The sequence below is a fragment of the Electrona antarctica genome (assembly GCF_951216825.1).
Source record: "Electrona antarctica genome assembly, chromosome: 16".
Classification (NCBI taxonomy): Eukaryota; Metazoa; Chordata; class Actinopteri; order Myctophiformes; family Myctophidae; genus Electrona; species Electrona antarctica.
The window spans coordinates 37463303-37524250 of record NC_136797.1 but is presented as its reverse complement, the minus strand read 5'-3'; the positions used below and the strand labels follow the sequence as shown (position 1 = coordinate 37524250).

Sequence of the window (60948 nt, the reverse complement as noted above, 5' to 3'; positions counted from 1 at the left end):
TTAGTCTACGGACCTCCATTTAATGGCATTTCTATCTCTGGGACCCCCAATTTATATTGTAAAATCAATGTTAATTTAACTCTGAGAGCGTACAAATGGAACCAAATGGACCCTAACGGGTCCATTTGGTTCCATCTGTACGCTCTCTGAGTTACAGACCCATATGGGTCCATTTGGTTCCAAATTATCATTTAGCTGGGTCCTCCCTGTAACTCCCTCAGGTACCCCTGGGGGTCCCCGGACCCCACTTTGTGAACCACTGTACTAGCCAGCCCATAGCCCCAGTATGTTCCCTCAGCACTACACTCATGGGCGTAGGGAGATGTTAGACATTTTGAGTAGGCTATGGGTCCCCAGCATTTAGAAACTGCCAGGTGCTAATTCACTCAACGCATATGTTGAGCAAGTTTCATAATTGGCATAATATGTGACCATACCAACCTATAGAGGGCAAAACTAGGGGGTCAAACTAGGGGGTTTTCATGATGCTGGAGGGCTGGCCGCACAAGAATATAATCATATCTCTGGTGTTGGGAAGAAACCACCTAACTCCAAATTCAAAATGTTTTTCAGGAAATAAAAAATGTAAAAAATACAGGAAATTACGAAAATATTTTGAAATCAAAGCAATACCTCCTCCTCAAAGTTCCTCAAGGTTTGGGACTCGAACCCCCGACACACTGTCATGCTGCATTACCAGCCATGGTGCCTGGACCCTAAGCCGCACAAGCCCCTAGTGTCTTTTTTTGTGGATGAGCAAACATCTGCTGCTGTTGTAAAAGTGGAAATTCTGCCATCTAGTGGCTTTTTAAACTTCAATTTCACAGTATATTTGTCACATTACAAATGTACAGGTTGTGAAAGTGTGGGTGAAATGTTTGTACACACTACCCACTGCAGTCTGCACTGTAAGTCAGGTCATGATTCTATTTGATTGATCAATGTTTTTCTAATTATTATTATTATGACATCCCATACTTCTATAGAGCGTCGCAGTCGCAGTCCCAATGCATTTTTCCCATAGACATTTCAAAAAGTATTTATTTAAAGACCTTTTATAAGCGTCGTACAAAGCCAACTCGAGTTGTGACAAATCATGACAACAAACACAATATTTTGGACCAAACAAATAATTACAAAGAATAAAAACAACAAAAAAGTGTTGTAACCTGCTGTTTTTTTTCTTCTTTCCAATTCTTTGTTTGGCCCAAAACATTGTGTTTATAGTCGCTCTATAGTATTAGTCTAACTTTGGTAATAACTGCCAGGTTAAGGTTGTTGCCTTGGTTACACAAGGAGAGTCTCCATATGAAGTCATCTAGTTCTGAACTTCTGATGCTTTTTTCTTTTCTTTTTTCTCCACATAGGCCTGGTGATGCTGGAAGGCTACGTGTATGCAGTGGGTGGCATGGACTCCACATAGGCCTGGTGATGCTGGAAGGCTACGTGTATGCAGTGGGTGGCATGGACTCCACATAGACCTGGTGATGCTGGAAGGCTACGTGTATGCAGTGGGTGGCATGGACTCCACATAGGCCTGGTGATGCTGGAAGGCTATGTGTACGCAGTGGGTTCTCCACATAGGCCTGGTGATGCTGGAAGGCTACGTGTATGTTCTCCACATAGGCCTGGTGATGCTGAAGGCTACGTGTATGCAGTGGGTGGCGTGGACTCCACATAGACCTGGTGATGCTGGAAGGCTACGTGTACGCAGTGGGTTCTCCACATAGGCCTGGTGATGCTGGAAGGCTACGTGTATGCAGTGGGTTCTCCACATAGGCCTGGTGATGCTGGAAGGCTACGTGTATGCAGTGGGTTCTCCACATAGGCCTGGTGATGCTGGAAGGCTACGTGTATGCAGTGGGTTCTCCACATAGGCCTGGTGATGCTGGAAGGCTACGTGTATGCAGTGGGTTCTCCACATAGGCCTGGTGATGCTGGAAGGCTACGTGTATGGACTCCACATAGGCCTGGTGATGCTGGAAGGCTACGTGTATGCAGTGGGTGGCATGGACTCCACATAGGCCTGGTGATGCTGGAAGGCTACGTGTATGCAGTGGGTGGCATGGACTCCACATAGGCCTGGTGATGCTGGAAGGCTACGTGTATGCAGTGGGTGGCGTGGACTCCACATAGGCCTGGTGATGCTGGAAGGCTACGTGTATGCAGTGGGTTCTCCACATAGGCCTGGTGATGCTGGAAGGCTACGTGTATGTTCTCCACATAGGCCTGGTGATGCTGAAGGCTACGTGTATGCAGTGGGTGGCATGGACTCCACATAGGCCTGGTGATGCTGGAAGGCTACGTGTATGCAGTGGGTGGCGTGGACTCCACATAGGCCTGGTGATGCTGGAAGGCTACGTGTATGTTCTCCACATAGGCCTGGTGATGCTGAAGGCTACGTGTATGCAGTGGGTGGCGTGGACTCCACATAGACCTGGTGATGCTGGAAGGCTACGTGTATGCAGTGGGTTCTCCACATAGGCCTGGTGATGCTGGAAGGCTACGTGTATGCAGTGGGTGGCGTGGACTCCACATAGACCTGGTGATGCTGGAAGGCTACGTGTATGCAGTGGGTGGCGTGGACTCCACATAGACCTGGTGATGCTGGAAGGCTACGTGTATGCAGTGGGTGGCGTGGACTCCACATAGACCTGGTGATGCTGGAAGGCTACGTGTATGCAGTGGGTTCTCCACATAGGCCTGGTGATGCTGGAAGGCTACGTGTATGCAGTGGGTGGCATGGACTCAGTGCAGCGTTACAACCCCTGCACTAACAACTGGCAGCTCATGGAGGGCACAGAGAGCTTGCGATATCATCACTTCTGTGGTCACTCTAGAATGGACTGATCTATGTTAGTTTGGGCACATAAATAGAGCACACTTACAGTCACTATCTTGTTAATTCCCTCTTATCCATAGGTGGTGTGTGTCCACCGGTATTTACATGCACGCACGCACTGGGTTGAGTGTTACAACGCAGACACAGACGCGTGTATCCTGTGTGCCCAAAACAACAGGGTAAGAGGCTGTTGCTCCCCGAAGGCCAGGGAAGTGGTGTTTTCTTTTTTGTCCACACCAGGCGTTTCTCTCACGGCTATGTTTTGGTCTCTATTTAGCTTCATTCAGACCATTGAGCGTTACTGTGAAGAAGTGGGAAATTATGGGAGAGATGCCCACCAGTCACTGCTCAATCAGATGTGCGTCTCTCAGGATGAGGGTGGATGAACCCGCAGCCAACAAATCTGCTACAGCTGCTAGAACTGAGGCGAAGAAAGCTGGCAGAAAGCTCTTCTAGCGTGCCAAACCTCTGAACCTGACTTTGGGTGACATCAGAAATGACAAGTGTCAATCACAGACTGATGGCCCTCACCTGATGTGATGTGAGAGACATGCGCCACGCTGATCATTCACGGCTGGACATGATTAGTTTGAGGAAAGAGAGACTATAAAACTGTTTTGCTCAGTACGAGACAGGATCTCTGGAGAGCGGAGCTCAGTGAACGTTATAGGCGAAGCCAGCTGAGCTACCTGTCATGCACTCACTGCTGGGTGCCGTTCGCATGCTGTTTAGGGCTGCTGGCGGTGAAGATAGATAGCTGGGCTAGGCTCCTGTTTTAGGCAGGGAAAGAAATTGGTATAGCGGGGACATTTAGGAAGGCTCTGTCTGCTCCGGCGGACGGTGACCCACACACCAATTACAAACTGAAACCTCCGCCCCAGCGCCAAAGCTCCGACTGGTCACAAGACTCGCAACTGTGAGGAAAGTTAAGTAGCGCTTTAAAGACATTCAGTCATTCAGATGTGTGTGCACTGCTTTGCATTTATTTTTTGTATTATTGTAGACTTTTAGGTTATCATGAATTACTGCTTTAAATCTGTTGTGTGAACTTGTATTCGATATGCGTAGGTTGATGCTTTTAAAGCCCATCGGCGAATGTCTTTCATTCAATGAATTCACTGATTGGTAGTATTGCGTTCTGACGGGATTGTAGTGGGTGGGAGGGAAGCATTCGGTATGTTTTATAGTTGTCTTTGCATATGGATGAATTAAATAAATAAAGAAGTTAATTAATCAATGTGACTTGGGAACTTCTGCCTCCATTATTAATGCCCACAGTTGAAGTTTTCTGTAGGGCGGGCTCTTTACATTTCTCATACTTTACCTACTGAGACAAGGTTTATTAGAGTATTTTACCCTCCCCAGTGTGGAGGGAGAGGGACACGGTCAAACACTCCCTGCTTTAGTGACAAGGACCAGTATGATGCTTCTAAGCTGGGAGACCAGTTTGTGCCATGGTTTGGTAGGTCACTGTTTTTTTGTTTTTAGAAGGTCTTGAGTGGCAGTCATTTCCCGGTTGCAAAGGAAGCAGGTTGAACTCGAGTGCCTCGTGTCTTTCAGTTTTCTAGAATCTAGACATTAACGTCTAATGAAGATGTATTCAGTAATGCATTAATAATAATAATAGCTCAAGTTTATATAGCGCTTTTCTGAATACCCAAAGCGCAATTAATGGTCTCCTTTTCAAAGGTTTAAAGAGTTAAGGGGAGACCTTGCAATTTAAATGTTTGATAACCTTAAAGCATAAAGATCGCTGTTGAACCACTAGAAATATTCCCAGTTGGAATATGCAGGCACGTTTTTACTAGCTCTAATGCTGTAGTTTTTGCTGCAAGCCGAGCACCTTTGGTTCATGAGAAACATATCGCTGCTGTCAAGTGGAAACATTGTGTGTCCTAAAGCCTTTCTTTTCAGGAATGGGAAAGAACCTGAGTTCCAATGCATCCATGTAGTTATTATTTACAAGCTCTTGGTTAAATATTTATGAAACCAACACAGACTTAACCACTTTCCCTTTAAAATAAATAAATGAAACACAGCAGGTCTCCAGTATTTACTGAGGGTATTGCTAGTGGCATCCAAAAAAAGCCTTAACAAAAAAGTGGCTTACAAATAGATCTTTATTGTCATTGCAATGTATGTACGAAATTAAAAGTGCCAACCAATCAGTGCATCATATCACAAAACAACATAAAGCTAAAACACACATGACTTCCTGTTATTGCACAACCCCTGTAGTATATTCTATTATAATCTATCATTACATCATGGATTCATATATAATAATTTATACCAAGTTGGGACGTCATAGATGATTAACATCACAAATATAATTTGTTTGGGACAACTGAGCTGTTGGGAAAGGTCCCTGTTTGATAGGCTATAAAGCCATTTAATTTTTAATTTCATACATGTCAATGTATAATTTCATTTGTAGTTAGGTAAAATGGTTTAATTTATTGTAGGTATTATTTATTTTATTAACCTTTTGTTAGTTTGTGAGACCACAATGGAAACAAGCAATTATAGTAACCATGTCCCCCACCAGTGACGTCGTCCCAACAGTACAGGACAGTGATTGGTTGGCGAGTGTACTTTTAATTTGGGGGGAACTATAGAAGCATTTTGGTATGGGCCAATTAAAGAACAGATTCTTTTACTTGCTCTGCTTGTAATATTGTATGCAATATACCCCCAAATTCAATATATTACACAAGATATGTCTCTCCCCAGGCTGTGACTCCATGTTCTCCATACATCAAGAGTCACGTGTGTTGTGACTTGTGAGAAACACACACACACACACACACACACACACACACACACACACACACACAATACACATGCATTTTGGAGTTGTTCCTTCATCAAGCCTTAAAGCGTCACAATCTTAAACTAAAACACTGACTGGGGGTGAACAGACCTGGGGGGCGATGGGGATCGAGCCGAGGAATCAATATCATTAATTTAAGCCCATGTGATATACGTGTCCTAACCTATCATCAAGCAATGTGTAACTATAGCAATTGATGAAAGACAATTTTCCTCAGTGAAACCACTCACTTATAATTACAGAGAGAAATACACTTTGCTGTTCAAGATTCAAGAAGTTTTATTTGTCACTGAATATACAAACATACAATTATGACTTATAACAATAACTTATTTACAGTATATACAGGAGCACAATGTTGGGATTGTCCCACAGAATGTGTTACATAACGAAGAAAATGACATAGAATGACACAAATAAAATCACACTTGTGTGAAGTGAGCGGCGCTCTTATAATCATACATCATCGTACATCACATTCCGTGCTCAAACAGACAGACAGACACACAAAGCTGTTCATAGTAGTCGCTCACAAAAGATTGTCGCATATGAACGCCTTTTCTCTGTCCCTTGCACACTGACGCTGCATGTCGAACTGCCTATAGGCTATCAGCAGCGCATATGCTCAGTGCAAATTCCATCATTTCCTCATGTGACCACTGAAAGTCAGAGATGTTGTACATCACTGTGTCTGAGGCACTGGGGTACATCACATGACCCTCCATGGGCAGCAGGGAGGACGCTGGGGCATGGCTGTGCTGTTGTACCTCCAGCCCGCTGCTCTCCTGCACAGTGGAGGTGGTTGTGGGCACCATGGACTGGTCACTGCTGCTGCTGGTGGTCGCTGGTAGAATGTTGAAACAAGATGGTGTCGATTCATCATTAGTGCTGACCAGGCTCTCCGACTCTGAAGCTTGGAAGGTGAGGTCCATCTTCTCTTTGAAGCCCGGGGCAGCCGTGGCACTCACATCCGTGGGAGCATCATCATTGTGGGGAGGTGGGGAGGACGTGGGGGCATGGCTGTGCTGTTGTACCTGTAGCCCGCTGCTCTCCTGCACAGTGGAGGTGGTTGTGGGCAACATGGACTGAGCACGGGTGGTGGCGGTTCCTGGTAGACTGGCCATGATGTTGTTGAAAGATGGTTTCGATTCATCATTAGTGCTGCCCAGGCTCTCGTCCTCAGAAGCTTGGAAGGTGAGGTCCATCTTCTCTTTGTTGCCCGGGGCAGCCGTGGCTCTGTCTAACTTTACACGGCTACGTGTCTTCTTGGGTCTTTGCAGTGGGACTACGGCTGCCTCCTCCCTCTGAGCTGCCTCACGCTTAACCCCTCCTCTCCTCCTCCTCTTTCTGCTGCCTCCAGTATCCGTGGGAGCATCATCATCGTGGGGTGGTGAGCCCTGTGGTGAATTGAGGCAGGATTGAATCAGGGCATTGCCCGCCTCACTAGTGAACATGGGCTGGAGCTTGTCGGAGGCAAATTTGTAGATGTGTCCCGTTTCACTGGCCACCAGAAACAGAACCTGGGTTCCTGTCAGCTTGGTGAGCTCTTCAATCTTTTTTATTACACCATTTTTACGAACGCTGAAGATTTTGCGTCGCCTTAATGTGTTCTCAATGAACTCATTGTCTAACTTTACACGGCCACGTGTCTTCTTGGGTCTTTGCAGTTGGACTACGGCTGCCTCCTCCTCCTGACCTGCCTCACGCTTCACCCCTCCTCTCCTCTTCTTTCTGCTGTCTCCAGTTGAAACCATGGAGTCATATTCATCTGCTGTACAGGTGGAATCATCTCCTGAGTCGCTGCATGAAGGCTTTCTGTCTCTACGTTTGTAAGACATCATGGATATGGTGAGGTCTAGTGGCCACACAGTGATGTTGTTGCTGCTCCTTTCTCTGTATCTCTCCCTTTGAACTGTGCTGAACAAAGACAAAGTGTGAATGAGGTGTTGAGCTTCACGTTCACCTTTTATTTGGGGAACTGGCCAATCACAGCACAAGTTTCCTCCCATCAACAAGCGTAAGCCTGACACCGAGGCTATCAACAAACAGGGTTGTCTCGGCGACGCGGAAGCGCTGTGCAGTTCCGCGACATTTTTTTAAACTAGATGATCGTTGGCAACTCGGCATGTGATTGGCTGAGATAACTCGACTTCTGATTGGCTGAGACGCCGGTGCGGAGCGCTCATGGACAAATCAACGTCCCTCTTTTAAGAGATGCTGCTTCAATGCTTTGCTAACAACAAGCTACAACACTACCATCTGCTGGCTGGTGGCTTTATCTTCCGTTTTATTTTTCATGTAAACAAACCATTTGTTTGGCTGGCTCTGCTCCAGCGTCTCAGCCATTGAGCCAATCATAAGTCGAGTTATCTCAGCCAATCACATGCCGAGTTCCCAACGACAGTTCTAGTTTAAAAAAAAATCGCGGAACAGCGACGCCGCTTCCGCGTCGCCGTGGCAACCATGTTTGTTGATGGGAGGAAACCTATGCTGTGATTGACCAGTTCCCCCAAATAAAAGGTGAACGTTAAACTCAACACCTCATTCACACTTTGTCTTTGTCCAGCACACAGTTCAAAGGGAGAGATACAGAGAAAGGAGCAGCAACAACATCAATCACTGTGTGGCCACTAGACCTCACCATATCAACCAGAGAGTAACATTCTGTTACACTTTAAAGCTTTATTCAAAGCTCATCTGAAATATCGGTGGAGAGATGCTCAACATTGGTCCTCTTCCTCCCACCGCAGTGGTGAAGGAGGAGACAGCATGTGGTGTCCTTGATGCTGCTTATTCCACCTCTATGGAGGAGATGCAGGTGCAGGACGGTGCTGCTGCCTTGCTGCAGTATTATGACCTGCAACCCTGTAGGGACATCCCAACTCTGCAGGCTGGCCCTTATTATGAGCTGCTGTTTTCCCCCGATGACTCCAGCCTCCCTCATCAGGGGAAAGTGATGCCCAGCGTAGCCGCATACGGCCCCGATGCCTCCAGCCTCCACCATCGGGGGACAGTGATGCCCAGCGCAGCCGCATACGGCCCTGATGACTCCAGCCTCCCCCATCGGGGGACAGTGATGTCCACCAGTAGCCGTAGTGACAATGTGGATGAAGAAATGGCTGCATTGTTTGACCTTTTTAGCCCCGGCTCAAGCCTCTCTCAGGGGACAACGGTGATGGACACCACCACCACCACCACCACTACTGAGCACCGTCCTCAGACGACCACCGCACAAAGCCATGGCTCCTCCTCAAGCGTTTCTCATGGGACCACGATGGGCCTGGCATGGGCCAACACCACACGATGGGCCGACACCACCACAACCAGCGACGGTGTTCCACCACAGGGGACGTGGACGGCGGTCCCCACGCTCAGCCCCCGCAGCAGCAGCAGCCCCGGTCTTCCTCAGAAGGCTGCCGTGCTGAAGAAGAGGGGCCGGTTCCAGCGTTCCGTCATCATGGACGCCGAGCAGACGAAGGTGCTCTATCTGCAGCGGAACAAGGAAGCGGCCAGAATGTCCCGAGAGAAGAAGAAAACCTACGTGCAGTCTCTGGAGAGCAGCGTCAAGGCGCTGGAGGGGGACAATAAGCAGCTGCTTCAGAGGCTGCAGTACTTGGAGCTTGTCTGCCGTGCACATGGCGTTTCTCCTCCATGATGATGCTTTATAGACTCTATACTTCAGAGATTCATACTGTAAATATATATTGTAAATAGTGTACATTTATATATTGTTTTATAATTGTTGTTTATATTGTTTATTTATATTGTTGTTTATTATTACATATTGTTTTTTTATCTGGACAATACAAAAATGTAATCTCCATTTTTATCTTGTTCCTACAACTTTTTCAACCACAGCAGCATCTCAACCCTAACATCACTATTCTAGGTCATAATATAGGCAAACATTCAGAGAAAATAACACACATTGTGAGCTTGTAGATTGACTATTTCCAGCTAAGAGATTTGGTGTAGAGGGAATAGAGGAGGGGACCAAGTATATACTGTACCCCTTGGGGACCCTCGGTCAACAAAATAGGCTATAAAAGGGATCAAATCATCAAAGAATGTCTCATCATATGCATGGGGTTAAAAGGTTAAATTGTGAATTTCTTACATGGTTCAGTTTTGAATTGCACTAAACTAAACACAAAACTACTCTATGTATACAGATGGTATACATACCGTTTGCTGTTAGTAATTAATAACATGTTACCAGCATGTGACGTCAGTACATCTTAAGATACAATAGGCTAGTTTGCACTGAGTAAATGTTCTATGGCCCATTAAAAAAAAGTGTGTTTGTACTGCACAAAATGACTTTACCTATAATAAGTAGGTTAAATATTGCAATTCATAAAACACCAAAAACTTTGCAATATACAATATGTTCTTTCAATATGATTCATCACCCTATAGCTTATGGTTCAGAACCATGGCTGCTTGATACCAATACCTTAAAACGGTATACTGTTAGTTACTAAGGGTTGACAGTATAAAAGGTATGAATTTAACTGACAGTATCGATTTTGACCATGATACTGTCATACCGTGCTGATCGGTAGTCTTTACAACAAGTTACAAGACAAGAAGTCAGCAGTGGACATGTATACAAATATTGATTTGATTGACTAAAGTTAAATTATTGTTGACTACCTTATTCACTGACAAAAAACAAAATAAAAACTAAGCTACGATGACTAAAACCAAGACTACATATATTGGACAATTTCGTCAACAGATACAAACTAAATGTTAGGGAGGTACTAGTGGAGAAGAGATCCAGCAGAACTAAAAGACAAGTCATTTTGTGGTTGGTTGCTCTCAGTTGTTGCACTCAGGTGGTGGAGCCTCTTGTGAAGTCATGGACATTTTGTGAAGGGTGCACCAGTTTCCCCTTACTTTCGATCCTGGTATTAAAGTACTGCCTCTGACTGCAGTGATAGCTGTGCTCATCATCAAGGGCACACTTTAAAGCAGTTACCAGTACTTATAAGAGTGCACCCTAGCTGTGCTTAGCAAGGTCACAGAGAGACAGGAAGATTTCTATATAGTGTCTGAAAAAGTAAAGACACGTCTGAGCTCTCCAGGACAGACGACACCTCTGGCCTGTGCTCCAAGGGGCCGCCCCGACCAACGGACTGATATGGATCGGATAATTTGTGATATAACAGGTCGTATCTGCTTTTATCTATATTAATTTGCTGTTCATATCATATCACGTGGACCCATTCATTTTGGGATATGTATCCCAGTAGCCTAATCATTAAAATATATGCCAGTTATGCCAGTCCCTTGACTTATGTTTACAGCCTGTTTATTGGACTTTAGATAACCTTTGAACTCAATAGTAACGCATCAGTTGGCAACTCAACAATGTTGACTGGCTCCTCTGTTTAGGCCAAGGTGTCAATGAGATCTAGGTCTATCATTGTGCCATCATTGTTGCTTTCAAATTGAGAGAGGGCAATGGGTGGATGACATTGTTGGATCTCAACTGCGAGTGCACATTTTCAATTGCATCTGTTGGGATCCGCCCAATGTGTTAGAGATGTGCTCTCTCCTGTCATCTGGGCCATCCACATATTATTTCCTTTGTGTGTGTGTGTGTGTGTGCGCGTGTGTCACTGTGTGCGTGTGTAGCTGACATCAGTCAAAAAAAACATCCAACGCAGTAGGTGTCGCTGCAGGCTGTGTACTGGCGTCTGTTCTGTTCTGTTCTCTTCTCGACCGCCGTGACGTCACTACAAGCAGCAGAATAATAAATGTAGTTGCGGGAAAAAGTCTGAACTGTTCCGTCAACAAGAAGGTAATGTTATGTTGTTGTAAACAATGCAACTTATACATATATGTTGTTGTTAATTGCGAAGAGCTTTCCGTTTCTCCGGTTATTCAGTTGACTTGACAGTCATCAAACTGGTCAGGCTCCTACTTGATCTAGCCCCCCGAACCCACCTCACCCCTGCCCACTTCGACAGGCTGGAATGGCTTAGGGTCGACGACAGAGTACAGCATCTTGCAATGGGTCTGGTCCACAAGATTCGATACACCACCAAGATACCCATGTACCTGTCTAGATACTTCCTTAATGTTAACGAAGTCCACACCCACAACACCAGAGGGAGTGCAACGAACCATGTACAACCCAGATTCGGCACAAACAAGGGACTAAATTATTTTCGCTCCTATGCCACCAAAATGTGGAACGCCCTACCAACTGTCATTAAGACATGCGAATCCCTTGACTCCTTCAAAACCGCTCTCAAAGGGCACCTACGGATGGCTGCAATTCGAAACTGGCCCCCGTAAAATCTGAATCCCCCCCCCCCCCCCCCCCGCCCCCCCCTTTTTTCCCCTCACTGTATATATTTCTTTTCCCTTTTTACCTCCTTTATGATGAATTCCTGTTCTGTCTATAGAAGTGTCTATTTGTACGTCTCTAAATGTTTTGATGATTTGAACATGGTGGACCCTATTGGAAACAAGTGTAATGCTTAATTGGGTCGTCCACTCACAGTTAACAGCCTTTGTATTGAGTTTGTGCTTGAAATGTCAAAAACCATCCCATTTCCAGACTAAAGTGAACTAAAGTGGACACTGGACAAAAATCCCTGCTATGTATCGACTAGTGTGACATATGCACATGTCCGGGGAGACCTCCTCTACAACACCACACTGTCCGCTAAGCAGCAGAGGTGTAAAACAAAAATTGGCACGCCATACAGCGAGGTGAAAGATAAAAAAATATCCCATTTCCAGACTAAAGTGAACTAAAGTGGACACTGGACAAAAATCCCTGCTATGTATCGACTAGTGTGACATATGCACATGTCCGGGGAGACCTCCTCTACAACACCACACTGTCCGCTAAGCAGCAGAGGTGTAAAACAAAAATTGGCACGCCATACAGCGAGGTGAAAGGTCAAAAACCATCTCATTTCCAGACTAAAGTGAACTAAAGTGGACACTGGACAAAAATCCCTGCTATGTATCGACTAGTGTGACATATGCACATGTCCGGGGAGACCTTCTCTACAACACCACACTGTCCGCTAAGCAGCAGAGGTGTAAAACAAAAATTGGCACGCCATACAGCGAGGTGAAAGGTCAAAAACTATCCCATTTCCAGACTAAAGTGGACACTGGACAAAAATCCCTGCTATGTATCGACTAGTGTGACATATGCACATGTCCGGGGAGACCTCCTCTACAACACCACAGTGTCCGCTAAGCAGCAGAGGTGTAAAAATAAAATTGGCACACCATACAGCAAGGTGAAAGAAAAAATATCCCATTTCCAGACTAAAGTGAACTAAAGTGGACACTGGACACTAGTCTTTGTGCTTACTGTGATCATCTAAAAACAAACGTTTGAAATGTTTGGACTGAGCTGGGTTTGCTTTATATACGTACATCTAACTTTTGATCAATTTATGTGTGTGTGTACAATGTTTGCACTTTATGTTTGCAGTGATGTTTTGCACTATAGGTACTTACTGCATGTTGTACCTATACTTTTGAGTAACGTTTGCACTTGGTACATTGAACGTCTTACCTTTTTATACATTTGAGTGACGTTTGCATTGAGGTACATTGCATGTTGTACCTATACTTTTGAGTAACGTTTGCACTTGGTACATTGAACGTCTTACCTTTTTATACATTTGAGTAATGTATGCACTTTAGGTACGTTTGCACTTATAGTATCATTTTGAATTTTTGAGTGACGTTTGCACTGATTGACGTTTGTAGTTTTTGCATGTTTTGCATGTGTTTGAATAATGTTTGCTGTATTAACACAGATGCACACACATACAGTAAATTGATCAAAAGTTACTACTAAACTATTAAAGTAGATTCTCAGTCCACCTTAAGACAAATTACGTTTAAAAACAAATATTGTAGGGATTTGGAAACTTTTTTTGCAGAGTGAATTTTTCTTCTTCTGTGTAACAGTGAATGAGAAACACCGTAAGCAAACTGTATGCCTTTTTCTTTCCATTGAAAGTGTACACTGTTATATTAGCAATGATTAATTAAAAGGTATTTTTTTGTAACTTTCAAAGCCTTGTCTGTATTCTTTTATATTCTATTGTATTTTAGTCCACTTTTTGACCTTTCACCTCACTGTATGGCGTGCCAATTTTTGTTTTACACCTCTGCCGCTTAGCGGACAGTGTGGTGTTGTAGAGGAGGTCTCCCCGGACATGTGCATATGTCACACTAGTCGATACATAGAAGGGATTTTTGTCCAGCATCCACTTTATAAAGTCCATGCACTCCAGTGAATGGACTTGGGCACTCCAGTGCATAGACTTGGGCATTTATCCATTTAGATAACTTTTTTACGTTATTTCAATACTTATTTTTACACAAACATAATGTGTCTTCACAATAACTGTAATGTAATAATAATACTAATAATGTAATGTAATCATTATTTAATTAACGACGCTTTTATTCTGAAAGCAACCGGATGTCTTAAATTTGCTAGCTCTCAAACAGGAAGTTCTAGATTTGCCAAAAAGACGGAGCCCTATGCAAATAGCCAAATAGCTACCGGTGGACGATCTCTTCAAAATAAGAGTACCCCCTAAAGTATTGATTTGCACATTAAAACTATAAATTAAGATCAAGAATTAAACGATGCTATAAGACACACATTATGTTTCTGTATAAAAATAAGTAATGAAATAACATAAGATTATAAAAAAGTTATCTAAATGGATGAATGCTATTCACTGGAGTGCATGGCCTTTACAAATTGGACGCTGGACAAAAATCGGTGCTATGTTTCAACTAGTGTGACATATCACGCGTTCGGGAAGACCTCCTCTACAACACCACACCCTCCGCTAAGTAGCAGATGTGTAAAAAAAAAATTGGCATGCCATTTAGTGAGTTCAGAGGCAGTGTGGTTTTTGGCAGAACATTTTGATTTGAATGTCATAAGATTTTAGTCGACTAATTCTACAGTTGATTTAGACTAAAATGTGTTTTGGCGGGCCTTGATGTTGTCGAAATGACTGATTTTACACTTGCTGAAAATAGCCGATCTACAAGCTCACAACGCGTCGCGCTCTATAACACCACACCCTCCGCTAAGCAGCAAAAAGGTGTAAACAAAAAAAGAAAGGCATGCCATCTAGTGAGATCAGAGGTAAAAATGTACCATTTCCAGAATAAAGTGGACGCTGGACAAAAATCGGTGCCATGTTTCAACTAGTGTGACATAGGCACGCGTTCAGGGAGACCTCCTCTACAACACCACAGGCACACACCACTGTACCTTGTTATGAGGGTTAGGGTTATTCCATGAATTATTTCACTCCGTTGTGCAGTTTAACCCATTTTTACCTAAAAATGTCTTCTACATCCTGACAGTTTTCTGAAAAAGCTATGTTTCTATGTCAGTCGTTCTTCGATTTTTCAAAAATAGCAGACCTACAAGCTCGTAGCGCGCCACTTGGTGGCGCGCTATGAGCTTGTAGATCTGCTATTTTTCAATAGCTAAAGCATAACATAATGCTAACACCAAAAGGGGTTCCCGCCCTAGTAAATATTAGAAATAAAAATAGGCTCTCATTGACTTCCATTGTAACGGGTCAACAGCTGTCAAAGTCACTCTTTTAGCACATAAACGAACAAAACAAAAGTTGATTCTGACAGGTTATCATTATCACATCAGGAAAACTCAGGAAAATGTTTTATTTTTATTTATTTTTTAAAAAGCAACTTTGCAATCACGCAGCCCGTTCGGCAAAAAAGTACTTATGTTACATATTTCGCGTAATACATGTTTTGGAAACGTTTTTGTTTATTAACAAAATCAATAGGCAAAAACAATGAGTAGTAAAATATTTTTCCAGGAACATTGATGAATTCCAAAACATTTTCCAGGACTGGACAATGTTTAATTTCAAAGTATTTCTAGCCCATTTTGACCCGAGATCAGATTCTAAAAATGTCTTCTACATCCTGACAGTTTTCTGAAAAAGCTATGTTTCTATTTCAGTGGTTCTTCAATGTTTCAATTTTTTTTTGAAGAACCACTCGGTGGCGCGCTATGAGCTTGTAGATCTGCTATTTTTCAATAGCTAAAGCATAACATAATGCTAACACCAAAAGGGGTTCCCGCCCAAAATGGGCTAGTAATTTCATGACCGAGAGAACCCTGCTTGAAGGAACACTTCAACACTTACTTACAGTTTAGGTATTCAGTGGAGGCGCTTATCCAGACTTTTAGGAGGAGGGAGACCCGCACACTGCCACTTGCTGGTTCAAGAACCTTTTATTTTAACCTTTCGACCTTCATCAGGCATGATCTAATCCATACTTAAAAGTGCAAAATCTTAGAGGAGAGGATAACATTGGTCCAAACACTTTTTTTTGTTTTGTTTTAATAAAATTGTCACAATTGATCCAGTCCAGATGTTTGTCATGATAATTATTGTTAAAGGTCTAGTGACGATTATTATTCTATTGCACCCAATAGCACCAATTGCACCCAAAAAAACCCTGAACTTTGGACATTCAGTGGATTTTCTGTGCTCTGCACAGATTACATTCAAATAAAACACAATTATATTAAAAAAAAACAGCCATGCCTGTAATGGCATCCTCTAGCAAAAACTTATAATAAAGTCAACATAAATGGTTTGTTAATACGTTTTAAAGGTTTATAATGAGAAGAAAACAAAATAGCTGGAGCATGGAGGCCTCTATTGACAGTATAATAATCCAATATATTGTCCTTGTCTATCGACCTCCCTACGATCATACAGCCATTTCATTTGTTCCTCCCAATGAGCTCAATATACTGGAAACTAAAGGTGCACAATTTAATTGGCTTATTTATGCCGTATCAGGCGTATCTGTATCGATCCGATCTCAAAATAACTTTCACCGATATTGTTGACGCAATAACAACATGACCATCAATAGCTTTGTACTTGCAGAGCGGCCAGTCTGCCTGTCTCTTTAACTGGGGCGGCGGTGGCTCAGGGGTAGAGTTTCCGGATGGTAACCGCAAGGTCGCCAGTTCGAACCCGGCTCCCCCAGAGTTAGTGTCGAAGTGTCCTTGAGCAAGACACTGAACCCCTAATTGCTCCTGATGTGCTGGTTGGTACCTTGCATGGTTTCCGCTGCCATCAGTGTATGAATGTGTGTGTGAATGTAATGCACAATCTATGTAAAGCGCCTTGGATAAAGGCGCTATATAAATGCACCATTTACCATTTTAACCCATTCTGGGCGGGAACCCCTTTCGGTGTTTTAAGCATTACAGTATGTTATGCTTTAGCTGTTGAAAAATAGCATATCTACAAGCTCATAGCTACGAGCTTGTAGGTCTGCTATTTTTTTTTTAAACCGTGAAAATGTGGCGCAAATCTTTATATATATTCTTTCAGAGCGAACGTTTTTAACTCATATTTTCTTCTGGGAGGGGGAATCTCTGGAACAACATATTTTCAGATGGGGGTCCGTGGCCAAATACATATAATTCTGGGGGTCCTTGACATGAAATATTGAGCACCAGAGTATACGGATATATATTCTATATCAGTGGTGCTCAATATTAGCAAAGGGCTACTTTGAACAACACACGAGGATAGCTAAGGGGGGCTGCATTGTTTAAGAGCAGATGATTTTAGGCAACACAATAATGAATGAATAGTGCAACACTGTTTTTGTTTTGTCCTGTGAGAAATGTGGACACAAAGGTGTAACTTTCAGATTACTTGATACATTGAAACTCTTGTCACAATTGTGTACATTGGAAAGTATTTAATCTAGTGTGGCTAAGCCGGTGTCGCTTGAGCTGATATGACTTACAAAAACTCTTATCACAATGTTTACATTGGAAAGGTTTTTCTTAACTGTGGACATACTGGTGTCTCTTCAGGGAGCCTGATAGACTGAAACTCTTATCACAATGTTTACATTGGAAAGGTTTTCCTTCACTGTGGACATACTGGTGTCTCTTCAGGGAGCCTGATAGACTGAAACTCTTATCACAATGTTTACATTGGAAAGGTTTTTCTCCAGTATGGATAACCTGGTGTTTTTTCAGAACACTTGACATACTGAAACTCTTATCACAATGTTTACATTGGAAAGGTTTTTCTCCAGAATGCACACGCCGGTGTATTTTCAAGTTAGACGATGAGGTAAAACTCTTGTCACAATGTTCACACTGGAAAGGTTTTTCTCCAGAATGCACACGCCGGTGTATTTTCAAGTCAGACGATGAGGTAAAACTCTTGTCACAATGTTCACACTGGAAAGGTTTTTCTCCAGTGTGGACGGTGTGGTGTTTCTTCAGGTTATTTAACCGACTGAAACACTTGCCACAATGTTCACACTGGAAAGGTTTTTCTCCAGTGTGAACACGCAGGTGTTTATTCAGTTCACCTGACTGACTGAAACTCTTGCCACAATGTATACACTGGAAAGGTTTTTCGCCGGTATGCAAATAATGGTGTGTTTTCAGGGAAGACGATGCAGTAAAACTCTTGTCACAGTGTTTACACTGGAAAGGTTTTTCTCCAGTGTGCATACGCTGGTGTTTCTTTAGATTACTTGTCTCACTGAAACTCTTGTCACAATGTTTACACTGGAAAGGTTTTTCTCCAGTGTGGACACGCCAGTGTCTCCTCAGCTGATATGACTGGCTGAAACTCTTGTTACAATCTTTACACTGGAAAGGTTTTTCTCCGGTGTGGACACGCTGGCGTTTCTTCAGGTCACCTGACAGAGAGAGAGAGATACAGAAAGACAAAGATGGTCGGAGTGTGAGAGGGGGGAGCGAAGGGGAGAGGCAGGATAAAAATGGTGAGTACAGATAACTCGAAAAGCTTCCATCATCTTCTTCCCCGTTAATATTTATTTTTATTCATCATCTTTCCATTTTTTTTAGTCATTATGCCAACTGCCAGTGTTCCCCACACATGTAGTTCCTGTGCCTGTGTTTAACAATGACTGACCTCCAGTTGTCTCCGCCCAATCATCACTGTCTTCAGTGTCGGATTCACGCTCGACTTCAACTTCAGAGCAGTGCGAAGAGATGTCTTCATCGTCTTCTTCACCTTTCACTGCTAGTAATGTCAACGTTGACCCGACAGGTTCCTCTGGTCTTTGAAGTAGCTCCTCCTGTTCATCTTTAATGTGTGGAGGCACTGGTTTCTCCTGGAGCAGACTGGGGCTCCTCTCCTGTTTAGGGGAAACCTCCTCTTTACACACAACCATGTGCAGGATGTCTAGGAGCAGAAAGATAACATGATGGTCAACACTGGATTCCTAAAATGTAAATACATTCTTCTTCCATGTTCCATGTACAAAATGACTACTGTATCACTTACCAAGATAAGATTGACTAAACCGTTACCAACAACAGATTACAGTTCTGAATGTTTTAGCAAGATTTGAGCTTTCTTTTTTTTCCCTTTTTTTTTTTTATAGATTTGAGCTGTTTTTAAATACACTGTTTCATCTGGGCATCCTTTGTAGTAGTAATACATTTAATTAAGCAAAAGGGAGTTCCACTGGCCTTAGATAGCACTTTATGTAGACTTAGATAGTATTTTAAACAGACTTATAGCTTGTTACGTAGACAGCACTAGAATTGCATTTTATGTAGTCATAGCACTTTATAGTACACATGTATAATATATAATATAGTATGTATAGTTTACATAGATACTCCACTGTTACGTTCTTAGTTTACACATGATTAATGTTAACTACTTTTTATATACAGTATGTGACGTATGCCATGCTTTTGTTATTGCTTAATGTAAATCGCTCTGGATTAAGAACGTCTGCTAAATGCCTAAATTGTAATTGTAAATTGTCACAGCAAATATTATATTTGAATCATGAAATTCTCAAACAATTTAAAAAGAAATTACTTCACACCTGAGCTCTGATTTGGGAGTAAATTAACTGTTTTGTGGCAACATCAACTGTGAGGCTGATGAAGGACCTTGGCATCAGCGGACAAGTCCTACGTCGGGCCATCAAGGAGCTATCCAGACTGGCAGAGTGGAGTAGCCAGTGGCTCTGGCTGAAAAGGAAAGACCCTAGCTGGTCTCCCAAATAAGCAGGCTGGGCAGATGCAGAGGGGGGTGCTTCTGGGACGCCAGAATGCACTGCCGAGCCTACTGGAGACGTCGTGGGGTTAAATCAGCGAAACGTTGGTGAAAGTAGGACCCCACTTGACAACCCCTGTGAAGTGTCTGTCCAGCTGTCTCGACATCACAGTGCTCAAGTCTTCGATCCTTAGGTATGCGGTCAAGTGCAAGCCTGGCTCAGGGAGTAGGACGCCCCTGCCTTGCAGAGTCCCTAGGCACTTTTGGAACTAACATCATGTCCTGCGTTTTCGAAATCATTCACTCTGGATTCATCCAGTGACTGCCTTGAATAGAATGTCTGACAACAAGGGAAAGACCATGCGGCTGCTGAGTCCTACAAAGCATGAGCGGCACAGTTGAAAGAAAGCTTGACAAGATGGGAGACATCATCTACTCATACGGAGCAGAACGGTATGAAGTAAGGAGCAAGCAGGCAAAACCAACAGCATTAGAGAGCAAATCCAGGCGACAACAGGAGATCGATCGGCTCATCCGGGAGAGAAGGCAACTCAAGAAGCTGTGGAGGAAGGCTTCTGATGTTGAGAAGGAGGGCATCAACATCCTCCAGGGAAACCTCAGAAGCCGGCTAACAAGTCTGAGACGAGCAGAGAACTTGCGAAAGTCAAGGAAAAAGAGAGAACGTGCAAGATCACGCTTTTTCAAGGACCCCTTCAAGTTCGTGAAAACACTATTCACCAAAGAGAAGGGAGGAAACCTAAAAACATCAAGGCAGGAGCTGGAAACATATCTGGAAACGATGTATGCAGATGACAAGAGGCACGAACAGATAGCTATTCCATCTGACATTCCACCAATCGAGGAACCTGAACATCAAATGGACATTAATCCTCCCAAGTGGAGGGAGGTGGAACACGCAGTGAAGCGGGCGAGAGCAAATTCAGTCTGCTAAGAAGGAGAAGAGGGATCTCCATGTTGTTTTTCTTGACCTCGCTAATGCGTTCGGATCAGTCCCCCACAGTTTCATCTGGGCATCCTTTGACTTCTTTAGGATACCAGAGACCATCAAGCACCTGGTCAAGACCTTCAGCTCTATTTCACCACGCCAGACTTTACCACCACATGGCATCGCATGGAGATTGGCATTATGGCAGGATGTACCATTTCCCCATTGGCATTCACCATGGCGATGGAAGTCATCATAAGAGCCTCCAAGTGGGTGGTGGGCGGTGAGCGGCTAACCTCTGGAATCCGGCTACCACCCATCAGGGCCTATATGGATGACATGACAACCATGACAAACACAGTACCTTGTACCAGGCGCCTCCTAGGAAAGCTCCAACAGAACATCACCGGGGCCAGAATGAAATTCAAGCCATCCAAATCAAGGAGCATCTCCATAGTTAAAGGCAAACTGATGGAACAAAGGTTCTTCATCGATGAAGAACCTATCCCAACGGTCACTCAATCAAAAGTCTCGGAAGATGGTACGACTCAAAGCTTAAAGACTCTGATCAGGCACACGAACTCAGGCAAGAACTCATCAAAGGCCTGGAGACCATTGACAAATCCATGCTGCCTGGCAAGCTGAAAATCTGGTGCCTGCAGTTCGGCCTACTACCCCGCCTTATGTGGCCACTAACCATGTATGACATCACACTCACAAGAGTTGAGAAGATGGAGAGGATGATTAGCTCTCATCTGAGAAAGTGGTTAGGGGCCCCTCGATGCCTAAGTAGTGTGGCCCTGTATGGCCAGGGGATACTCCAGCTGCCCCTCTCTAGCCTCACTGAGGAGTTCAAATGCACGAAAGTGAGATTAGAGATGACCCTGACAGAATCAAAGGACACCGTAATCCGAGCTACTGCCCCAACCCTGGCAACAGGAAGGAAGTGGACTGTTAAGAACGCAGTAGAGCAGGCAAAATCTGCTCTCCACCACAGTGACATCATGGGCCAAGTTCAACATGGAAGAAGTGGCTTGGGGTTGGGTGAAAAGCGACCCTGCTGGAGCAAAGCAGCCTCCCGGGAGCAGCGTAAAATGGTTGTGGCCGAAGTCCGCCGACAGGAAGAAGCAAGCAGGTGTACCAAGGCTGTGTCGCAAGTAAAACAGGGCCAGTGGATGAGATGGGAGAGTGTGGAAAAGCGAAACATCAGCTGGAAGGACATGTGGGAGATGGAGACAAGCAGGATAAGTTTCCTTATTCGATCCACCTATGATGTCCTCCCTACCCCTACAAATCTCAACCAATGGCTGGGCGAAGATCCATCATGCCCCCTGTGTTCAACACGAGCTACACTAAGACACATCCTCGTTGGGTGCAAAGTGAGCCTCTCCCAAGGACGATACACCTGGAGGCACAACCAAGTACTCAAGGGCTTGGCAGCAACTCTGGAAAGCAGGAGAACCACCATCAATGCCTTGCCGCCCAGAGTAACCAACTCAGCCAACCCAATCGCGTTTGTTCGAGAAGGGCAACAAGGACAGCGGAAGTTTCCACCAAGGCCCAGGTTAGGTGAACTGAAGGCAACCAGAGACTGGCAGATGCTGGTGGACGTGGGCCAATGACTCACAGTTCCACCAGAGATCGTCATCACCAACCTGAGGCCTGACCTAGTCCTGTGGTTTGCGCTTTGCGCATAATCCAATATGGTTTGAAATTACACAAGCTCCGGGCTATATTATGAGTGTCAGACATTGTGGAAGCCCTACAGAAACAGAAAGGAAGAGCACATGAAACTTACTGAGGTGTGGGTGGTCTTCAGGTTCCTGTTTAATAGAAACCTCTTCAGGTTCCTGTTTAATAGAAACGTCTTCAGGTTCCTCCTGTTTAATAGAAACGTCCCTGGCTGAGTCTGGAGAGTTCATCTTCACCTGCAGTCTGGACTCCACACACCGGTCTGAAAACAAGTCAACAAGGAAGGACTTTCCATTTAGACCTGAGGACGATTCTACAAATGCCTTCTAAATCATGACAGTTTTCAGAAAAAACAATGTTTCTATGTCAGTGGTTCTCAACCTTTTTCATGTTAAGGACCCCCGGAATTATCTGTATTTGGCCGCGGACCCCCATCTGAAAATATGTGGCTCCAGGGACCCCCCCCCCAGAAGCAAAGATTTGAGTTCAAAACGTTCGCTCTGAAAGAATATATTCAAAGATTGTGTGGGGGTCTGGATGTTGCCCCCGGGTTCCCCCACACACTACAGTTGCACCGCTCACTTCACACAGGTGTGATTTTTTTCCCTAGGATAGCTGCGGGAAGGAGCGTTTGTTTTACGCCGCCGGGCTAATACTAGTAGGGTTAGTAGTAGGAGTAAGGAAAGCACCACCCGTGTGGGCGGAGCTTCACCTTCTATTACAAACAAGAAACCCACTTCTGACAGCTGCCTCGCTAGTCTAGTGGACTGCTCCCTCGACTTTGAATCCACACCTCACGAGTTCAAATCCCGTTACTATCATTATTTTAACAACAACCATGGACTACTTTTTTACGATTTTCCCTACAACTCCAGACTACTTTTTTGGAAAATACGGTAGTTATTGTGAGGTTAGGTTAAGGTTAGGTTTAGGCATAGTGTTTTGTGAGGTTAGGGTTAGGTTTAGGCATAGTTTTGTGAGGTTAGGCATACCACTTGTGTGCGGTCCAAAACACAGACCAGCGCTCCCTACTCCACTGACAAACAACCAATCACAAGCCGTAAAAAACGCAGCTATGCTAGGAAGAAAAAACACTCGCCTACCGGAACCACTGAGACAGACCAAAACACCGGAGACGATAGAGCGTCTGTATTGGCAGCGTATAGACTCACTAAATTGAGAAAGGACGCAATCATGTCACTTGATGGAGGACTTGTGTGTGTGTTGAAAAGCCGGTCGGTAGGGTACTTTTTGTTTTTGCAGGGCAGGCGGGATGTTGATTAATTTGTTTGGCGGGGCAAGTTGGCTCCCAGGGCACGCATCACCTGACCCGCGCATCACCATTACATACCTATCCGGTACAACGTCACTACAGGTCTCATCCTTGCATCAATCAGTCCACATCTCTGGTCCACCTCTCTCGGTTCCTCTTTGGAGGCCATGTGTTGATCCAGTAGATCTCTCCCTGTGGAGATCTGTAGAAATAAAATACCTTTTAGTTCTCATTCAGTAACCTTACATACATACAGTATTTCATAGAACAGTGGTTACATTCAGTAACCTTATAGAACACATAACAGATAGGAAGAAGATCACTTAAACACATTCACCGCCGATGACGTAGATCTACGTCAAGTCTAAATCGCAGTAAGACAATGTCTTCTCCGAGTGTGTCAGGGGTCTGTCACAAGTTAATTCTACATCCGGTTCCGATTCTGGTGGAACCTGTCTACCGAGCAATCTTCGTTCCTACTCTCACCAATGGTCATGAAGTGTGGGTCAAGCGCCTTGAGTTCCAAACAAGCCCGAAAATACCTCTGGGTGCGCTTGGACAGAACTCCATTCAACCAACACCTTGAAGACGTGAGGGCAAATTGGATTTCCACCCAAGCCCTGGTCTTCTCTGCAGCTGAATACTGTGCCCCAGTCTGGTGTAGGAGCCCACATGTCAAAAAGGTGGACACAGTATTTAACAACTCTCTCCGAACCATAACTGGCTGCCTGAAGCCCACTCCCATGTCCTACCTGACAGTCCTTTGCGGGAATTTCCACGGCCGGCCTCTGACGAGGGGCTGCTACCATCAAGCTAGCAAGGAAAGCCTTGCTTGTGGGTTCCAGACCACACAGGAACGCGCCCAGGGGGCCGGCCCGGTTCCGGTTAGCCGCCCCGCGTCCGAAACGGTAGAGAAATTACAGAGTTACCATGTGGGGGTCCCCGGGGGTCCCCGGAACATCCAGACCCCCAGGAATGCGGCCAGGGGGCCGGGCCGGTTCCGGCGTGCCGCCCCGCGTTTGAAACGGTTGTGGGGGTCCCTCTACTGTACTGTACTGTACTGTACTGGCACACCCGAAATCATCATATATACACTTTAACCCAGCCACCCACCCACACACACAGCTCCGTAAGGGAGTGGTTGCACCACTAAAAAATATATAAATACACTTATAGGGATAAGGGGTAAGATTTGTCTTTGTCTATATCAGTGTAGCCCCATATGTGCCCTCTCCCTACGCTCATTCTGTAGCTCCGAGATGAGGTCACACACAGGGCCCCTCCCACCCCGTTCAGAAACGGCGCATGTTTCCACAAGGAACGATTCTTACCCTTTTCTAAACAATGAATCGAAAACGTGAAGCGGTAGAAAGGGTTTACACTAATTCAAACTTAGCAACGTCCAAGAAAATCCAACTTTAAACAGTTTAGCATGTTTTTCAAGAAAGTTGAAAAGCTTTAGCGCCTCCCCGGCGCCTCCCCTGGTCGAAAATTTCCAACTGACTTCAGTTCACTCGACATGCATGCGCACACACACAAATCCCTTGATAAACATGGAAGCGGCTGACTAAACCAACCGCTGTAACGCTCGTAACCGTTTAAACTCGGATTTTCTTGGACGTTGCTAAGTTTGAATTAGTGTAAACCCTTTCTACCGCTTCACGTTTTCGATTCATTGTTTAGAAAAGGGTAAGAATCGTTCCTTGTGGAAACATGCGCCGTTTCTGAAAGATGTGGGAGGGGCCCTGTGTGTGACCTCATCTCGGAGCTACAGAATGAGCGTAGGGAGAGGGCACATATGGGGCTAATATCAGTGTAACATTTTAGCTCCCCGGGACACGTCATGACGTTGCTCCGAAGAGTGTAACCAAATGGATGAGTCCTTTTAACCTGAGGACGATTCTACAAATGTCTTCTAAATCCTGACAGTTTTCTGAAAATCCTGTCAGTGGTTCTCAAACATTTTCATGTCAAGGACCCCCAAAAATATATGTAGCCTATTTGGCCGCTGACCCCCATCTGAAAATATGTTGTTCCAGGGACCCCCCCATTGTTAATTTAACCTATCATGCATCATATTTACTATTTCTATGTGGCCTGTATAACATTAATTACCATAAGGTGAACTTATATAGGTGATGATGGTGAGAGATGTTAGAAACAAATCTGTAGGCCTATTAAACAGCCGTTTTGGAAATCGTAGGCTAATCTTTCCGGTGATAAAATGGCCACCAACGTAATCAAAAAAGTCAACCAAAGAACAAGATTCCTTTACAGGATTTCCTCACTGGTCAACAAAAACACCTTGAAGACCTTAACAGGAGCCCTCGTACAAGGTTTCTTTGACTATGCATGCACCTCCTGGTACCACAGCACCTCAAAGGCCCTTAAAACTAGGCTCCAGACTTCCCAAAACAAACTGGTCAGGCTCCTACTTGGCCTCACCCCCCGAACCCAACTCACCCCTGCCCACTTTGACAGGCTGGAATGGCTTAGGGTCGACGACAGAGTACAGCATCTTGCAATGGGTCTGGTCCACAAGATTCGATACACCACCAAGATACCCATGTACCTGTCTAGATACTTCCTTAATGTTAACGAAGTCCACACCCATAACACCAGAGGAAGTGCAACGAACCATGTACAACCCAGATTCGGCACAAACAAGGGACTAAATTATTTTCGCTCCTATGCCACCAAAATGTGGAACGCCCTACCAACAGTCATTAAGACATGCGAATCCCTTGACTCCTTCAAAACCGCTCTCAAAGGGCACCTACGGACGGCTGCAATTCGAAACTGGCCTCCGTAAAATCTGAATCCCCCCCCCCCCCCTGTCCACCCCCTTTTTCCCCTTACTGTATATGTTTCTTTTCCCTTTTTACCTCCCTTATGATGAATTCTTGTTCTGTTCTTTGACTATATATATATATAGAAGTGTCTATTTGTACGTCTCTAAATGTTTTGATAAATTGAACAAGGTGGACCCTCTTGTAAAGTGTAATGCTTAATTGGGTTGTCCACTCACAGTTAACAGTCTTTGTATTGAGTTTGTGCTTCAAATTTACTGTAATTCTGCAAACTGTTAATACATATTTCAATCAATCAATCAAAAGGTGTGATGAATGAGATTTCAAGTTAATCTAGTTCCCATGTTCGTTTTGAGTTGTGATGGCTGCTTTTATAACCTATGATTTGATTATGATTACAAAATGTCATGGCTAGAATGGCTCACTGTAGTAGACCTACGCTCCATGACTGGGGAACTTTATGCCGACAAACGGAGGCCAAAGTTCAAACCCCGTCAGAAACAAACGTTCATTTATTTACGGTATGTATTTATTCTTTCATCGATGCGTTTATATTGACGCATTACATGGGCTGCATCATAGATATATATATGGGCTGCATAGTTAATGTATGTGACACTATGTTTACTCATAGTTGCATAATGCAACTATGAGTAAATGCAACTTGCATTTATAAAACAAAGTGTTGTACATAGACAGTCACAGGAAGAAGGCTAGTGTCTTCCTGTTTCTCAACAACAAATGAAATGATTACTATATTTACCCAGGGTATCTGGGCTAAGCTCAAGAACTTGTTTCCAGCCAGGCCCTGCTCATAGAACATTTCATCGTAGTGGTTCAATGCCTTGTTCAAGGGCACTTCAGCGGTGGTAATTTTAACGTGTCGGACCGCTGCTTCGAACTGGCGACCTTCCGGTATCAAGACCGCTCCGCAATCCGTTCGGCCACCGCTGCCATTCACAATCACAACACAACAACAAAACACAAGGCTAAACAAAGGGTGTGCAACCACAACGCAATGTGAGTGTCCGTCCGTCTCCCCGACGCTTCTTAATCCAAACGAGAATCAGATCGGTTGGTATGTTTTGTTTAAATTGGTATTGACGAGGACAGCTACGCAGTGTTAGCCTGATTATCAGACTGTAGCTTTCTTGAAGATGCAGTCCACTCAGAGAGTGGGCGGGGTCTTTGGGCTGGATCCAGGCTAACGCAGTGTAGGGTCCGTGTAGGACCACAATGGAACATCTGCAGTTACTAGGACGACGGAGACGCGGTTTCAAGTTGATCTGATTTCATGTTAATCTTCTTCACCGGAAATTCGAGTCTAGTTTTTACGTTTGTGCCTCAAAATCACTCTTACCTTGTACAAATGCAAAATTTAAGGTCCTGTATGTTTTGCCCCACTTGTCCGGTGGGTGTTCGGCAAACAATTACACCACGTACGACCGTAGTTTTCAATAAAAAGGGTATTTTAATCCACTCCGTCCATACTCTGTCTCGGAATCCTCCATCGTAAATGCGCAACAGAACATTGGCCGCGCCAGGGTTCTGTTCCATTTACAATGGAGAGAAAACCAAGATGGCCGCCAGATTCCGAGACAGAGTATGGACAGAGTGGATTAAAATACATTTTTTATTGAAAACTACGGTCGTACGCGGTGTAATTGTTTGCCGAACACCCACCGGACAAGTGGGGCAAAACATACAGGAGCTTAGATTTTGCATTTGTACAAGGTAAGAGTGATTTTGAGGCACAAACGTAAAAACTAGACTCGAATTTCCGGACAGAGAGAGATTCGTCAGAATCGAAAAAAAACTCTACGAGAGTCTAAATCTTGGGCTAGGGCTTATCCTTTCAATAAAGGTATATATATATATACACCAACTCGGCCCGGGCGTACAGCCGGCGGAACTGCGCGGCCTGGTATTCATAAAGTAACCACACAATGCAGCCAATTAGCCAAACAATGTATTACTGCTGCTAGTAACTACTTGTTGTTTATAATCACATGTATAACAAACAAATAGATGAAAAACACAACATGAATCAGTTCATCTTTTCACCTGTAAGCTGTAGCTGTGTTTCTTTCAGTTGTGCTGCTAACAAACGTCCTCCTCCTGCTGCTTAACGACGACGTTTTAGTTTTCTTTGTATATGAATCAGCAGTCTGGCGAACAGCCAGTGGTTTTTGGCTAATCTAAGCTAGGTTACGTGACATTCTACTTCCTGGTTAGCCCCAAGGATAGTCTAAGAAGGATGAGACGCGAAGACCGTACGGGCGACGCCATGTTGCTTATGGTGCTCCATGGAAGGAAAGAAACATGCGCAGTTGAGACCAAGGAAGCTGAACGCGGAAGTGTTGGCTGCATATAGCCCATTGCATAGACATATATACATAGACGCCTCATTTGCCGCTGCAGTTCATTGGAGCGACGTGTATCCCAATGAAGGCGGAAGTGCAGTGCTGAAGGCTTTTTTTTTTTTTTAAACAAATCTTTATAACAGTCATGACAATATACATTACAAAACAAGACAAACAAACACAAACAACAAAGTTATTAACAATACAACATCAGAGCCAGGGGGGATTAGATTACTAACAGAAAACATTAAAAGAGTGAACACAAAGCAACAGTTCTCCGCAGCTTTCTTATTTAGAAGTGCTGAAGGCATTTGCTGAAGGCGACTGCGTCGCTGCCCGAGTGACGTCACTCATGTGAATCCTCCATGTCTCTCGCTGTCACTCAAGTGACTACTGGCCAATCACAGCGCGTCTTTTCCGGGACTTATGTTACGCACGCGGAAGCTTGACAAGCTTCCGCTTTGCTTCCGCTATTCTTCGCAAGGAATGTCGGGAAAATAGTGCCTTCAATTTTGACACACGCCTCAGAGCCGGAAGGGGCGTCTATGTATATATGTCTATGGCCCATTGCGCATGTTTCTTTCCTTCCAAAGCAACATGGCGTCGCCCGTACGGTCTTCGCGTCTCATCCTTCTTAGACTATCCTTGGTTAGCCCCCTTGGTTAGCCCTGAAACATGACTGCCATCATGTTTCAGGGCTACTTCCTGGTCAACGTGACTGCCAAGAATGAACACAGGATCCAGGGCACTTGCCTTAATGCCTTTCGCCCCCTGGTGGAGGAGGTGTGTAACTGTCGCTGATAGATAGATTAGATCAGTGGTTCCCAAACTTTAGCCCATAACCCAAAAGAGTTATTAGGGGCTCTATTTTCGTCCCTGCCTTTACCCGTTATGCCGACACCGGTATTTGCGCCTGGAGGTGTGGTCATGGGCGTGTTGTCACGCTTTCACCAATATTGCTATTTTGGTCACACATGGAAGCGATAAGCACCCGCTTTCTGTTTGGTTGTTTACAAGAATGCGCCCAGGCGGGGCTAATGCACATTCACTTCTACACCTGTCGACGCGTGCACACCTCCTCCCCCTTGCATAATGAAGTGCGAGGCTTTGACCATTTGAACGTGAGATGGCCTACACATAGGCTAGTTTTTTTTGTCCCTCTCCCTCTCTCTCTCTCTCTCTCTCACACACACACACATAGAGCCTGGTACAAAGCAACCATTGTCCGGCTGGGGTGTCACATTTTGAGCTCATGAAAAAGCTTGTGACAATTTGGAATATGTTTTAAATATTTACAACCCAAATCTTGCATGGGGTTCTCCTGGCATAAAATGTTTTCAGATGGGGGTCTCCTGGCCAAAGATAAATTAATTTGGGGGTCCTTGACATGAAACAGACAAGATTGGTTACAAACGTCATTTTATTTACACACAAAATAAAGTTACATTGTATACATCGTTAGAAATGGATGTTAGTTAACATGCAGGCTGCCATTTTTTGTTGTCTTAGGTCAAGTTTAGGGATCACATTAGTACATTAGGGTCCATCTATATTTCCATTTGTACACACTGAGACTTAAAGGTAGGTGAGTTATATTGAATCATTGCCATAGAGTTTTCCTTAATTATCAGTTTAAATGTTATAGTGTCCCGGTTAAAAAATGTGTCTCGTTTCTTTGTGTCATCACTTCCAATGTCACTTGTTTAACCCGTAGCATGCCTGAGTTCTCTATCCTGATTGCATACAATTGGTAAATGCATTTTCTGTTTAATAAGGAGCTGGAGAGTGGAGACTCCTTATTGGACAAACAAGAGTATAAAGAATATGCAATTTGGGTCTTGGATGAGACAGCTGACTCAACTTTTACCCTATACGCCGTATGTAGTGTACATCGGCTATTTGAAAATAGCCGATCGGCTATTTGAAAATCAAGCTGGGGACTTGATTGTCACACCTCCGGTTAGTTCGACCTGTGCTGCGGGTTACAAATCACCCGTGCTGCGGGTTACAATTCACCTGTGGCTCCCGACATACGTGACGGGTTACAACTAATCTGTGCTGCGGGTTACAATTCACCTGTGGATTCCTGTGAGGTTAGGGTTAGGTTAAGGTTTGGGATAGTGTTAGTAGGCCTAATGGTCGAACTAACGGGAGGTCGAAACCAATGCAAAAACCCGTAGCATGCCTGAGTTCTCTATCTTGATTGCATACAATTATTGGTAAATGCATTTTCTGTTTAATAAGGAGCTGGAGAGTGGAGACTCCTTATTGGACAAACAAGAGTAGGCCTATAAAGAATAGGCTATAAAGCTATTTATCAAAAAAACAAACACAAGAGGGTTTTACAGAGTAGATTGAGTTCCCAGCGATGAGACACACATACGGGTATTTTGGGGGCTTGGCCGAATCCGCCATGGGGTGAAAACAACACAGCTATACCATTGGAATTGCATTATTAGGGAATGTACACATTGTTAAATTGTATGTATTTTCTTTCCGTCAAAGGGCATCATATATGTTGAACTATTGTTGTGCAGGTAATTGCAACCCCACAAGCGAACCTGGCCCCCTCACTGTGGATGTGTGGAACTCCCAGCTCACATCCGTGCTGCCCCCACCTTTGAAACGTTCAAAAGCACACTTAAAACCCACCTTTTCAGACTTGCTTTCCCTACATAATTCCCCAACCCCCACTTTGTTTGCCTACCGTAGTTTCTAGTTTTTAACCTTTTTAACTATTTAACTAGTTTATATTTCTAATAAAACGGTTTCTATTATTTTGTTCTGTAAAGCGACTTTGAGTATACATTGAAAAGCACTATATAAATTGTATCATGTATTATTAACCACCGAAAAATGAAAACGGGACTACCACATATTGTAAACTTTTCCGCAATTCTGCCAATAATCACATTCTTTGAGACACACATCTGGGTTTTTGTGGCGTCAAACAAAGAATCACGTGAGATTGATCCCCTTCCCCAATTCACTCATACTAGGACATGACATATGTGTAGGCAGAAGAATGAAACGGTGTCAAATGTGGCATAATCAATGCACAATTTCAAACTGAGGGTCCTTTAGACATTAGAATGAACTGATCTTTATCTGGTACGTGATAAAATGGTTGAAAATGACCTTTATGTGGTGATATTGGAAAGTTTCACAGTTTGAACCCCCACTCTTCCCTCCTTTGGCTTCACCTCCGCCTCCACCTGACATCCAACCATCAGCTGGTACACCATCACCCCGACTGCTGCACCCAGGAAGGGGACAAACAGGGGGACCAGAGACCAGTAGGATCTGGTTCTGAGAGAGAGAGAGAGAGAAAGAGAGAGGGAGAGAGGGAGAGAACAAACATGAAACGGTTCAAGAACAAGCGGTATAATGCAGTGGTTCCAAAACTTTTTTTTGCTCGAGACCTACAAGCTCACAACAAGGCACTTCGCGTCACGTTGAGAGCTTGTAGATCGTCTATTTACACTACTTCTGAAATCTGTAATTGATGGGATTTCTTTGATATTTTGTTTATTTCTTCACAAGATTACTGTAAAAATCATTGAATTTTGGTTTTAATTCATGGAAATATTTGTATATTTTTGGGGGAATGTTTAGGCTACTAAGAAATAATACATATATATATTTTTAAATGTAGGAAAAAAAGTATAAAGGGAGCCATACAAATGTGTCCGTGACCCACAAATGTGTCCCGAACCAGTGTTTGAGAACCAGTGCTTTAATGTATTGAGAAATGGTCCTTGTAGTGTAGGCCTATGTCTTTCCACCAGCGCTCAGGAGGTGTACAGAACAGAACTTACGTGAAGACCTGGTCACCCCAGCCTGCCAGCGCTGTGAAGAGGCGTGGTCCTAGGTCCCTGGCTGGGTTGAATGCATAGCCTGCATGCATTTGGAAGTGCAACACTTAATCAAACAAATAACCCATAATCGATTTTAACCAATACTTGGTGAACTGGAACTGAGTTGTCTCTTTTACTTGGATCAATTTTCTTCTTTTCTGCACCAAATCTATTTGCCGAAAATGGCAAATAAATTTTTTTACCCTATTTTTAATTTTAGAAAAGCGTACAAATAGGCCATCTACAAACATTGCAATACTGTTTTACACCTGTAAACCTGTGATGTGACAATAATAATATCTCAAATTGATGATATAGATACCCAAAGACTATGGGGGACATGAGAAAACAACAAAGAAAAACAACTTTGTCAGGGGAAAAAACACTAAGAAAAGGCGAAGGAGTAAAATTAATAAAGTTGATTGATTGTCATTGTGATACCTCTATAAGCCCATGGACAGACCGAGTACCTGCACCACCAGGCCAACACTAACCTGCATTGAAGCCCATGGACAGGCCGAGCACCAGCACCACCAGGCCGGGCAGGCCCATACTAACCTGCATTGAAGCCCATGTACAGACCGAGCACCAGCACCACCAGGCCCACACTAACCTGCATTGAAGCCCATGGACAGACCGAACACCAGCACCACCAGGCCCATACTAACCTGCAATGATCCCCATGGACAGACTGAGCACCAGCACCACCAGGCCCATACTAACCTGCATTGAAGCCCATGGACAGACTGAGCACCAGCACCACCAGGCCCACACTAACCTGCATTGAAGCCCATGGACAGACCGAGCACCAGCACCACCAGGCCCACACTAACCTGCATTGAAGCCCATGGACAGACTGAGCACCAGCACCACCAGGCCCATATACTAACCTGAATTGAAGCCCATGGACAGACCGAGCACCAGCACCACCAGGCCCACACTAAAGGCCTCCAGTCCTCTGGGAACAGGGTTGTTATGAGGGTCCATTATAGCCAGGATGCACACCACCAGCGATGCCGTTCCAATCAGCTAAGATACAAGGACAGGGGTGCATTGTTCAGTGGTACAGTAAAAGGAGCACTTCCATGATCCATTCTCAACCAGTGTTACAGGACCACTTCACCACTTCAACCTATCTTCATATATAAATGTGCATGATAAAATACCCCCAAACATTTCTACTCAGTCTGTGTCTCAGTCTCATATAGGGCTGTGCAGTTCAGAAATCCGTCCACCAGTGACATCATCGTTAGGCAGATTAGTTTTTATTATTATCGTGAGAATAATAGAAAGCTAATAGAAAGTTTCTATTAGCTTGGATTTCCCATCAATGATGTCACTGGTGGACAGGTGAGGTAAGGGTTAGGGTTTGGGGTATTGTCGTTGTCGGACTAATGTCGGACTGTTAGTATGTCGGAACAAACACATGCACCCCTCCCCAGCGCTGCGTCAACTCAGTCCATTCCTGTTCACCTTACTGACTCACGACTGTTCTGCCAGTTCCAGCTCCAATCACATCATCAAATTCGCGGACAATATGACAGTGGTGGGTCTAGTCACGAATGGTGATGAGACACAGTACAGAGAGGAGATGGAGAATCAGGTGGAGGGGCACCATCTCCCTCCCTCTGTTTTATGAGAAGTAGGGATTACCGTATGTCTGAAAAACTCTGTCCAGCTGATTTCTGAGGGGCGCTAGCCCCTCCTATGCCCAGCTTGTGTGTGTCTGAGTGTGTGTACCATGGAAATGATTTGATTGGCTGAGCACGGAATGTGATGTATGATGATATGAGCGCCGCTCACTTCACGCAAGTGTGAATTTTTTTATAGATAGAAATAAATTCTAGGGAGTGTTATGCCCGTCGAGTAGTTTGGATATACAGTTGTCCAGAAGCGCAGAACCAACCAATCTGCCCATAATGGTCATATGCCATTACAATATATGGGCTTATACGGATGACATCAAGGATCTCCATAATTGGCACAACACAGTACACCGTGTACTATAGGTCCCAATACTATAACTGAGACATATTGGTCGGATCGAAAAAGCTAATAGAGCCTGCCTTCTTGCACAGGGGATGATTTGAATCAGGGCTGGGCAACTTTGACGATGGAGAGGGCCATTATATCTCCACACTCACTCCAGAGGGGCCACATTGCATGCATGTCGTAGCAAAAATAGCCGATCTACAAGTTCAAAACGCGTCGCGTCGCGACGCGTTTTGAACTTAGATCAGCTATTTTTGCTATATTTGAATTGAAATCCTGAAGTCATTTTAACTAATACAAATATTTTGGACATAAAAAAGACAATGACATTATTTGTAATACTACTCGGCAAGCTGCTAATTTAGACTGTAAGTAATTAAAGCGGGTCATGTTTGCATGTTTGGAATTATAACCAGCTGAAATCAATAACATATGTATTCTGAAATTAATCTGAGGGCCGCATTAAGTGAAGGTGGGGGCCGCATGTGGCCCGCGGGCCGCCAGTTGCCCATGTATGATTTGAATGTTGACCATCAGGTCAAAATTGATCTTTGACACGATCTAAATGTCTCAATAGAAGAGCAGGGACACAAAATACAACCACCCCAATTGTATAAGTTATATTTTATTATTACATGGCTTGGTTGAATGCTTGATTCTGATTGGTCAATCGCTGAATTCAGCGGTTTGTTATTTCTGGATAACAGCCCGCTCCACTTCTCGTCGGTGGTTAATCACCCTGTCGGTGAATTATCTCCTGACAATGATCACCTAGCCAGACATTATCGCTTACTTAACATACTCTACCATACAGATTGGACAAACTTATTATATTCATGAAAAAAACCACACTTCAACCATTGCCAATATGCATTGAAACAGCAACAAATGATGTAATTGAACCCAGAAAATATAGGTTAAACACACAACCCACAGGAATACAACTCACCTGATCAAAGACTCCGTTAAGCAGGCTGACGTGACTGGATGGGTAGGTGGCAAATATACCAGCAGTAGCATTCACCCCCTCTACCATGAATACACCCTGGCCAAAGTCACATAATGCATCTGTAGGAAACATATAAATCACTGTTATTGTTATTGTTAATTTATTTTCTTTATTGATTGATTTATAGATGTTTCAGACACATACCAAAATACATGCAGAATATGATGGCAGAAGCCAGGAAAGCGCCCAGCGTCTGGGAGCAGAAAAACACAGGGAACTTCCTCCAAGGCTCTCTGCCCAGTAAGCATACTGCAAATGTCACTGCCGGGTTTAAATGTCCTCCTAAACATAGGAAAACAATATCACTACCACGGTAGGGTGGGTTATATTTTGTATGCAATATACCCCCAAATTCAATAAATATATTTCACAAGATATGTCTCGCCCCAGGCTGTGACCCCCTGACTCCATGTTCTCCATACATCAAGAGTCACATGTGTTGTGACTTGTGAGATACACACACACAATACACATGCATTTAGGAGTTGTTCCTTCATCAAGCCTTAAAGCGTGAATCACAATCTCAAACTAAAACACCGACTGGGGGTGAACCAGTGGGTTATTACCAGGCAGACTTTTTTCACCTGTTGAATGGACTAAAGCTAAACTCCAAGTAGTCTAAACCTGACAATGGATACAGCACTATAGCAATATTAACTATTATATAATGATGAATTGGGTGCGTGAGGGTTGAAGGGTTCAGCTGAGGAAATTAGAGGAATCGATGTTATTCATTTGATATGTGGTACGTGTCCTAACCATGGTCATCAGGAGACAGTTTCAAACAATGTGTAACGATAGCAATTGATGAAAGACAATTTTCCATAGTGAAACCCATCACTTATAATTACAGAAAGAAAGACGCTTTGCTGTTCAACATTCAATACGTTTTATTTGTCACTGACATGACAATGATTTTTTTTTTTTACAATTGTGTAAAAGGAGGAAAATGAAAATTCAGAAAATAAAATAGAATGGCAATGATATAAAGGTTGCATATGACACCGCTTGATTTTCTCTGGCACTTTGGAGTGATTTCTTTGATCCACCAAAGTCAAAGAGCCCCCCCCTGTCCCTTGAACTGCCTATAGGCTTGAATCAGCAGTACATTCCACCACTTCCTCATGTGACAACTGCAAGTCAAACGGTCCCTGGGAGATCACCGTGTGTGGAGGACTGGGGTACATCACATGACCCTCCATGGGCAGCAGGGAGGACGCTGTGGCATGGCTGTGCTGTTATACCTGCAGCCCGCTGCTCTCCTGCACAGTGGAGGCGGTGGCGTAGTCTCGCATAGCCGTACCATTCCACAATCTCCGAATGAGAGGCCTCCTACGTATGACGGAAGCATTTGAAAATTGCGAGAGACTACAGTCTGGTAACGCACGACTGGTTGTGGTGGTTGTGGGCACCATGGACTGGGCACGGGTGGTGGCGGTTCCTGGTAGACTGGCCATGATGTTGTTGTTGAAAGATGGTTTCGAGTCATCATTAGTGCTGCCCAGGCTCTCGTCCTCAGAAGCCTGGAAGGTGAGGTCCATCTTCTCTTTGCAGCCCGGGGCAGCCGTGGCACTCAAATCCATGGGAGCATCATCGTCATCGTCATCATCATCATCGTCGTGGGGTGGTGAGCCCTGTGGTGAATTGAGGCAGGATTGAATCACTGCATTGACCGCCTCACTAGTGAACATGGGCTGGAGCTTGTCGGAGGCACATTTGTAGACGCGTCCCGTTTCACTGGCCACCAGCAACAGCACCTGGCTTCCTGTCAGCTTGGCGAGCTCTTTAACCTTTTTCATTACACCATTTCTACGCGTGCAGAAGGTTTTGCGTCGCCTTGTCGGGTTGTCAATGAACTCATTGTCTAACTTTACTCGGCCACGTGTCTTCTTGGGTCTTTGCAGTGGGACTACGGCTGCCTCCTCCTTCTGACCTGCCTCACGCTTCACCCCTCCTCTCATCCTCCTCTTTCTGCTGTCTCCAGTTGAAACCATGGAGTCATGTTCATCTGCTGTACAGGTGGAATCATCTCCTGAGTCGCTGCATGAAGGCGTTCTGTCTCTACGTTCGTACGACATCATGGATATGGTGAGGTCTAGTGGCCACACAATGATGTTGTTGCTGCTCCTATCTCTGTATCTCTCCCTTTGAACTGTGCTGAACAAAGACAAAGTGTGAATGAGGTGTTGAGCTTCACGTTCACATTTTATTTGGGTAACTGGCCAGTCACAGCACAAGTTTCCTCCCATCAACAAACGTAAGCCTGACACTGAGGCTATCAACAAACAGGGTTGCCATGGCGACGCCGAAGCTGCTGTGCAGTTCCGCGACATGTATTAGTCGTTGGGAACTCGGCATGTGATTGGCTGAGACAACTCGACTTGTGATTGGCTGGAGCAAAGAACACATAGACAAATAAAATCTATCGGTTTAAGAGATACTGCTTCAATGCTAAATATGCTAACAACAAGCAAGCTACAAGTAGAACTTGCTGGTGGCTTCTAGCTGTTTTATTTTTCATGTAAACAAACCGTTTGGATCAGTAAATCATATCAACCAAAATGCTTATGGTGCTTCTTCGTGAACGGTGTCGCTCGCCGATGAGGTTTAGCACAGCTTGTTGTAGCTGAATCTGATTATGATCTGGTTGACAAGCGACACTGCGTGGAACAGGAGTAACAGTAGCAGAACATCTGGGAACTAATAATGGTATGATGTGAAGTTTTCCACTGGGTTTTGTAAAGAGGCTCCAATATGTGATGGAGCAGGTTTGATGGCTTCATAGATGAGTTTGACAGCAATATTGATTGATTGATTCAAGTATTTATTAACCGTTTGCAGAATTACAGTAGGCCTACATTTCAAGCACAACTCAATACAAAAACTGTTAACTGTGAGTGGACGACACCATAAAGTATTACACTTGTTTACAAGAGGGCCCACCGTTTTCAATTATTCATAACATTTATTTTAGACGTACAAATATACACTTCTATATAGCCAAAAACAGGAATTCATCATAAAGGGGGAAAACACATAGGCCTACAGTGAGGGGGAAAAGGGGTGGGTGGTGATTCAGATTTTACGGGGGCCAGTTTCGAATTGCAGCTGTCCGTAGGTGCTCTTTGAGAGCGGTTGTGAAGGAGTCAAGGGATTCACATGTCTTAATGACAGTTGGTAGGGCGTTCCACATTTTTGTGGCATAGGAACGAAATTAATTTAGTCCCTTGTTTGTGCCGAATCTGGCTTGCACATTGTTTGTTGACAAACAGCCTGTCATAGCTAGTGGGCAGGGGCGATATCATCAGTGTTGTGCAATTGTAGTATATATACTATAGTTTATAGACATTATCTATATGTTGGATTCATGTTAATGTGTATTGTCTGACATTTACAATATTTTGAAGTGCAAAACAAATGCTTGGAATGGATTCAGAATCATGAAAAATCCCTAGTTTGACACATCTAGATATATCTATAAATGCACCATGTCTCTGTCTCCCTACAGTACTTCTGTACGTGTGTAATCCACGTAACTCGAGAACCGTTTGCCCCACCGACTTCAAATTCGACACACGCGCTCCACTCCACCACAGGTGGGTGCAGTGAGTGCCCGGTGTCGAGTCGGTCGGACCCACGGTTGTCCAGTCAGAACTGCCCCAAAAAGGCCTCTGCGCAGCCCAGGCTCTGGACAGGGCAATATTTGGGCATGCCTGACACAGAACTCCATATATGGGCATAAAAGGGACACAGACAAATGGGTGGAACGGGTACTCTGCATTTCCGGTTGTCCGGAACCAGCACAAAAGCCTCATTTGGCATGCTTGACAAGAACTCCATATATAGGCATAAAAGGGACACAAATAATTACTGGGTGGGGCTTACATTTCCGGTTATCCAGAACCAGCACAAATGTCTCTGCCCGGGCTCTGGATCTGATCACCCCTATATCTCCATATATGGATCTGGCCTGTTCTGACATCACAACATGAGCACCGCTCTAGTGCTACTTAAAGCAGAATGTCATTTTGAAATGTTTTGCCTTTTATATAAGGCTTAATAGTGCCCCGACTTTCAGCAGCTGTTCAAATGTTCCTGCATAACTTCCGGGTATTATGATGATGTCACGCGCATTGTTACCATCTGACAATGTATTCCATCCCCTCCTGTCTGTCCTATAGGCTGTTCTAGCAAAGTGAGACATGGCTGAAAATGATTCCAGTCGATGCCAGTTCACCTCCCTGCCCTGGGGATGTTATCGGTCTACCGCTGTCCTCACTGGTCCTGGAGAGTGAGGACTTTGTGTTTCTGGAGAACGGCCATCCCAGCAAGGTCTTAAACCCTAAACCGTCTTCCACTCAACAACAACGTTTTGATGTGATGTGAATCTGTGCTGTGGGGGAAAGGAGTCCCCTGGCCAATGGCCATCACAATCTACTAACCTGCTTTAGCTCCTACTTTGAGGTAAATGCACACATTTAATGACCTTCTGTTGTTGAGGGAATGACATTCAGTTCATGCGAACTGAATATCATGTTATAAACAAACAATTCATTGTTGACACCCCGGCTGGGTCACCTGAGTGAGGGGTATGATGTTGACACCCCGGCTGGGTCACCCGAGTGAGGGGTATGATGTTGACACCCCGGCTGGGTCACCTGAGTGAGGGGTATGATGTTGACACCCCGGCTGGGTCACCTGAGTGAGGGGTATGATGTTGACACCCCGGCTGGGTCACCTGAGTGAGGGGTATGATGTTGACACCCCGGCTGGGTCACCTGAGTGAGGGGTATGATGTTGACACCCCGGCTGGGTCACCTGAGTGAGGGGTATGATGTTGCGAGACCCGGCCTAAACCCCGATGACCTTGGGATACATCAGTGAGGATACGTCCCAGGTGCATCCATGCAATGTTTTTTCTATTTATAGTGACTCATAGGAATAGACTATGTGACAACCAGGAATAGTCGGGTGACCTCTGGAGAGACGAATGACAGAGAGACGGCACCTGGGAGCAGTATGGATTGGCGCACCAACCTGTGTCTTCCGTGAGGAAGAAGCCCAACAAACCCACGGTGAGACGGGTGAGGCCATTAGGAGGGCCATTCAAGCCGCAAGCGGAGCCTGTAGCATTCCCGTTGCCCAGGTGGAGCCTGCAAAACCATTGCGGCTCAAGAATCCACCACTCCTGAATGAAGTGTCTGGTGCTGGGACTCAGTCTGGTGCAACGCACAGGTCCTAGACCTGGTGAGAGCAGGAGTGGACCTGGTGAGACGTAGGGGGGGCCCGGTCAGGAGTCAACCCACAGAGCCTAGTCCTTCCACGCGCCAGATTGATCTACCTCCCAGTCCCGTCAGAGTAGTTCCGGAGCAACGGATTGTGTGGCCCTGGTCTTTCCCTAATGGGACTGATCGAGGGTAGCTACTGGGACGTAAGTCGGGACTTGTTACTGGGATGTAAAGCGTGATATTCATACTCCTATTTTAGAGCCAAATAAAAGGCGGTTCGGGTCTGTAGAGCCTACAATGTGACGTCATTTGAGGTTCGGGGGGGGGGGCGGGTACCGTCCTAAAGTCGGCTCTTCGGTGCTACTGACATTTTCTGACGACCAGCGGTAAAATAGGATTATGGATCGGCCCTAAGTCGGGACTTGTTCACCCCGGCTGGGTCACCTGAGTGAGGGGTATGATGTTGCGAGACCCGAAACTCAGATGACCTTGGGATACATCACTGAGGATACGTCCCAGGTGCATCCATGCAATGTTTTTTTTCGTTCTTGACACATTGTAAATAACTAGAAAATCATAAACCCTAACCAACTGTTCACCTTTTCCACTGGCAATGTTTACAACATACGAACAGGAAAGGGTGGCCATCGGTGGAGTGGAACCTGAGATGTTGTTGATGAACTATTGTTGAACTATTCAAAGGTGGTCATGTCCACAGATAATGTGCAGGTGATGTATTATAATCATATTTTGACCTTCATTTTTGCTTAAAACACATTTTGTTCATGTGGTCTTCTAGTCCCTGAATATTTCGGCAGTTCAAGAGGCCTGCTGTCATTACATGGAGAGTCGCTTAGACTGCGTAGAGATTTAAGGCTTGGCCGAGGCCTACTCCTGTCAGATGTTGGAGAAACGCAGCAGGGACTACATTCATGAACACTTCAGTGTTGTCTACCAGCAGGTCAGATACTGAGGCATCCATTCCATGCATTTCCAAAGTTGTTGGAAAAAATGTTTTGCCGCGACAGTGTTGTGTGATATTAGTCTGGTTTATTAGCCAGGCTAGTTCCTTGATACTTTTAATAATATGGCACTTTTATTACTTTTCACCAAAAAATCCACCTATCACCAGTGAGCACTTCAACTTAAGAGATTTCACTTCACAGAATGAATGCAATGATATGAAATGGACATGTGTATATGAATTAGGCCTGGGGGTGCTGGAAGGCTGTGTGTATGCAGTGGGTGGCGTGGACTCAGTGCAGCAACACCTGGTTGCAGCTCATGGGGAACTCAAAGACCACTTGCGATATCATCACTTCTGTGGTCACTCTATGTTATTGGTTTATGCACCTGCAGCTTCAGCTGGGTTTTCATGAGGTTTCATTTTTCATGTAATGTCTATAAAGCATATCACTTCACTCATTTTCAACCTATCTTCATATAATTGGTACTCACTATTTGTTTCCCCCCTAGTCGCTCTGTGTCTCAGGAGGGCTGCTGCTACTCTCAGATGGTGACGAGATGACCCAGCTGTTTAAGTATACCCCAAATCATCTGTATGGACTATAGTGACTTCTCTGCGGAATCCGTGTGATGATTCCGCCATCTGTACTCCCAAAGGAATGATCTACATTTTAGGTATCAAACATACCAGTTCTTAATGTCTCTTGGGTCCATTACAGTCTCACTTTAACTTCCCTGTAGTTTGGGCACATAATAGTACCCACTAACAGTCACTATCTTGTTAATTCCCTTTTATCCAGGTACATGCAGGCACTGGGTTGAGTGTTACAACCCAGACACTGACCAGTGGATCCTGTGTGCCCAAATGAAACGTCCGACTCCTCGTTCATCGCCTTGTGTGGCTGTGGTGGATGGAAACATATATGTACTAGGAGGAGAGGACGGGTAAGAGGCTGTTGCTCCAGGAAAGGCTGGGGAAATTGAGCCATTGAGCGTTACTTTGAAGAGGTGGACAAGTGGGAAATTGTGGGAGAGATGCCCACCAGTCACTGCTCAATCAGATGTGTGTCTCTCAGGATGAGGGTAGATGCACCCGCAGCCAACGAATCTGCTACAGCTGCTAGAACTGAGGCGAAGAAAGCTGGCAGAAAGCTCTTCTAGCGTGCCAAACCTCTCTGTGCACCATCATCATCCTTCAGTAGGTATTTTACCTTCCCCAGTGGGGAGGGAGAGGGGCACGGTAAAACACTCCCTGCTTTAGTGACAAGGACCAGTATGATGCTTTTGAGCTGGGAGACCTGTTTGTGCCATGGTTTGGTGGGTCACTGTTTTTTGAGGGGCGGTAGCCCCTCCAATGCCCAGCTTTCACGTGTTTGAGTAAACACAAACATTGGCTTGTGATTGGCTGATCACCCCGTAGCGTGATTTGATTGGCTGAGCAAAGTACATATTGAAGATAAAAGTGAGGGCAGAAAAGTGAAGACGGAAAAGTGAGTATGCAAATTGTGATTGTGAATGAGATGATGTATGATGAATGATAAGAGAGCCCGAAAAGCCCAGTTGCAAAGGAAGCAGGTTTAACTCGAGTGTCTAGTGTGCTTGAGTCAATTTGTTCTGCAGTGACTACAAAGGAACATGCCAACGCATAGCAAATGTGAACTCTCAGAATGCTCAAGTCATTGTTTTACAGATTAAGACATTGTGTTATCTGGATGTCAGATCAGGTCAAATCGAGTTAGAATTGTTCATTTTCTTTGCAGCTATTTTGTGAATATAGGTGCCTTTGCTATGATGATAACTTTTAGTTAATGTATTAAGTGAATTAATTTGTGAAAGTCAACCAGTGGGGGGAAAGAACTGATCAATTGTATGCTAGTGTTTTGTGACACTCTCTGAACATTTGCCTTTTATGTCTGTTGTTTTTCTGTGTTCTAGACATTAACCTAATAAAGATGTATTCAGTAATACATTAATGGTCTCTTTTTCCAAGGTTTAAAGCGCTATGGGAAGACCTGAAAATGACCACCCCCAAAAAATTGCTATACCTTTGCTGAAAATAGTTAAAAACTTTGGAATAGTGGCGCTGATGTTACATAATATTATAGAAGGGTGAAAATGGAACTGGTAATTTTTTTGTATAACTTTATAATGCTACTGATGTTTACACAACACTCTTGGAATATTTTTTTTTTACATTAAGGGGAATGTCATGTGGTCTGCCTCAGCCTTTGTGATCTACTGGTAGATCGCAATCTACCTTTTGGGCACCACTGGTTTAAAGCAATAATGATCATTTTGAACCACTAGACATAATTCCAGTTTGATTATGCAGGCACGTTTTTACTAGCTCTAATGCTGTAGTTTGTAGTTTTTGCTGCAAGCCGAGCACCTTTGGTTCATGAGCAACACATCGCTGCTGTCAGCTGGAAACATTGTGTGGCCAAAAAACATTACCTTGCAGGAATGTGAAAGAACCCAAGTTCCAATAGATCAATGTAGTTATTATTTAGAAGCTCTTGTTAATGGTTAAATATTTATGAAACCAACACATGCTTAACCACTTTCCCTTTAAAAAATAAATACAAATTAGCACATAGCAGGTCTATAGAAGCTCACAGCGCAGCACAATTTTCTTATTTTCTGTGTTAAAATGATGCAAATGCGAGGTTTGTGCCCAACAGCAACAGAATAGTCAGTGCCAGAGCATTAAGGGTATATTGTATATCAATATCATTGAAACCCCATCTCCATATTTTAACCTTCATGACTGTGTTCTTTTGTAAATGAATGGCCTACTTGATCATACTACAGTGTCATGCAAAAGTATCTTTGAATAGCCAAAGTATAAAATAATGGTTAAAAGTGTTTACAGGTTTTAATGGGTTAAACACATCCAGAATGTAGTTATTTATCCTCTATAATCTGTGTGTGTGTGTGTGTGTGTGTGTGTGTGTGTGTGTGTGTGTGTGTGTGTGTGTGTGTGTGTGTGTGTGTGTGTGTGTGTGTGTGTGTGTGTGTCTGTCATTATTAATTTGAGCCCATGTGGTACGTGTATAACCATGGCTATCAGTAGACCGTTTCAAACAAAGCTATAGCAATTGGTGAAAGTACATTTTCCTGCCTGAAACCCATCACTTATAATTACAGAGAGAAATTAGACAGAGTGGAGTACACCTGCCCTGGAATGTATTCACTACAGCACACCGAACAGCAGTCCTCCACACTGTCATGGATGGTGATATGGCGGTTTATGAGATGCTCATTGGCTCGTGGTTGGTCAAACTCGACAACCGGGTTGATATCCAAATCCTCCATGGCGGCCAACATCTCATCCTGTACCCGCATTTCCTCCTGTACCCGCCTCCTCTCCCGTTTGAGTATCCTCTCCTGTGCCCGCCTCTCCTCCTGCGCAAGCATCTCCTCTTCTGCCAGCCTCTCCTGTGCCAGTCTCTCCAGAGCCAGCATCTCTTCTTGCGCCAGCCTCTCCCGTGCCAGGCTCCTCATCCGTGCAAGCCTCTCTTCCTGTGCAAGCATCTCCTCCTGCAGCATCTCCTCTCCTGCCAGTGCCAGCCTCACCCGTGCCAGCCTCCTCTGCCGGGCCAGTCTCTCTTCTTGTACTAGCCGCTCCTCCAGTGCCAGCCTCTGCCGGGCCAGTCTCTCCAGAGCCAGCATCTCTTCTTGCGCCAGCCTCTCCCGTGCCAGGCTCCTCATCCGTGCAAGCCTCTCTTCCTGTGCAAGCATCTCCTCCTGCAGCATCTCCTCTCCTGCCAGTGCCAGCCTCACCCGTGCCAGCCTCCTCTGCCGGGCCAGTCTCTCTTCTTGTACTAGCCGCTCCTCCAGTGCCAGCCTCTGCCGGGCCAGCCTCTGCCGGGCTTGCCTCTCCTCCTGTACCCGCCTCTCCTCCAGGGCCGGGAACCTCATCTCCCCATCATCCATGGTCTGTGAAACGATACACTCGACGCTGCCCTGTATGTAAAAAATGGGGCTCTGTGGAGTATGATGCTTGGTGTCTTAGAGGTATAGTTGATGCTGCTCTGGCTGTCGCTGATGTTGCTGTTCCTTTCTCTGTATCTCTCCCTTTGAACTGTGCTGAACAAAGACAAAGTGTGAATGAGGTGTTGAACTGAACATTCACCTTTTATTTGGGGAACTGGCCAATCACAGCACAAGTTTCCTCCCATCAACAAACGTAAGCCTGACACCCAGGCTATCAACAAACAGGGTTTCCATGGCGATCGGCTATCAACAATTAGGTTTGCCATGGCGATCGGCTATCAACAAACAGGGTTGCCATGGCGATCGATCGACGCCGAGGCGCTGTGCAGTTCCGCGACATTCCTTTAAAACTAGAACGGTCGTTGGGAAGTCCGCATGTGATTGGCTGAGATAACTCGGTCTCGACTTATGATTGGCTGAGACGCTGCTCTGCAGCTGAGCGGAGCGCTCATGGACAAATCAACGTCTCTCTTTTAAGAGTTGTTGCTTCAATGCTATGCTAACAACAAGCTACCAACACTGCCATTTGGGTGGTGGCTTTATCTTCTGTTTTATTTTTTCATGTAAACAAATCGTTCATCAAATCGGATCAATAGGCTACATCATCAAGGATTATGGTGCGTCTTCGTCATGGACAGTGTCGCTCGCCGACAAGGTTTGGATCTGAATCTGATCTGGTCGACAAGCGACACTCCGTGGTACAACGGAGTAACAGTAGCAGAACTTCTTGGAACGAATGGTAAAATTGGTATGATGTGATGACATTACACTGATGTTATATCGTTTGTTATATCGACTTCACTTTATTTCATGGTTTGTCCACAAGACTTATTCAGTATTCACGCACACTTCTGTTAAGATTCTGTCATCATGGCTGTACAATTAGGCAATGCCTGCATTTATGGTAAAAACGTTTACATCAGGGGTCTTCAACGGTTTTCAGGCCAAACAAGGACCCCCTGACCGGCCTTCTAGTGCGACATTTGCGACATAAACAAAGCAGGGACCTCCTCATACTACTGTAGTCTACTTGCCAGCCCATAGAGCCCCATTGTGAACATTGTGTGTTACAATATTAGGCAATGCGTGCATTTATGATAAAAACGTTTACATCAGGGGTCTTCAATGGTTTTATTGCGAGATTTGCGACATAAACAAAGCAGGGACCTCCTCATACTAGTCTACTAGCCCAGTGGTTCCCAAACTTTTTCATGTCAAGGACCCCCAAAATGACACTGATATATCCCGCGGACCCCCATGTGAAGAGATATGCCAGAGACCCCCATAAGAGAAGATTTTTACGGCTCTACCAGTGATTCTCAACCCGTTTAATTTCAAGGACCCCTCAGTTTGACATGCATATTAGTCTACGGACCTCCATTTAATGGCATTTCTATCTCTGGGACCCCCAATTTATATTGTAAAATCAATGTTAATTTAACTCTCTGAGTTACAGACCCATATGGGTCCATTTGGTTCCAAATTATCATTTAGCTGGGTCCCCCCTGTAACTCCCTCAGGTACCCCTGGGGGTCCCCGGACCCCACTTTGGGAACCACTGTACTAGCCAGCCCATAGCCCCAGTATGTTCCCTCAGCACTACACTCATGGGCGTAGGGAGATGTTAGACATTTTGAGTAGGCTATGGGTCCCCAGCATTTAGAAACTGCCAGGTGCTAATTCACTCGAAGCAATATGTTGAGCAAGTTTCATAATTGGCATAATATGTGACCATACCAACCTATAGAGGGCAAAACTAGGGGGTCAAACTAGGGGTTTTTTATGATGCTGGAGGGCTGGCTGCACAAGAATATAATCATATCTCTGGTGTTGGGAAGAAACCACCTAACTCCAAATTCAAAATGTTTTTCAGGAAATAAAAAATGTAAAAAATACAGGAAATTACGAAAATATTTTGAAATCAAAGCAATACCTCCTCCTCAAAGTTCCTCAAGGTTTGGGACTCGAACCCCCGACACACTGTCATGCTGCATTACCAGCCATGGTGCCTGGACCCTAAGCCGCACAAGCCCCTAGTGTCTTTTTTTGTGGATGAGCAAACATCTGCTGCTGTTGTAAAAGTGGAAATTCTGCCATCTAGTGGCTTTTTAAACTTCAATTTCACAGTATATTTGTCACATTACAAATGTACAGGTTGTGAAAGTGTGGGTGAAATGTTTGTACACACTACCCACTGCAGTCTGCACTGTAAGTCAGGTCATGATTCTATTTGATTGATCAATGTTTTTCTAATTATTATTATTATGACACCCCATACTTCTATAGAGCGTCGCAGTCGCAGTCCCAATGCATTTTTCCCATAGACATTTCAAAAAGTATTTATTTAAAGACCTTTTATAAGCGTCGTACAAAGCCAACTCGAGTTGTGACAAATCATGACAACAAACAAATAAACAAATAATTACAAAGAATAAAAACAACAAAAAAGTGTTGTAACCTGCTGTTTTTTTTCTTCTTTCCAATTCTTTGTTTGGCCCAAAACATTGTGTTTATAGTCGCTCTATAGTATTAGTCTAACTTTGGTAATAACTGCCAGGTTAAGGTTGTTGCCTTGGTTACACAAGGAGAGTCTCCATATGAAGTCATCTAGTTCTGAACTTCTGATGCTTTTTTCTTTTCTTTTTTCTCCACATAGGCCTGGTGATGCTGGAAGGCTACGTGTATGCAGTGGGTGGCGTGGACTCCACATAGGCCTGGTGATGCTGGAAGGCTACGTGTATGCAGTGGGTTCTCCACATAGGCCTGGTGATGCTGGAAGGCTACGTGTATGCAGTGGGTGGCATGGACTCCACATAGGCCTGGTGATGCTGGAAGGCTACGTGTATGCAGTGGGTGGCATGGACTCCACATAGGCCTGGTGATGCTGGAAGGCTACGTGTATGCAGTGGGTGGCGTGGACTCCACATAGGCCTGGTGATGCTGGAAGGCTACGTGTATGCAGTGGGTTCTCCACATAGGCCTGGTGATGCTGGAAGGCTACGTGTATGCAGTGGGTTCTCCACATAGGCCTGGTGATGCTGGAAGGCTACGTGTATGCAGTGGGTTCTCCACATAGGCCTGGTGATGCTGGAAGGCTACGTGTATGCAGTGGGTGGCATGGACTCAGTGCAGCGTTACAACCCCTGCACTAACAACTGGCAGCTCATGGAGGGCACAGAGAGCTTGCGATATCATCACTTCTGTGGTCACTCTAGAATGGACTGATCTATGTTAGTTTGGGCACATAAATAGAGCACACTTACAGTCACTATCTTGTTAATTCCCTCTTATCCATAGGTGGTGTGTGTCCACCGGTATTTACATGCACGCACGCACTGGGTTGAGTGTTACAACGCAGACACAGACGCGTGTATCCTGTGTGCCCAAAACAACAGGGTAAGAGGCTGTTGCTCCCCGAAGGCCAGGGAAGTGGTGTTTTCTTTTTTGTCCACACCAGGCGTTTCTCTCACGGCTATGTTTTGGTCTCTATTTAGCTTCATTCAGACCATTGAGCGTTACTGTGAAGAAGTGGGAAATTATGGGAGAGATGCCCACCAGTCACTGCTCAATCAGATGTGCGTCTCTCAGGATGAGGGTGGATGAACCCGCAGCCAACAAATCTGCTACAGCTGCTAGAACTGAGGCGAAGAAAGCTGGCAGAAAGCTCTTCTAGCGTGCCAAACCTCTGTGCACCATCATCATCCTTCAGTTTGTGGTGAACCTGACTTTGGGTGACATCAGAAATGACAAGTGTCAATCACAGACTGATGGCCCTCACCTGATGTGATGTGAGAGACATGCGCCACGCTGATCATTCACGGCTGGACATGATTAGTTTGAGGAAAGAGAGACTATAAAACTGTTTTGCTCAGTACGAGACAGGATCTCTGGAGAGCGGAGCTCAGTGAATGTTATAGGCGAAGCCAGCTGAGCTACCTGTCATGCACTCACTTCTGGGTGCCGTTCGCATGCTGTTTAGGGCTGCTGGCGGTGAAGATAGATAGCTGGGCTAGGCTCCTGTTTTAGGCAGGGAAAGAAATTGGTATAGCGGGGACATTTAGGAAGGCTCTGTCTGCTCCGGCGGACGGTGACCCACACACCAATTACAAACTGAAACCTCCGCCCCAGCGCCAAAGCTCCGACTGTGGTCACAAGACTCGCAACTGTGAGGAAAGTTAAGTAGCGCTTTAAAGACATTCAGTCATTCAGATGTGTGTGCACTGCTTTGCATTTATTTTTTGTATTATTGTAGACTTTTAGGTTATCATGAATTACTGCTTTAAATCTGTTGTGTGAACTTGTATTCGATATGCGTAGGTTGATGCTTTTAAAGCCCATCGGCGAATGTCTTTCATTCAATGAATTCACTGATTGGTAGTATTGCGTTCTGACGGGATTGTAGTGGGTGGGAGGGAAGCATTCGGTATGTTTTATAGTTGTCTTTGCATATGGATGAATTAAATAAATAAAGAAGTTAATTAATCAATGTGACGTGGGAACTTCTGCCTCCATTATTAATGCCCACAGTTGACATTTTCTGTAGGGCGGGCTCTTTACATTTCTCATACTTTACCTACTGAGACAAGGTTTATTAGAGTATTTTACCCTCCCCAGTGTGGAGGGAGAGGGACACGGTCAAACACTCCCTGCTTTAGTGACAAGGACCAGTATGATGCTTCTAAGCTGGGAGACCAGTTTGTGCCATGGTTTGGTAGGTCACTGTTTTTTTGTTTTTAGAAGGTCTTGAGTGGCAGTCATTTCCCGGTTGCAAAGGAAGCAGGTTGAACTCGAGTGCCTCGTGTCTTTCAGTTTTCTAGAATCTAGACATTAACGTCTAATGAAGATGTATTCAGTAATGCATTAATAATAATAATAATAGCTCAAGTTTATATAGCGCTTTTCTGAATACCCAAAGCGCAATTAATGGTCTCCTTTTCAAAGGTTTAAAGAGTTAAGGGGAGACCTTGCAATTTAAATGTTTGATAACCTTAAAGCATAAAGATCGCTGTTGAACCACTAGAAATATTCCCAGTTGGAATATGCAGGCACGTTTTTACTAGCTCTAATGCTGTAGTTTTTGCTGCAAGCCGAGCACCTTTGGTTCATGAGAAACATATCGCTGCTGTCAAGTGGAAACATTGTGTGTCCTAAAGCCTTTCTTTTCAGGAATGGGAAAGAACCTGAGTTCCAATGCATCCATGTAGTTATTATTTACAAGCTCTTGGTTAAATATTTATGAAACCAACACAGACTTAACCACTTTCCCTTTAAAATAAATAAATGAAACACAGCAGGTCTCCAGTATTTACTGAGGGTATTGCTAGTGGCATCCAAAAAAAGCCTTAACAAAAAAGTGGCTTACAAATAGATCTTTATTGTCATTGCAATGTATGTACGAAATTAAAAGTGCCAACCAATCAGTGCATCATATCACAAAACAACATAAAGCTAAAACACACATGACTTCCTGTTATTGCACAACCCCTGTAGTATATTCTATTATAATCTATCATTACATCATGGATTCATATATAATAATTTATACCAAGTTGGGACGTCATAGATGATGAACATCACAAATATAATTTGTTTGGGACAACTGAGCTGTTGGGAAAGGTCCCTGTTTGATAGGCTATAAAGCCATTTAATTTTTAATTTCATACATGTCAATGTATAATTTCATTTGTAGTTAGGTAAAATGGTTTAATTTATTGTAGGTATTATTTATTTTATTAACCTTTTGTTAGTTTGTGAGACCACAATGGAAACAAGCAATTATAGTAACCATGTCCCCCACCAGTGACGTCGTCCCAACAGTACAGGACAGTGATTGGTTGGCGAGTGTACTTTTAATTTGGGGGGAACTATAGAAGCATTTTGGTATGGGCCAATTAAAGAACAGATTATTTTACTTGCTCTGCTTGTAATATTGTATGCAATATACCCCCAAATTCAATATATTACACAAGATATGTCTCTCCCCAGGCTGTGACTCCATGTTCTCCATACATCAAGAGTCACGTGTGTTGTGACTTGTGAGAAACACACACACACACACACACACACACACAATACACATGCATTTTGGAGTTGTTCCTTCATCAAGCCTTAAAGCGTCACAATCTTAAACTAAAACACTGACTGGGGGTGAACAGACCTGGGGGGCGATGGGGATCGAGCCGAGGAATCAATATCATTAATTTAAGCCCATGTGATATACGTGTCCTAACCTATCATCAAGCAATGTGTAACTATAGCAATTGATGAAAGACAATTTTCCTCAGTGAAACCACTCACTTATAATTACAGAGAGAAATACACTTTGCTGTTCAAGATTCAAGAAGTTTTATTTGTCACTGAATATACAAACATACAATTATGACTTATAACAATAACTTATTTACAGTATATACAGGAGCACAATGTTGGGATTGTCCCACAGAATGTGTTACATAACGAAGAAAATGACATAGAATGACACAAATAAAATCACACTTGTGTGAAGTGAGCGGCGCTCTTATAATCATACATCATCGTACATCACATTCCGTGCTCAAACAGACAGACAGACACACAAAGCTGTGCATAGTAGTCGCTCACAAAAGATTGTCGCATATGAACGCCTTTTCTCTGTCCCTTGCACACTGACGCTGCATGTCGAACTGCCTATAGGCTATCAGCAGCGCATATGCTCAGTGCAAATTCCATCATTTCCTCATGTGACCACTGAAAGTCAGAGATGTTGTACATCACTGTGTCTGAGGCACTGGGGTACATCACATGACCCTCCATGGGCAGCAGGGAGGACGCTGGGGCATGGCTGTGCTGTTGTACCTCCAGCCCGCTGCTCTCCTGCACAGTGGAGGTGGTTGTGGGCACCATGGACTGGTCACTGCTGCTGCTGGTGGTCGCTGGTAGAATGTTGAAACAAGATGGTGTCGATTCATCATTAGTGCTGGCCAGGCTCTCCGACTCTGAAGCTTGGAAGGTGAGGTCCATCTTCTCTTTGAAGCCCGGGGCAGCCGTGGCACTCACATCCGTGGGAGCATCATCATTGTGGGGAGGTGGGGAGGACGTGGGGGCATGGCTGTGCTGTTGTACCTGTAGCCCGCTGCTCTCCTGCACAGTGGAGGTGGTTGTGGGCAACATGGACTGAGCACGGGTGGTGGCGGTTCTTGGTAGACTGGCCATGATGTTGTTGAAAGATGGTTTCGATTCATCATTAGTGCTGCCCAGGCTCTCGTCCTCAGAAGCTTGGAAGGTGAGGTCCATCTTCTCTTTGTTGCCCGGGGCAGCCGTGGCTCTGTCTAACTTTACACGGCTACGTGTCTTCTTGGGTCTTTGCAGTGGGACTACGGCTGCCTCCTCCCTCTGAGCTGCCTCACGCTTAACCCCTCCTCTCCTCCTCCTCTTTCTGCTGCCTCCAGTATCCGTGGGAGCATCATCATCGTGGGGTGGTGAGCCCTGTGGTGAATTGAGGCAGGATTGAATCAGGGCATTGCCCGCCTCACTAGTGAACATGGGCTGGAGCTTGTCGGAGGCAAATTTGTAGATGTGTCCCGTTTCACTGGCCACCAGAAACAGAACCTGGGTTCCTGTCAGCTTGGTGAGCTCTTCAATCTTTTTTATTACACCATTTTTACGAACGCTGAAGATTTTGCGTCGCCTTAATGTGTTCTCAATGAACTCATTGTCTAACTTTACACGGCCACGTGTCTTCTTGGGTCTTTGCAGTTGGACTACGGCTGCCTCCTCCTCCTGACCTGCCTCACCTTTCACCCCTCCTCTCCTCTTCTTTCTGCTGTCTCCAGTTGAAACCATGGAGTCATATTCATCTGCTGTACAGGTGGAATCATCTCCTGAGTCGCTGCATGAAGGCTTTCTGTCTCTACGTTTGTAAGACATCATGGATATGGTGAGGTCTAGTGGCCACACAGTGATGTTGTTGCTGCTCCTTTCTCTGTATCTCTCCCTTTGAACTGTGCTGAACAAAGACAAAGTGTGAATGAGGTGTTGAGCTTCACGTTCACCTTTTATTTGGGGAACTGGCCAATCACAGCACAAGTTTCCTCCCATCAACAAGCGTAAGCCTGACACCGAGGCTATCAACAAACAGGGTTGTCTCGGCGACGCGGAAGCGCTGTGCAGTTCCGCGACATTTTTTTAAACTAGATGATCGTTGGCAACTCGGCATGTGATTGGCTGAGATAACTCGACTTCTGATTGGCTGAGACGCCGGTGCGGAGCGCTCATGGACAAATCAACGTCCCTCTTTTAAGAGATGCTGCTTCAATGCTTTGCTAACAACAAGCTACAACACTACCATCTGCTGGCTGGTGGCTTTATCTTCCGTTTTATTTTTCATGTAAACAAACCATTTGTTTGGCTGGCTCTGCTCCAGCGTCTCAGCCATTGAGCCAATCATAAGTCGAGTTATCTCAGCCAATCACATGCCGAGTTCCCAACGACAGTTCTAGTTTAAAAAAATGTCGCGGAACAGCGACGCCGCTTCCGCGTCGCCGTGGCAACCATGTTTGTTGATGGGAGAAAACCTATGCTGTGATTATCCAGTTCGGCGTTACCGTGGCAACCCTGTTTGTTGATGGGAGGAAACCTATGCTGTGATTGACCAGTTCCCCCCCAAAAAAGGTGAACGTTAAGCTCAACACCTCATTCACACTTTGTCTTTGTCCAGCACAGTTCAAAGGGAGAGATACAGAGAAAGGAGCAGCAACAACATCACTGTGTGGCCACTAGACCACCATATCAACCAGAGAGTAACATTCTGTTACACTTTAAAGCTTTATTCAAAGCTCATCTGAAATATCGGCGGAGAGATGCTCAACATTGGTCCTCTTCCTCCCACCGCAGTGGTGAAGGAGGAGACAGCATGTGGTGTCCTTGATGCTGCTTATTCCACCTCTATGGAGGAGATGCAGGTGCAGGACGGTGCTGCTGCCTTGCTGCAGTATTATGACCTGCAACCCTGTAGGGACATCCCAACTCTGCAGGCTGGCCCTTATTATGAGCTGCTGTTTTCCCCCGATGACTCCAGCCTCCCTCATCAGGGGAAAGTGATGCCCAGCGTAGCCGCATACGGCCCCGATGCCTCCAGCCTCCACCATCGGGGGACAGTGATGCCCAGCGCAGCCGCATACGGCCCTGATGACTCCAGCCTCCCCCATCGGGGGACAGTGATGTCCACCAGTAGCCGTAGTGACAATGTGGATGAAGAAATGGCTGCATTGTTTGACCTTTTTAGCCCCGGCTCAAGCCTCTCTCAGGGGACAACGGTGATGGACACCACCACCACCACTACTGAGCACCGTCCTCAGACGACCACCGCACAAAGCCATGGCTCCTCCTCAAGCGTTTCTCATGGGACCACGATGGGCCTGGCATGGGCCAACACCACACGATGGGCCGACACCACCACAACCAGCGACGGTGTTCCACCACAGGGGACGTGGACGGCGGTCCCCACGCTCAGCCCCCGCAGCAGCAGCAGCCCCGGTCTTCCTCAGAAGGCTGCCGTGCTGAAGAAGAGGGGCCGGTTCCAGCGTTCCGTCATCATGGACGCCGAGCAGACGAAGGTGCTCTATCTGCAGCGGAACAAGGAAGCGGCCAGAATGTCCCGAGAGAAGAAGAAAACCTACGTGCAGTCTCTGGAGAGCAGCGTCAAGGCGCTGGAGGGGGACAATAAGCAGCTGCTTCAGAGGCTGCAGTACTTGGAGCTTGTCTGCCGTGCACATGGCGTTTCTCCTCCATGATGATGCTTTATAGACTCTATACTTCAGAGATTCATACTGTAAATATATATTGTAAATAGTGTACATTTATATATTGTTTTATAATTGTTGTTTATATTGTTTATTTATATTGTTGTTTATTATTACATATTGTTTTTTTATCTGGACAATAAAAAAATGTAATCTCCATTTTGATCTTGTTCCTACAACTTTTTCAACCACAGCAGCATCTCAACCCTAACATCACTATTCTAGGTCATAATATAGGCAAACATTCAGAGAAAATAACACACATTGTGAGCTTGTAGATTGACTATTTCCAGCTAAGAGATTTGGTGTAGAGGGAATAGAGGAGGGGACCAAGTATATACTGTACCCCTTGGGGACCCTCGGTCAACAAAATAGGCTATAAAAGGGATCAAATCATCAAAGAATGTCTCATCATATGCATGGGGTTAAAAGGTTAAATTGTGAATTTCTTACATGGTTCAGTTTTGAATTGCACTAAACTAAACACAAAACTACTCTATGTATACAGATGGTATACATACCGTTTGCTGTTAGTAATTAATAACATGTTACCAGCATGTGACGTCAGTACATCTTAAGATACAATAGGCTAGTTTGCATTGAGTAAATGTTATATGGCCCATTAAAAAAAAGTGTGTTTGTACTGCACAAAATGACTTTACCTATAATAAGTAGGTTAAATATTGCAATTCATAAAACACCAAAAACTTTGCAATATACAATATGTTCTTTCAATATGATTCATCACCCTATAGCTTATGGTTCAGAACCATGGCTGCTTGATACCAATACCTTAAAACGGTATACTGTTAGTTACTAAGGGTTGACAGTATAAAAGGTATGAATTTAACTGACAGTATCGATTTTGACCATGATACTGTCATACCGTGCTGATCGGTAGTCCTTACAACAAGTTACAAGACAAGAAGTCAGCAGTGGACATGTATAAAAATATTGATTTAATTGACTAAAGTTAAATTATTGTTGACTACCTTATTCACTGACAAAAAACAAAATAAAAACTAAGCTACGATGACTAAAACCAAGACTACATATATTGGACAATTTCGTCAACAGATACAAACTAGACTAAATGTTAGGGAGGTACTAGTGGAGAAGAGATCCAGCAGAACTAAAAGACAAGTCATTTTGTGGTTGGTTGCTCTCAGTTGTTGCACTCAGGTGGTGGAGCCTCTTGTGAAGTCATGGACATTTTGTGAAGGGTGCACCAGTTTCCCCTTACTTTCGATCCTGGTATTAAAGTACTGCCTCTGACTGCAGTGATAGCTGTGCTCATCATCAAGGGCACACTTTAAAGCAGTTACCAGTACTTATAAGAGTGCACCCTAGCTGTGCTTAGCAAAGTCACAGAGAGACAGGAAGATTTCTATATAGTGTCTGAAAAAGTAAAGACACGTCTGAGCTCTCCAGGACAGACGACACCTCTGGCCTGTGCTCCAAGGGGCCGCCCCGACCAACGGACTGATATGGATCGGATAATTTGTGATATAACAGGTCGTATCTGCTTTTATCTATATTAATTTGCTGTTCATATCATATCACGTGGACCCATTCATTTTGGGATATGTATCCCAGTAGCCTAATCATTAAAATATATGCCAGTTATGCCAGTCCCTTGACTTATGTTTACAGCCTGTTTATTGGACTTTAGATAACCTTTGAACTCAATAGTAACGCATCAGTTGGCAACTCAACAATGTTGACTGGCTCCTCTGTTTAGGCCAAGGTGTCAATGAGATCTAGGTCTATCATTGTGCCATCATTGTTGCTTTCAAATTGAGAGAGGGCAATGGGTGGATGACATTGTTGGATCTCAACTGCGAGTGCACATTTTCAATTGCATCTGTTGGGATCCGCCCAATGTGTTAGAGATGTGCTCTCTCCTGTCATCTGGGCCATCCACATATTATTTCCTTTGTGTGTGTGTGTGTGTGTGTGTGTGTGTGTGTGCGCGCGTGTGTCACTGTGTGCGTGTGTAGCTGACGTCAGTCAAAAAAAACATCCAACGCAGTAGGTGTCGCTGCAGGCTGTGTACTGGCGTCTGTTCTGTTCTGTTCTCTTCTCGACCTCCGTGACGTCACTACAAGCAGCAGAATAATAAATGTAGTTGCGGGAAAAAGTCTGAACTGTTCCGTCAACAAGAAGGTAATGTTATGTTGTTGTAAACAATGCAACTTATACATATATGTTGTTGTTAATTGCGAAGAGCTTTCCGTTTCTCCGGTTATTCAGTTGACTTGACAGTCATATAAATGTCTTCAATAAGTTCATAATGTAGGCTGATCAATGAACGTAAGACATGCCATTTCTATCTTTGTCACTTTCATGTGTCGCATGAAAACAAATGTGTTTGTTTGATGACAGTCCGTGTGTGTTAATGACAGGGCAACAGATAAGGCAGTGGTTCTCAAACCTTTTGATTTCACGGATCCTATGTCTTTATACACAATCGGAGTTACATATAACTGTAGCGCTGCTGGTCCATAGCTCTAAATGCGTTGCACTGTTCTTTTGGCAAATCTAAGGGAGCAAATATAAGACTTCCGGTGGACGATCTCTTCAAAATAAGAGTACCCTCTAGAGTATTGAAAAAAAGTTTAATTTGCACATTAAAACTACAAATGAAGCATTTAAATGACGCTATATGATGCTATAAGACACACATTATGTTTCTGTGTAAAAATAAGTAATTAAGACTTCCGGTAGGATGTTGGAGGAAGGAGCTGCTTGATTAGCGAGCTCCCCAAGGTTGGTCAAAATAAGTTAAAAATACCACGTAAAAACAGATTCAAAACGAAAAAGGTATGACGAGAAATGAGTGGTGAACAACAAGGAAGCCGTAGGATAACTCGAAGTTATAAAGCAGATAAGCAAACTAAAGAAAACAACGACGGGAGTGGACTGGAAGAAAACGCCGAAAGCAGCATGGCGGAGAACTACACCGAAGTGATACGGGCCGGGCTCGCTGATATCACCAGAGAGCTAAAGACTTTTAAAGAAGGTATACAACAGGAGCTAGCAACGTTTAAAGAAGAACTGAAGAGGGAAATGAAGGAAGAATTCACAAACTATCGTAAAATAGTGGACCGGGAGCTACAACAACAAGAGGAAGAGGTGACTAAGCAGAGGACGAACATGGCCGAGGCGCAGACACGGATATCGGAGGTGGAGGACTGGAGGACGGGAGCAACCGAGGCCATGATGACAATGGTGGAACATATTGAACAACTACAAGAAAGACAATTGAATGCCGAGGCCAGATCAAGACGGAACAACATACGCGTGTTCAATTGCCCAGAGGATAGTGAACAAGGAACCTCTGTAATTAAGTATTTGGAGCAGTTATTCCACACGGAGCTAGAGTTACCAGCGGGGACTCAGCTCCAACTGCAGAGGGCGCATCGTGCGTTGTCACAGAAGCCAACTCACCCAACTGCAGCTCCGCGGTCCATTGTGGCAAACTTTCTTCAGTTCGAGACAAAGGAAATGGTGCTAAGAAAAGCCTGGGAGGCGAAGATACAAGTAGGAGATAAACAGCTCGGCTTCGATCATGATTATCCACCCGAAGTTGTGAAAAAAAGAAAAGACTATATTCCGTTCAAAAGAGTGTTGAAAGCAAGAGGAATCCGGTTCCAGACGCCGTTTACGAAGATGAGGATACAGTGGCCTGACGGTGAGAGAATGTACAGAAGTGCGGAGGACGTCGCCCAGGCCATAGAGGAGAGAGGCTACATGGAGGGAGGATCCAGCCTCGACTCGACAGCGGGACTCGGCGCACCAGCGGCGGTGGAGGCGGAGGGTGCGAGAGACACGGGGACGGAGAGAGAACGACGACGTACAGGAGAGAATCACCAGCGGGCGCCAGAGTGGAGAAAAGTGGAGAAGAGGAGAGGAGCGGCGTGGAGAGCTAAGGACAACCTACGGATGTTTAGAAGGAAATAGAACATGATTTCTGCTGTAAAAAGAGGTAACATAGAGTTGGGTTGAATGAGGGAGGGGGGAAGAATAAGCGAAGAAGGTTTTTGTTTTGTTTTAAAAAAGAAAGGAAGGGATAAAAGGAAAAAAAAAAGAAGAAAAAAAAAAAAGAAGAAAAGTTAGTATTAGTATACAGAGGGTGCCGTAGATATAACACTTTGATTTATTATTGGTATACAGAGGGTGCCATAGATATAGCACTTGGATCTTTTTTTTTTTTTGTAATAGGATTGAAACCCCAAGTGGTCGTTTTTTTGGCTTGTTTCATTGATTATACATTACCAACTCTGTGTAGGGAATAGGTTAGATACTAGGGCTTCTTTCATTATTTTGCATTTAAAATGTACCAACTGGAAGGGTTTGCTTTATTAGGTAGGGAATGGCTAGACACTGGGGAAACTCACAGGCTGAGATTAGTACTAGTTTGTCTAGGGAGGGGCCCCCATACAAGATGGGGACTATCCCCTCACCCTGTTATGAGGGTTTAAGGGTCACGGATGTTTTACATCGTGTTTGGAAGCTATGTGTTTGTTTTTTGTTTTTGTTTGTGTTTTTTTTGTCGACAAGCGGATGCAAATACTATAATATGACTAGGCAGGAAACAAATATGAAGGGAACTATAAGGAATAACAATGTCTAATATGTTGGGGATAATGTCGCTGAATGTAAATGGGTTGAATTCACCAGTTAAGAGAAAAAGGGTCATGTCAAAATTGAAAAAAGAAAACATGCAGGTTTTTTTCCTACAAGAAACTCATCTAAACAAAACTGAGCATGAGAAACTGAAAAGATTTGGATACAGGAACTCATATTATAGTTCATACAAAAACGGAAAAAGAAGAGGAGTTATAATACTAATAGCTAATACAGTCAACTTTGATTTTGAAAAGGAGATTAAAGATAAAGAAGGGAGGTACATTATTGTGAAGGGAAGAATAGATAATGAACCGGTAACTTTAGTAAATATATATGCACCACCAGAAAGTGATAAGAAGTTTTTTAAGTACATGTTTGACATTATAGCTGTGGAAACAAATGGTATTTTGATTGCAGGAGGTGATACAAATGTGGTTTTGTGTGATAAAAAAGATACAACAAGTAAGAAAAGGAGCAAGACGCAATTAGCTAAATTTGTAAACACATCGCTGAGTGAGATGGGACTGGTAGATATATGGAGGAGACTCCACCCGACAGATATGGACTTCACTCACTATTCGGCTGCGCACAAAGTCCATTCTAGGATCGACCAATTTTTTGTGAACATGGGAGATTGTTA

The 60948-nt window shown here is 44.4% G+C and overlaps 1 protein-coding gene across 2 annotated transcripts; it reads right to left on the bottom strand.

The window, feature by feature from the left end:
* Positions 1–15468: 15468 nt before the first annotated feature.
* Positions 15469–28719, bottom strand: LOC306939648 (uncharacterized protein). Of its 2 annotated transcripts, XM_079524289.1 has the most exons (6): positions 28551–28719; positions 27250–27436; positions 23755–23878; positions 22510–22665; positions 18662–18934; positions 15469–18425 (listed from the first exon to the last, which is right to left on the bottom strand). In XM_079524289.1, the coding sequence occupies exons 2-6, from the start codon at positions 27307–27309 to the stop codon at positions 17551–17553; spliced, it is 1488 nt and encodes a 495-aa protein (XP_079380415.1). In that variant the 5' UTR covers positions 27310–27436; positions 28551–28719; the 3' UTR covers positions 15469–17550. The 2 variants fall into 2 exon arrangements, with proteins under 2 accessions (XP_079380415.1, XP_079380416.1); XM_079524290.1 differs by lacking the exon at positions 27250–27436.
* Positions 28720–60948: the final 32229 nt, after the last annotated feature.

What these genes read in the sequence shown, in the direction of transcription:
- LOC306939648 (XM_079524289.1), bottom strand. Translation starts at nt 27,309, where the DNA reads ATGTTCTATGAGCAGGGCCTGGCTGGAAACAAGTTCTTGAGCTTAGCC. An exon ending in GCTTAGCCCAGATACCCTGG is followed by an intron (nt 23,879 to 27,249) that starts GTAAATATAGTA and finishes TTATTTCTACAG; the next exon opens with ATCTCCACAGGGAGAGATCT. An exon ending in TGAAGACCACCCACACCTCA is followed by an intron (nt 18,935 to 22,509) that starts GTAAGTTTCATG and finishes TTCTGCTCCTAG; the next exon opens with ACATCCTGCACATGGTTGTG.